This window comes from Mytilus californianus, unplaced genomic scaffold (assembly GCF_021869535.1).
Source record: "Mytilus californianus isolate M0D057914Y unplaced genomic scaffold, xbMytCali1.0.p SCAF_9, whole genome shotgun sequence".
NCBI lineage: Eukaryota > Metazoa > Mollusca > Bivalvia > Mytilida > Mytilidae > Mytilus > Mytilus californianus.
Window position 1 is genome coordinate 26,051,716 of NW_026262745.1, and position 72,089 is coordinate 26,123,804.

Sequence of the window (72,089 nt, forward strand, 5' to 3'; positions counted from 1 at the left end):
TACGATTCGCATTTGAACAGACCACAAAATGACCACAATTTAGACAAATTTATGAAATGCCCCACAAAATTAGATATTTAGCGACACAAATCACACTCTACCTTAACGGAGATGATGTGCTACGGAGTTCTTGTTCCAGATATTCCGTAACGGTCAAATTAAATTTCGACTGTAAAAATCTTCGAAGAGGTTACTTTGCATTAGGAAATTAGGAAAAATGTTTTTTTTTCTTCTAAGCACTATCCAAGAAGTCCTGATAGGAACCACAAGTTAAAGAAATATGAACAAATGAGTCCTAATTATTAATGATTTATTCCATTAAACCAAGAATCTCTTCATTAATATACATATTTAACCACACTGTCAAACCAGCATTGCTATATGAATCTGAAATATGGGGAGAATTCCAAGTTTAGAAATTTCTGAAGGACCTTGAAAAGGACAAAGTTCAATAAAGGTAAACTATGGCCTTGAATTTAATCTTTATTATAAAATATCATAAAGTCCACAGTTTGGTTCAGAAATGGATCTATTTCAAAATGCCTATAAATGCTAGGTAAAACTAATTTCTTCAAAATAGTACATTATAGTCTCCACATTTTTGAGATATTGTCAAAATACAATGATTTTGTTTATTTTTCGGATCTGAAAGCTTTAACATTAACAAAAACATTTTCTGGATCATGGATGGCGGCCTCAAGGGATCATAACTTCGTAATTTATAGTGTGAAGTGCCAGAAAGAATTCATTTTGTTTTAATGGTAATATCACAACTATCATTGTGTGAAATTTCAGGTGTTTTGGTCTGATCTAAAACACATTAAAATCTTAGGGCTAATATTAGCCCTTCGTGAACCTTCTACTTTATCTTAAAAAAATTGGAAAATTTAAAACAAGAGAACATTCATCTGAAATTCTGGTCAATTTGTATTAGAATTTGGACCAAAGACTGTAAGGAATGTTATGAGGGGGAAGGGGAAAGGGGGGGGGGGGGTTAGAAGTTTACCATTGTACTATTATGATATCTAAATATAATTAGATTTTGGTTAAGACTACAGCATATATGTAATGGAAACCAAAAACAAGAACAAAGTCAAATGTAAAGATGATAATCAAGATAACAATATTTTGATTGATGCTTGTATAATATCAGTAGCTATGTCAAGTGCCAAACAAGGATCATCATTGATGGGGTAATTGTATTCATCAGATATTTTAATTTTTGAATATTGAACACTTATTTACAAATATACCAAAAACACTAACAGAGTTATATAATAAATAAAATTAAATACCAGTATGTCTTTGGAATGTTATTCGGAATAATATACGTGGCCGTTATGGAAAAGGAACGGCTACACAATCTCAATCCTTATTAAAGGATTCTTTATTTGCTCACCAATCGTGGGAGACGTCCTCGCATTGGTAGCATTTATCTAGCACGTGCCTTATTCTTTGTTTCTCGTTAGAATAGCCTACGCCAATAATCTTAAATACTTTATCCTAACGCCCATAATTTTTCCAATGTTCGGGAGTGCAGTCGGGAGAAACAATCGGATTTTTTATTGTTTCTTCCGGCTGCACTGCTTGGAAACTACTGCAAAACATTTACCAGGATATAGTATAAGACATACAAATTTTAGCGAAAAATCATTCAAAAAGGGGATCTTTATTACTTTTTTATCAAGATATACTTTATTTTTATAAGTGTGTCACAGACGACACAAAGGTGAACAACCACAACCTGATAAAATTTCTAAACAATATTATGATACCTATCAATTAATAATTTACATTTCATTATGAACTATCATTTGTTTGTTTGCTTTGTTTCAGTTTTTCTTTCAATATGTTTTTTTGTGTTTTTTTTTGTGTGTGTTTTTTTTCCATATTAATTTTTTTTTACATATGTATACAGTCAACCCTGTTCGTCACAGTTTCATATAATTACTCGCCAAAATGTAATACTAAAAATATATTAAGGATCGAGTGTATATACATAATATTTATGTTATATGAATTTAAGGCGCAATTACTTTATAAGTAAGCCGCCTACCAAAACCAACAACAACAGCAAGAATAAAATGTTTTTTAAAAACATAATTTATAGGTTTTTGGCATAAAAAGTAAATAATGATAAAACATAAGGTAAAAACTTGAAATAAGTTAAGAACATACAGAAAATTCAGATATGTATATGAACTTGAATCTTACTTAACAATAGGCTCAGAAGAGCAAAGACAATTATTTGTTAACCTAAGTTAGTGATCATAACCCGAATATAGAAAGGGGTAGATATCTGAATTTAGAAAATCAAGACAGGAAATGTAATTTATATAAAGAAACAGTAGAAGAGGATAGGCATTTTTTTATTAGACTGTCCTGTTCTTGAAAAATGTAGGAAGACATTCATCAATGATCTGAATTATGAATATAACAATTTTTTAAGCTTTCTTTAGAGAATAAATTTGTATGGTTAATGCCTCGTGTAAAGAAAGTGCCGCGCTCACTGCACGTTAAGAACCCTTGCAACAACTCTTTGATGGGTCCGTAGGTGGCCTGTTGCAAGGCGAGTTTCTGTCCCTATCCAATGTACCCCTATTTTCCTGGAGCGGTCCAAATTTTCCCTGACCTTCATCCCGGACGGCCTTTATTACAGGACCTACAATGTACCTATTGTATTTATTGTTAATTTGTTCTCGTCCTGAACATGCATGAAATATTTGCCACTGGACGTTAAGCAATCAACAACCAAGCAATCAACAATTGTATGGTTAATGAGTAATGAAGATAGTAATACTGTAAAACTTAAATCAAATATGATATCAGAACCAAAAGAAAATTGGGACTCACTACTAAATCAAACCCGCCTCTGAACTATGAGAATGAGAATGATGGAGTTGTCTCTCTTTGTCCAAATCTAGCTCGTCCTCAATAACAATTGTCGTATCTATTTTTATGATGTAGTAAAATCAATACAATTATCATTCTAATGAACCATTATTGTCTTATTAGTTTATTGTTTATTATGTTATGAATAATTACATTGTAATTAATCTGCCCTTCAAAGAGCACCTGGATTGGTCAATAAAATTCTGTTTCTGTATTCCCTCTAATGCATAGCAGTTGTTTGATATTACTGACATTATACAAATTGATTTTCTGAAAAAAATGTCGCTGACAATATTGTGGTGGTTTGCACCAGGTTTGACGGTACAAAACCTCTTCCAAAATGTAAAATGACTACCATATCCCTGATATAGAACAAGCAATATCCACAGAACGTGATCTTCATATATTACTCACATGGTGGTACAGTCAATTTTCGAAATGGTACAGGTAATTCAGGATGGGTTAACCAGTTTGCAAGCATTTTCAATTCAGACTTATTGGTGCTTCTAAGGTTAAAGCACAAGACACACATAAAGGTATCACACCATAGATAATCTCAAACCAAAAATAACCTTTAAAAGTTGTTTTCAGTATATACTCATACATATTAATTAAAGTTAAATAAAAAGTCTAAGGGACAAAGTATAAAGTTTCCTCATCAATATCATGAATTATACTTACTAGTATTAAACATAGAAACATGTTGACAAGGAGTTCATTGGAAAAGGAAATTAGAAACGACAACAGTCTACAAAACACTACACCTATACATAAAACTAACGATTGAGTTCAATGAAAATAAACTGGAAAATGGACTGAACTCAGGTGCTCCACTTTTGCCAATCGTCGTTGCTCATTTTCTAGTCTGCGATAGTCATTACAAGAATACGAGGACGGGATTGCTGACATGACAAATGGAACATATTAGTGACACATTTATACGAATTATCTCGATCCACCCAGAAATATCCGAGTCCACTCGTGTTTTGCCCATTTTGTAACACGGTGTTCAATGGAGATAATCAACGGGTTGGAACTTTTTTCACAGTTTGTGGGCTGGTGAATGCAATATTTTGACTTTTTCGGTAACGGTTAATATGGTAATAATTTCACGTCTCCTGATTTTTTATCATCTTCCATTTGTCTCTTTCACAATCAGTCATGTGTCAGAGCTATAAGATTACGATGTACTAATGGTTTAGACGAAAACATACACCAAATCCACTATAGCAAGTAAATTATTAATGTCATATTACTTGATATTAATCATCAACGAATTTTACAGGAGTAACACGACGGGTGTCACGACTGGAACAAGAATCCATCACCCCTCCGTAGCAGCCAAATTCTACTCCGGTTTTTGGTGAGGTTCCAGTTGATCAATATTATGTTCTCTGTGCAGTGTTTGTTAAATTTTATTTTCTTTTCTAACTTTTTATCTGGCCGCGGTGTTGTCTGTTTTTCTTTCGACTTTTGGTTTTAATTGTCACCCTCCCTTTGTTTTTAAATTTACTATGCATGGGAAAAGATTGGAGAAAATATCTGTGTAATTTAACTCTAGGGAATCTGAAGATTGTACATATGGTATGTCATGTCCATTTAGCGTAGGGGTCCTGCTTGAATCGATGTAGCATAATTGAAAAAAAAACAACGTAATCGTCAAAGTTACATTTTTTTACTCTTAGCCGTGTGTTTTAGATGTATTATTTTTTATCATGATTGAATGTTACAGAACTGATGTGATTCTCGGTGACAATTGCATTACACCAATAGAGATTCCGTACTCAGTGGTGCTCAAAAGTCCAGGTGTAATCATACATTTACACGTTAAGGGTAACCAATAGGAATCGCATTAGCAGCAAAATGCATTTCCAAGAATGTGGGATTAGAATTGCAACACCATCCCATTTACTGCACAAAAAAGACAAAAGATACCAAAGGGAAATAAAAAAAAAATCGAAGAAAAAGTGACAATTACATGATAAAAAACAAAAACGACACAAAGACAAACAACAGACCACAAAACACTACTAGTACATTGAAATCTGAAGACTGAGCAACACAAACCTCACCTAAAATCGGGGGTGATTTCAGGTGTTCTAGAAGGGTTAACAGAGCATGCTTCATATGTGGTACTCGTCGCGTACCTGTCCCAAGTAAGGAGCCTGTTATTCAGTGGTTGTCGTTGGTTACTGTCTGTTATATCTGTTTTTAGTTTTTTGTTTTGTCATAAGTCAGGCCGTCGTTTTTTGTTTTAATTGTTTAATTTTTTGTCATGTCGGGGCCTTTTATTGTTGACTATACAGCTCTACGGTATGGATTTTGCTTACAGTTGATTGCTATACGGTGACATATTATTACTTAAATCCTCGTCATTTGGACTACATGTAGTTGAATAGTTGTCTTATTGGCAATAACACCACATCTCCTTATTCTAAATAGTCGCCAAAGTGCGTGTTATAACTCTTGACATTTTTTAATACTTTCTCTAAAATCCTAGTTGAAGAAATTTAAACAGAATGGTTTAGGTATAGAAAAATATATTCGATTCAACTTCGAACAAAGATCGCTCTAATAACTATGGTATCATTCCCAATAACCAAACCACTCCTGCCCAGAGATACAATATTTCAGTCCGTCTTTAATGATGATGTTAACGTTTCGTTAACACTTTAAAAAGCGTTCAAGCTTATACCAAATGCATATAATTATGTTGATATATGACTTTAAATATAATTCAAATAAATATCAAAATATTCACTATAACACATTAAAAATATATAGTTATTAAAAGTTAAATTAGTTGGTTGGGGTCCATTTCTTCCGATGAAAAGCCTCCTTGTAGATTAAAGATTGAGAATAGCTGTGTTAAAATAACAAATGTTGCTGAATTTTCATAACAGAAATACGTTTTCACATGCGACTTACTTTTCGCGTAGTATCATTCATGCGAGTATATCTCACAGTTGATGTGGAATTCAATTGCTTGGGTTTGTTAGGGAGCTACCATTTGAATTTTATGGGGGTCTAGGAGGAAAAATTTTGTCCTGCATTTTTATTTTCCCCTCTATTCGGTCCTGCCTATTTATTTTTCACTCTATTCGGTCCTGCCTTTTTTTTTTAATTTATCCCGACATTTTTTTTACATAAATTGTCATCCTGCCTTTTTTTCTGCCAATAATCCCATCCTGCCTTTTTTTTTACTCAAAACTCCTGTCCTGCCTATTTTTTCAAATTTCATCCTAGCTTAGTTTTGTATTTTGTGCTCATTTTTTTTTACTGTTTAATGTTTGAGTTTTTTTTATCAGTAAAAGTCACGTCAATCGTTTGTCCTGAAACCGTGATTTCATTTCAAGCTTTCACAATTGGTCAAGTGTAAGGGTTTGGGAACTTACGTGTACCTATGATTGATGAATCTGATGATGCATTAGGATAAGACAAAGGACATTTATCAATCCGTTTTATTCGGAGGTTTGAAAATACCATGGGTGTTAAACAGAATACAGCTACATCATATTGTATGGTGCCTTGTCAAGGAAGTAGGATATGACTTTCAATGTTTTTGATAAACAAGAGTAAGACGACGGTGGCCCAAGAGGAGCAGAAAGTTATGAACCTTTTGGAATATCTAAGCTCAACATTAGTTGTAAGTGTTCCTCGATATTTTGTTTCCTGTGTTGTCGTCTTTTTTGGAGGGAATAATGAAGTGTAATGATATAAAATGGCACAAAAAAAAAAATAAAAAAACAATTGTTGTTGAAGGTTTCAAATATCTTTTTTGTCCTACCTTCGATATTTTGAAGACTTAGACTTCATGAGTCATGTAAAAATAATCTGATGTTAAAATTATCTTTAAGAAATGTTTCAACTTATTTCCAAAAAGAATTCTGCGAAATAGCACCTTAATTTACTCCCTTTTTACATAGCAATTGCTGGCTTCAGACTTGGCTGCTATGACAAACACCGACTTAGATTGCCTGAGCTGTACTTAGCACAACTTTTCTGAATTTTTGGTAGTTAAAGCTCTACAACTTCATAATCATTTGATTTGTCCTTCCAATTCGAGCGCCACTGACGAGTCTTATGAAAACGGAACACTTACAAAATTATAAGTCTGGTATATTTGATAAGCTTTTGTCTACAGTGAGGTTTATAATGTAGTTCCATTTACATCTATCCTTTACATATAAGTTTCCACGACATCTTCCATAGATTCTAACAGTTTGGCAAGCATCGATAGACTTTCTAAATTATGTGAACTGACACAAGGCAGTAATAAACAACAAATATAAAAAATACAGTCTTATTAAATCATAATGAAAAAAAAAAACGAACAGAAAATGAAAAATCCACGGAATGAATTAATCGGTGTGTTGTTCTAAAACATGAATATAATTTATGACACTAATATCTAGCAGTTGATTTTATGTTGAATCCTGTTTCACAGATGATTTTTTCAATTCCGTTAACGATTCTCGTTTCAATGTTTTTGGACTTTCCACGTCACTTCGCGACGGAGATGAAATCTTACTACAGTTTGATATGGGAGATAACTCAGTTAAAGACGGAGAGTCTGGAGATTCGGGGCTATTTTTCTTTGATTCCGATGAAGACTGTGGTCGTGGTCTTCGTTTTGCTTCATCTTTCTTCCATTTCATTCGTCGGTTTTGAAACCAAATTTTTATGTGTCGCTCAGTAAGATTTAACATGGCGGCAAGTTCTATTCTTCTAGGTCTTGAAATGTATTTGTTAAAATGAAATTCCTTCTCAAGTTCTAATAACTGTCCTCTGGTGTAAGCTGTTCGTGTTCGTTTGTTTTCATCTTCAATTGAGAACTGTGCCCCTGAAACAATAAAATAAATCACATAAATACTAAATGAGATATTTTAAAACAAAACCATAAACGCTATAAAAAAAAAATTGACAAAAAAGTCACTGAAATTTTTGAAATATGACGATGTTACCCATAGACTGCCTAAGCATCCGTAAACAACATCACTATTGTAAACGTTTGTGCTTATAATACGACTCTGAGATATATATAGTAATATTGGCAGGCGCATTACATTTGCGCGCATTTGGGGATTAAATTTATTTACTTTTGTGTACAGCTTTTTATTACATTTGTTTGCATTCATTTTACAGGTAACTATAAAGATAATTCATAATAAATATGTTGAAAGTTAAAAATTTTGATCATATTTATATTTTAAATTATATATTTTTCTTTTCAACTCTTTAAAAAATATACATTAAGTGATCAAGAGAAATCCAGTAATCACTTAAGGCTCGCTATGTTTTTACATCTTTATATACAACCAGGACTTAGTGCCTGTGCTTAATAACAAGTTCTTATCCTGCTCGAAACCCCCCCCCCCCCCCCCCCCCCCCAATCCATGTTCTAGATGGTGAGCAGGAGAACTAGTCAATAGATAATACTTAAATAAATAAGTATAATTTACGTGGGCTTTCCTAACTTTACCTCACTAGTGATTACCTGTAAAATAAATGCGCGCAAATGTAGTCAAAAACTGCGCGCAATCGTAATGATTTTTATGAGCAAATGTAATAGTAATGCGGGCAAATGTAATGCACAGATATTGGCGTGTTGGTCAGATTATGACAATGGGATTTAACACAGCCAACAGGTTGGATTCTGTGCATTCAAGTTCTCAGAATCGTATTATAAGTACAAACGTTTACAATAGTGATGGTGTTTATAGAGCCCGTAAATTTAGATACAAGTAAGACCCATGTGACTTATTGATCCTTAGAATAAACTTATTTTTAAAGGTTATCAATTTAACGCTGTAGTATATTCTTGGACTATCGGATTTAACATGGGTTTTGTTTTTAATGAATTAACAAAATAACTAACTATATATTGTTATTGAGTTATGGATACTTATGGTCCTACATCCTGTCGATACATACAGTTTGGCCTTGGTACTTTTTGTTGCTTCGTGCCGATCTGAGGATCAAACCCTTTTCAAAAGAGAGGCGAAAGATACCAGAGGGACATTCAAACTCATAAGTCGAAAATAAACTGACAACACCATGGCTAAAAAAGAAAAGACCAACAGACAAACAATAGTACACGAAACACAACATAGAAAACTAAAGACTGAGCAACACGAACCCCACCAAAAACTGGGGGTGACCACAGGTGCTCCAGAAAGGTAAGCCGTTCCTACTCCACATGCGGCACCCGTCGTGTTGCTCATGTTAGTACAAACCCGGTAATAAGTCAAATTCGGTAGGTCACATTCGGGAAAAGGGGCACGGGATTGTAGTTACGACATTAGGAACATATCCGCTATCATCTGTGAAACGGATATTCCATGACGATCAACCAACTCGTGATGGCGTCCGTAAAACTAATGAAAGGACGATTTCAACTTCACCACTTAGAACACTTGGTTTGATAGCTTCCTTTTGAGCTACAACCCTCTATCAAGGAAATCATGATAGGAAATACAATCCTTGGAATATCGTATCAACTGGGACTTATACACTCCATATGCAGGCGCTGCTGGAATGTTGCTACATAGAAATAGAAAGTTCACAATTGGGAAGCTGAAAACATCTCTTTTGTCGTAAAGTTTTGCTTTCAAAACCGACCCTCATTGTCAATTTGTAGATGAAATTCAAGATATGAGGCAGACTTAACTGTATCTGTTGTATCCTTTATCTCTAGTTCGATGGGATAGATGCGTTCAACATAATCACCAAATTTTGAATTATTTAGTGAGAGAACATCATCTTTATAGCTGAAAGTAAAGTTAAAGGATACGCTAACTTCTTTTCTTTCTCCCTAAGAAGTTCCTGTATGAAGTCAGCCTCATACGAATAAAGGAGCAAGTCGTCAAGAAGAGGGGCAGTTTGTTACAATGGGAATGCTGATTGTTTGTTGAAAAACACGACCTCCAAACGTAACAAATATGTTGTCAATCAAGAAATCAAGCATCTTGATAATGTCAGTTTCAAAGAATTTTTTGTTTGAATCAGAGTATTTTTTTTTAACAAAGTAGGATTTATCCCTCCCTAAGACAAGATACTTGTATCTACGTTGGCCATTCTTTTTTATGAAACAAAGCAGGACCAACTCTTTCAATTTGTCTTTTAGTTTGGAATGGGGAATACTTGTGTAAAGTGTAGAAAAGTCAAAAGTTTTAATACTATTGCAAGATGAAAGAGTCTTAGATTGTATGTACTCTAAAAGATCTTTGGAATTTTTTAGTATCCACTTCTGATTCACGCCACCTCTAGACTAGTTAGTTTCACAATAACTTTGAAGTCCGGCTTTGATTGCTGATTGATGTTAATAATTTAGAAAGAGGTTTCGTGGAGCACTTGGAAGACCCAGCAATATACCGTTTTTGTTAGGACACTTGTGTGGTTTAGGTATCCAATACAGTGATGGAAGATCCAGTTATTCATCTTTGGTTGAAATTCCAAAGGAACATAGAACGGACCTATGATTATCCAGGATTTCCTCTTTAGTAAGTGTCATGGGGTATATGCTGAGTTTCCAAGTGAATTGTAAATACCTAATTCATTTATCAAGCAGTTTATGTAATGTGATTTACACACAAAAGCGATATTGTTGGGGCTTTATCTGCGGGGACAACAACATATTTGTCATGGAGGTAGGACAAGTGTTTTGAAACATTTGGGTAAAGATTAATAGCATGGGTATTAATAGACCGATTCAGTTTCTTAAATCTGTAATCAACGACCTCACAGTCTTAATCCATTCGGAAAGAGAATCTACGTCTTCTCTCTCGCGTTTAACCCATTGCCTGGCATAATCCTCGACTGAATCCATCAGTATTTTAAAGTTGTGTTTCCAATTGATGGATTTAGGCTCACGATATTTCGGGCCTTTGGATAACACATTTCGCAGAGAAGTCTTATTGACAATGTTAAGGTCACCGATAATAACGTGGCCAGCCGGATTATATATGAATGGGGAACTAGCACATGTGCAATAAGGAGGTTAAGACTTGAAGAAGTCGTCAATATTGAGATCCTGCAACACGTGTTTGTAATTGAAAATTTTAGTTGCAATTGGTTTGGTATAGGTATAAGAAATGATAGGTACAGATTGATCTTTAAAATAGGGAGGTACTTTCAATTGAACTGATATACGATGAAGGATATTGCCCAAGTTGATGGCATCGAGACCTTTGTTGGCAAAAGAAATTTAAGAAAGGATCTTTCCTCCTTTTCATCTTTTCCAATGCGAACTGGTTTGAAAAATCTGTGACTTGCAATATCCAAAATGATGGCTGTAAGTTTGTATTGGTTTGAATGAGGGCTAGTAACAGTGGTTTCCAAACATAAGTTGTACAGAGAATGAAGTTTTGAAAGAGATATTAAATGAATAAAGCTTCGTGCGAATGTGATGAATACCTAACGGCTTTTGTATAAATGGCAGCAGGTCATTAATAGAGACATCATCGAGAGTAGGTGATGTATAATGACGATGACGATGACTGCATCTACGTCGAGGAGTAGAGTTGAAAATATTCATCACATTCACCGACCTACAGAAAGGACTAGATATAATACCTATACTGATTTTTACAGTTTATTGTTATGTTGTACATATATATACAATATATGTACATTGTCGGAAAATATAAAAAAAAATTGTATGAGCTTTAGAAACAAGACGAAAAGCGATGCTCGGTTTACTCCTGTTTTGTAGCGAGTACAATTACATTTTATATTTCCGAAGGTGCATTGTTTTTATCCTGTTATTTACACCCGGCACTTTAAGGTTTAGTTGTTCATATCCAAAAAGTTGTCTCTGATTTTTCAAAGAAATCGACAAAGAACCACAAAATGATGTTTTCCAAAAAAGAAATATTCACACTAAACCACTGAATGTTAGTTAAATGTTCTTTTGGTTGTGATTGTGATTCTGTGGGATATTTGACCTTATTAAGTCAAAGTTATGCATAGAACCAATGTGACCTAAAGCAGGATCCTTATTGATGAGGCATTATATAACACACCTTATTACCGGCTATCGTTATGGCAGGTAAAATAGGTTCCGTGTTCCCAATTGCTATTAATACAAAGCTGGTAATATGGTGTGAATAAAAAGGATGAATATGAAAAATTGAGGGTACAAACTGACACAAAATGAGAATTATTGTGCTCAGACATATTTAATTTTTATGCAGCTCTGAAAGTTGATACACATAAAGACCACCGTTTTCCATTTTACGTCTTGTTGCTTCAACTGTTCTTTAACTGGCTCATAACTTTCAAATTGCCAAATTAGAAAGTAGTATAAAACTCAAAATTTTAAATTTCTAGTACTTCTGTAATGTAAATTTTCTGAACGAGATGAAATTGTTTCACGGAATTCCAAACCACATTACATACATTTTTTATGTAAATACAATGTAAATATTTGCTTTGACGTACACATGACAGAATTATATATTTTATAACAAAATATTTATTAGAGTTAAAAGGAACAGACAAGTATCAATATCGTGTTGTCAAGAACACCGAGACATCGGACAAACTTGTAAACAATAGTCAAGCATCCTAATACTTCACAACAAAGAAACGATGCATTGACCGTGGTCAACATGTTCTAATCTTATGTACACAGTGATGTTTTGACAAACAGTCCAAGGTGAGGTGATAATCCATTAGTACATTCCTAAACCACAAACACTAAATCCGAACTTAATTTCTAAACAAGTAGTACCAAAATTCACAATTTCTGTGTAAACAAAGAAGATACATTTTTAGTTAACAAATCTTTTATTTGTAGTTCCCACATATATTTCGTAAACGGTTTACAATAGAAGTAGATTAAAATCAAATATTGTAACAAATGACAACGATTCCACTTTTTATCTAACGTTTATTTTAGCGGTTTAAATATATAAAACACTTAAATTACCTCATTGCACTATTTCTTCTCCTCCGAATTCCTCTTCATTACTTGTTTAGTATTTTAAAATTCAGTCCCTTTTCGGTGCTAATTTTTTTTATTATTGTATACGATCATTTATAATTTTTGATTTAATGAGGGAGGGTGTAAATACTAGTATTTGTTTAAATACTAGTATTTGAACCCCGTCACATTTTATGAGTCTGTCAAAAGTCATCGGATGTCTTCATGCAGCTATATATTTATGTTTAGTTACTTCGAAAACTTGGTGTTGATACCAGATATTTGATAGTATCTGTATTTTTTCTAGACTCGGCGCGATTTAGAAAGTGACAACTTTCTATCGTTGAAAACCGTTAGTTGACCTCTTAATGTCTTTTTTTGTGTCGCTGGGTTTCTGTCTCATTTACTTACAATTGATATCTCTTTTAATTCTAGTTAAACAAAATATAATTTTTTTTCTGAATAAAAAAATGAACAGAGCTATTTAGGATTTCATGTTGTAAAATGTACCTTTGGTAGTCTAATTTGGACTGACGGTTGCTGCTAATAATACTATGACAAGCTTTTTTTCATAACTGCTCCCCGCTCATTAATTTTAGGGGTATAGTATCGTAAATCTGAACCAGGCTGTTTTTTCTGTCCGCATTAATTTGGACCTTTTACTTTTAAATTGCTAGAAGATTGTGAAACTGAATGTACTGGTCTAGTTTGAGCTGAAAATAAATAACCTTGCACAAGACAGGGTGAACATGAATATTCTGCAACACAAAAATGCAGGAAACAATTGTGTGAGTGCAGATGAGTTTTCGCACGGAAAAAATAAGCATACGTAGCAACAGATGAAAATAAATAGTCAATCTGCATAAATCCTCCTGTCCCCTTCCCCGGATGTCAAATGGTCGTCCCTTACCTGAATATTTGCTTGTTGTGATGTTTTGCATATATGTTATAGTCAGCTGTAAGAGTTTTCTTTAGCATGCTGGCTGCTCTGTTACAAAATAACTAGCTTTTCAATAGACTGTTATAAATTGATAACACTATTATATAAATAACTGAACTAAAAAAAAAGGTTCGTGTCCTTGTTATTGAGATATAAGCCTTGGAAGAAATGATTCTCTCTGGATTTTTATACATTTAGCAGTGGCAATGTTTTCTTTCAAAAACTATGAAAAATGACAAGGATTTTATAACAGTTTCAAATGTGGCTTTTTAAACTACATGTATATATGTAATAAAATTATGAAAATAAAAGTGAGGTTACCAGGTAATGTTTTAATGGCACTACATGGATAAAACCAGAAGATTCCGAATATCTGACAAACAGTTAGAAACAAGATCAACGAATATCCTTAAGTTAATTAATGTTAATTGTCAACTGAACGTATTCGCCGACTGTAAATAAAAGTTTCTTACTTACATACTCATGCATTTTGACAGTACATAACGGCCCCAAGCAAACATGTTTAACCCCGCCCCATTCTGTATGAGGGTCTGGGTGGGAATCATAATTTGTCCCTCTATAGCTTGCTGTGCTGTATGGGTTTTGCTCATTGTTGAAGACCGCACGGCGACCAATTGTTGCTAGCATCAACGTCATTTTGTCTCTAGTGGATAATTGTCTTATTTGCAATCATACTATACATCTCCTTATTTTTTTTATTGATTTTTTTAACGGTGTAACAGTCATTTAGGTTTATTTTTTATAAATTATCACCCTTATTTGTTTTAATCTGTACATTAGGCCAACAAAATATATACTTGTTTCTTTCCTCGTAGGTAGGTAATAATGTAGTAGGATATTATGTGTTTAAACATTTTTACTTAGACTATAAGGAAAATATTCTAGACTTTAATGGCACTTAACAAAAAAATTCTGGACTTTACAGTTTATATGTAATTGTTAGTCGACAATTTCTGTCCATTGAGTATCTGTGTAGTTGTTCCCCTTTGAACTTTAAACAATGATACTGTCTAAAACGCACCAAGTGCATGTAATTGTATAATTTAAGATATTGATACATTCTTCGTCATTCAATTTTTTGTGACTGAGCGTTCCTGATGAAGGCAAATCCGTAAAAAGCGCTTCGGACGCACGAACTTTATTTACCGCAGGTACGGGAAATTTTGTACGCTGTTAGGTTTTAATAAAAATATGCATTTGGAAAGGACTAAAGCTTATTGGTTTACTAAAATTTGAAGTTAATTTTCTTTAAATTTTTCAGTAACCATAGTTTTTTTTAACGATTTTGTTCATTTCACAGTATTTTGGAATTGATGACAGGTCTACGTTTTTGAATTAAAGGAACAAATAACTCTGAAAAGTTAGAAGTGAGGCAATACGGTTTATGCGTTTGACAATTAAAGCGATCATTTTGGAGCAAAAGAATTAATTTTTTAACTGAATTAGATAGATATTGTTTTCGTTTCATATTATTAGTGGGATTACTTGTGAAAGAGCAACCGAACGACCCAAAATCAAAACGACTCCTAGACATGTATTTTCAAGTCGACAATTCTAAATGATATTTCATGTCAACGAATGAAGGACGGAGAGTCAAATATGTCTTGTAAATTGATACAATAAGTATGGAAACAATATTATAAAATGTGGAAAGTTCAAATATTATATTGAAACAAATACATTTTCCAAATTCATACGTATTCAAAATCGAAAGTTTGAAAATTCCTGTTTTACTTCATCACAGTTGAGCTATATCACGGGATAAAAATCCATAAAAAAATTAAGACAAAACTGTATATTGCTTATCACTCTCGCCATCAAACACATCATCGCATGATAAATCAAGTTCTCCAGGTACAGTCATATTACGTGAAGCTAAACCCTGTGACGAAATGTTTGTGTAGTGAAAAATTTGGAAAGCTCTACAACATTTACAATTTCCACATGGTTCTTCCTGTAATTGTGGATCTGCAAACGATATCTGGCTGCTGTTTGAATATCCATCAGTTGTTGTGATCAATGCTTGCGATTGGTTGTTTTCAGTGAACAATGCTTGCGATTGGTTGTTTACAGACTCCAAAATGTCCCATTTGTTTGCGTTCAAGTTAAAATCACATTGATTCCTCTCAGTCCAGGTGCAAAAGTCTTCAAAACTGAACTCATTTTTGATAAAAAGTTTCATTATATCAGATGCCACCGAACTAAAAGTGTTACTTGAAGTATTATGATAATTGATGATTGAGGAATTGTTTAAATGATCTGGTTTAGTTGTCTGGTTAGAACTATAACTATCATTGCTGCTACTGTCTTGTAGACTGTCATTGATCACAAACTTAGAATCGTTTGTGTAATCTTCGGAATGATGACCGCCTTCATTTTCTGTTTCAAGCGATTTTCTGGTCTTTGTGCGTCGGCTTCTTCTTGTATTGTAACGTTTGCCATCTTCGTCATTATCATTGTCAAGAGCATTCACTCCTTTTTGAAAAGCAGAAATGTCTAACGTTGGCTTTGAAAACGATTTCCGTCGTGTCCGAATTTCAGAAACAGCATCTCTGTAGCCATAAACAAAATACGGATGAGAAAATTCAAATGTTTGGTCATCGTCAAGAAATTTCCAGTCAAAAGAGTATTCTCGGAAAAGTCGTCTAAAATTTACAAAGGAAGGAATTTGTAGAAAACCTGGATAACATTTCATGACTTCATTTTCAAACTTATCAGAGTCTTCCACCTGAACAGCAGTGCCACAACCGTTCCATTTCACCAAATATCCGTTATTTGCGACATCATATAGTTTTTCTGGGAAAGGGTCTTTCGAATCAAAGCTAAGTCTTACTCTGACAGTATTTGTAACCTTTCCTTGATGACAGTTCATAACGTGTTCGCTTCTTCTTCACAACGCACTTTGGGTTTGTTGATGTTTGCGTTAAAATTTACGTCACTTAGAACGTCATAAAATAACTTCCGGAAATCGGAATTCGGGCAAAAATCTGTTTTTTTTCCGGAATGAGTACGACATGAAAGTTTTATGGGTGATAGAAAGTTTCCAACTTAATTATTTCATACATTGATTTCGTACTTACAATATCAACATCATAATGTATTTTACAGTTGTTTTTTTAGAGTTTTCATCGAGATTTGCGAAATATTTACTATAAATGCAGCAGTATTTTAATAGATACAGAATGTGTAAAAAAAGTACTCGGAGATCTTGTTGGACCTTAACATCGGATATTTAATCAATTTTTCGATTGCATGAAAAAGGTATCTGAAAAATCGATAGGTTAATACATAAAATCTTTCAAATAAGTCTTTTATGAATATTGTGTAAATTATGTTTGATAAATGTTATTTTAATGAATGTTTTCGGAATTTAATATATTTAAGAATTATCTAGATATCGCTGTAATGTAAACCCGGATTTAGGTAACTGACAAGAGCGGCTGTCATAATATTTTGAAGAAATTTTTTACTTAAGTCAACGCTCTCGAAAATCAAATAACGTAGGTTCCATATAAAACAATAGAAATACTTACATTATAAACGAAATTATGAAAATGGTCAAAAACCGAAAAAAACCTCATTGCGGTATTCATATTGTATTAAAAACTGACTAAATTTACTATCGATATAAGCTATAGCAGGGTATAATGCGGCGGTGTAGAAATATGCAGTCTCGCCTGGAGAGCTAGTAAACAAAACATCTACTGGTTTTCTGTCTCTATATTATTAACACTTTTAAAGATGCCTGGAATTTCCTTATCATATATAAATAAATATGTATATAATTTTATAAATACAAAACTGGTTGTATGCTAAAGATGGTATTTTAGGGTAGATAATTATTCATGTACATTTAGAATACTTCGTCAACTCAAATTTCTCATCCTTATCTAATACCTGCGAGAAGGAAATACCTGAAAAACTGATTTGTTTCAGCTGAAGTTAGAGGGAGGAATTAAGCAGCCGAACACTAATTGGTGCTGCTGCTGTAGATGTGAGAGGAAACAGAACGGGTTCCAAGATGCAGAATTTAGCAGTTTTTTTGCACTCAAATTTTCTGAATATCATGTGCACACAACCAATCAGGAATAGTCAGTCTCTTTCTGAAACGCATGTTATCTTCATAAAATAGATGTGCCTTTGCTACTAAATGGATATTTAAAACTGCACCCCTGGTTGAGAAAGAAGTAAAATTTAAATCTACTCTCACATTGTTGGGTTATTTTTTTTTTTTACTTATAACAACATAGCGATATACTCGAACACAGCTTTATATCTCGTCCGCGGTTGTCTTTGTTTCTAAATGTATTTGTCTATTAAGGTAGATGGGGTGTCTAAATTATAATCCATAGAATTTTTTAATAATTTGCCAAAATGTAGTTTATATCATGCTTTTTTGGAAAAAATAATAAAAAGAATGGGTCACGGGGCTTATTTTCACGCTACAGGTTGTGCAAAATTGACAGATTTTGTATAGATTATGCATGGAAAACGCAATTTTCTGCTATAAAACGAAAACTGCACCATAGAATTTTGAGATAAAATATGAGAAGATAGCTCTAATATTATACTTTCAGATAAGAAAAAGAAAAAATGGGGTCACCGGGCCCGTTTTCTTGCTACATAATAAAATAGATAAATTCCTAACACATTCTATTGTAAAAGTAACAATATTTGAATTATCTGCCCTTACATTTGAGTTGCCTCCCCTTATGTGGCAAAGTTGGAAAAAATTGAATCAAACAAAAGTATTCTGTTTTTTGTAAAATACAACCATAAATATAATTAAACATGTCATTTTCTATATTAAAATGTAAATTCTTACACATGAATTACCCACTACTCTCAAAATTTGCACATTTTATTAAAGGTCTAGACCGATTATTTTCTGGTATTTCAAAATCCAAGATGGAGGAAGACACCCTATCTACCTTAAGGATGTTTGATTTACGGAGGTCTCTGTTTGACGCATTGACGCTTAACGTTCACTTTTTACTCTTAATAATGGTGTTTAAAAAAATATAAATTGCGTAAATGTTTGAATTTTTTGGTTTACAGTTTTAATATATTATAAAAGTGGTTCCGAATGACAAATATGACCGCCTTTTCAAATGACTTTTAAAAGGTTTGGCAACTCACCACGATTGGTGATATCAATTGAAAATTGAGACTTTTTATTCTGATAAAAAAAGAAAGTCAGCGCTTTTTATAATATTATAATTTTCATCTTGACATATGATGCATGGAAACTGAAGGTCGTCGTAGGAATGTTTGCGACGCAGAACCAAAGCTAGTTAAAAATATTCAAACAAAATATAATTGATAAGCAGCAGAGGATTGATGAAAAAAATCTTTTTTTACTAAAACAAGTAAAAAAATAACCTATTCAGGTTCTGAATTTTAAGCGAGAATGCCGCATTGATTAAATACAAAAATTAAGACGAGGTATACTAAAAATAAAATAAAATTAATCGATAGCTTTTTTATTTTATTTGTTCTGCTTTAAAAAAAAACTAACTTAAAGTTTTAGGTTTATACACGTATCAAAACTCCAGTGACAAGAGACAGACAGATTTCATCGAAATCTTGGTGGTTGAAAAGTAGAATATCAGGAACAGTATGAAAATTGTCCTAATATTTAACAACCTCCCCCCACCTCCCCCATGTCCCAGTATTGTTTTTTTTTTTGTATGCATCAACAGTTTTTTTCCCAGGCATTTATAATGTTATGCATTGCGGTGGATATTGGGAGGCAATATTCGGTTGCATGTACATTTCAAATACTACTGTTAAACAGGTAACCGATATAATAGAATAATTCTCTGAAAACTAATTTTGTGTCATGGATGGATATCCCATATGGGTATCCTTTGTTTTTCTATTACGACAATATGATTGTAGTAATTAAAAAAATAATAAGGGCAAACATCACTATACCAATAAAAGAAGGAAAGAAAGACACAATACACTACACAAAAAACAAGAGATCGAACAACTTTGAAACCCACCATAAACTAGTGGTAAAACAGAGTCTTTTTAACTAGTTTATCTATTTTTGTTGGTCGATCATCATAAACAAAAATCCGGTGGTATTTTGAATTTGGACAGCATACATTAGCGACGAAAGCAGGACAAGGCTGTGAATGATAAATAGAACATATATAGTGATCACCTGTGACACATGCAGGTACTCTAAAAATGTATCTCAGATGCGGATCAAGGATTTTGAAAAAGGGGGGGGGGGGAGTGGGGGGTTTGGGGGTTGGAACTAGGCAACGTTATGAGTGGACATGTAAAAAGTATACGCATTAACCATTTATGTAGCTCCATAAGGGGGCGGGACCCTGATCCCTCCCCTAAATCCGCCGCTGTATCACAAGTGAGTTAACCAGATTTCATTTTACTTTTTTTTTTATTTTGAACATAACAATTATTACTGTTTTACGGCCAGTATTTTGTATTTCCTCAGTAGTCTGCAAGAAAGAGACTTAACTGGTTAGGTTTACAATATATACTAAAAAAAAACCATTAAAGAATATATTATATATATCTCAAATTGCTCTATTTAATGATTGATTTATACTCAGATGGGGGTATAAGTGGTGTCAAATTTTATCTGAATAGTCAACTTCAGGTTTTTTGCATTGTCTTGCCACAGAAAAAGAGTATTAAAGTCAAGACGTCTTGTTGCATTTAATGAATTTTACAGTTCGTTTTTTTCCAGATGTTTGGTATGACAAGGAGGTCGTGTATATCAGGGGGGTGAGCAAGAACAATAAAACTGCCTCTAATAATTGTTGTTTTGTTTTTGATTTATATGAATCCCTAATAAATCTGGCAACAATAAAAACATTCATATACTTTCATTTAATGAAAAATTTGGATTTACGCGGGAAACAAGTGGGTTTAACCTATAACAAGAATTTCTTAATCAATAAATCCAACATACGTTTTAGCCCATTTTTTGTTTAAACAATTTTTACCCAGACATCAATGTAATATTTGTTCAAACAGATACACAAAGGATTTGAGACAGCGACAAACAGAATTCCATACCATCGTTTTTATTACACAGGATAGTTCTCGCTCACCCCGTCTCACGGATGCTACCAAATAACGGGTATTACTACGCCATGTTACCAAACTATTTCTTCATTTTACATCTAACTAAAATAGACATATGTTTTAAACTGATAATCTGTTAAATATTAAGTTACACAATTTAAAACTAGTTGAATGGAATCAAGGTTCTTTCCAAATCCTCTAGTTCGTTGTTCTTTGTAGATTTTATTCTCGTACTAAAGAAGTTAATCTCGTGACATTTGTGAGAATGCACAAGTTATATCATATCTAATTTAATCTTTTATTAAGAAATGAATATGAATTTAGACTAGAGTTTTTCGTTGTCATCTACGCATATTAGAGTTTTCTGAAATAGTTTTAACAGCCATTACTTAAGCATAAGAAACTAAATGTTTGGCTAACCAGACTACATGTACAGATTTGCACAGAAACACCAGACGCAGAAAGTTTTGTATTCATATATTTAGAAAGGTACAACGCATTTAATGGCTTGATATTTTTACATAAATAATGAAAATTTTAGTCGGCAAAAAAAGGGCTTAAACAAGAGAAAGAATATCAATCGTAGTGAAAACCAGCTTTAAAAGACCAAGACCAAAAATAGTACTAAAAGATAAGTACATAACGGATTCAAAAAGAAATGTCACTTCGATCTGCACGAAATAACTGTATAATGATACTGCTCTAGTTAGACCTGATATTTTAGTAACGTTTGAAGTTTGTGAATTGTATTGTTCTTTGGGTTTTAGATATTCGACAGAATCCGTTCGATACTCTTCTAGTCGCTACATACAGTACATAGAATATATTCAAGACGAGTATGTTCACCAATTTCTATTTTTAGATAAAATATAAAGAACTTACAGATGAATTTCTAAAGTAAAAGTAAAAAATGTCTCACAATAAAAACTTACAGTTGTTAGACATTACCTATTTAGATTGACGGGAGATAGGTCCATATGATATGAATACACAGGAGAATAAAAATTAATGAAATACTATAAATATATCAAAGGAACAACTAGCATTGCTGTTCTTCATCTTGACAGTTACTCGAAGATCTAAAACTATGACCTGAAAATGAGAACAATACGATCAGTCCATGGTTACAAACGTTCAGAGGACTATTATTATAGTTTCACGACAGAAACCATTATCAAACAACGGTTACAAATATATAAAATGACTATTACTATTTAAAGCCACCCGATACCGCCTGACAGACAACATCATCAAACAACGGTTACAAATATATGAAATGACTATTACTATAGCCACCCGATACCGCCTGACAGACAACATTATCATACAACGGTTACAAATATATGAAATGACTATTACTATAGCCACCCGATACCGCCTGACAGACAACATCATCAAACAACGGTTACAAATATATGAAATAACTATTACTATAGCCACCCGATATCGCCTGACAGACAACATTATCATACAACGATTACAAATATATGAAATGACTATTACTATAGCCACCCGACACCGCCTGACAGACAACATTATCATAAAACAGTTAAACACATTCAAAGGACTAAATAAATTTACCATAGTTACTCGACAGAGCACATTTTTTCACAACGGTTTCGAACAATCAGATGACTTTTATCTTAGTAACACGACAGAGCACATAATTACACAACGGTAACACATATTCAAAGGACTATTATCATAGCTACACAACAGACACAGTTTCATACAACCGTTACAACCATTATATTTTCACGATAGTGCATAATATCACACAACGATTATAAAAATCCAAGGACTAAAATTATAGTTAAACGACAGAGCACCATATCATACACACTGTCCTGTTTTTGTTGTTGTTGAAAAACCCGACATACATATTAAAGTTGAACTAGGAAATTAAATGAATATATCTATACTGCATACATGATATTGAAACTATAATGTTCTTACATTACACATGATGCAATAGTATAATGAGAAGTTCTCTTATAAGCATACACTCCATAAGTGTTAAACACGAGCAACAACCCATTACTGTTTAACATGAGCAAACACTCCATAACTGTTAAACACGAGCAACAACCCATTACTGTTTAACATGAGCATACACTCCATAACTGTTTAACACGAGCAACAAACCATTACTGTTTAACATGAGCATACACTCCATAACTGTTAAACACGAGCAACAACCCATTACTGTTTAACATGAGCAAACACATTTCATGTTTAATAATAAATTCACATATACAACTAATGAACTGGGACATATTCTCGTGTATCCACATTACAAAATGGTCAGCTGTTTTAATATATATTGAAAAAAAAGATATTGAGAGAATGTCTATTAGATAACAATTTAAAGAAAATACTTGATAATAAAAATTTTCAAGCTATTCAGCAATACTGATTGTTGCTTTTCTTAACGTCCAGTGGCAACTATTTCATGCATATTTAGGACGATTATACAGCAAGATGATAATGTGTTAACGTATGACTTCAAATTATATTTATGTATTGATGAGTGTCATTTCTTTTCTCTGTATATTAGATTTATTTCATTGCATCTTTCCTGGTGGCTTAGTTGACCCTTCATAGGCCAATATATTGTATTCTGTATTATTGTATTATCGTCTCATGTTTTTCATTCATTTTTATCTTGTTGTACAAATGTATATGCACAATGTATATATTGTATATTTTTATATGAGAATGTTTTTTACTCTAAATAAGTAAAAATTTCGCATTTTACCTTCTTGTTTCTCTTTTCATTTTTGCATTGCCCAATATAATGTAAAATACATTAGATACTCGCTGATTCATACAAGTGAATGTTAAACCTCTGGTGGTATGTTTGGGTTGTAGGAGAAAAGCATAAAAGACGAAATTACTCTTGTGAACAAGCGACAGGAAGTTACATGGCAGAGTGACAGCTACAATCGAAATTGATAGAATCAAGAATGGAAACGGGGAATGTGTCAAAGAGACAACAACCTGACCAAAGAGCAGAAGACAGCACAAGGCCACCAATGGGTCTTCAATGCAGCGAGAAAATGCCACACCCGGAGTCGGACTTCAGCTGGCCCCTAAACAATAATGTGTACTAGTTCAGCAAAATGGACGCCACACTAAACCCCGAAACATATAAATGAACCAAAATTATATTGTACACGTGCAATATGATGTTCTCTTCGGGACAATATTAATTGATATTAGGTCAATGATAACCCTTTAATATTTGAAAAAAATCTACATAATACATGCTTAAATATTTCATTAACGACAGTATTACAACATAAATATTTGCTTGTGTATTTTGGTCTTTTGGGATTTGTAATACAAAAAAAACTTCATGATTTTCAACAGATGAAGTAATCATAACACTGTTGGACACCTGTAATTATTGAAAAATTATATTAAAATTTATCAAATATTGCACGTCGAACGCCATACAAAAGGGGTTGGGTCTTTTATCTTACAGTATTAAATAAACGTCAAACATACAAAATAGATTAGATTTTAAAGGTAGTTACTGGCAAGGTATAATTTATCTCTTAATTCAAATTTATGATAAATGATTTTAGAGTTTAAGTTTATAAAAACTGTGGACATTTTACTTGCCTTTTCATCGTTTCTTGGTAAACATCACGTTTTACAGATAATTAAAATGTAAAATTATCACTTTTAAGTTCAATATTACCCTATATTGAGATTAAAATTTAACAAAACTTTAAAGCGGGGTTTCTAAATCTCTTGATTTATAGCCAAATCTAAGGTGAGCATGTAGTAGAAATCAAAATGAAACTTTATCAAACGAAAAGGAAGTGTATAGAAAATTTTCAATAATTTATTCCTCACTTTACTAAATACCCCTTGTCCGTGTAATGCTGTAGTAGAATACTAGATATTAAAAGTATCAAAGAATTTCAAATACTCGATCTAAGAATACTATGAAGTAGCAGTACAAATAATATAAGATGGCAACTAAATAAGTTTTATATTAGAATTCTTTTTCAGACTAAGCATACCACCGAAGTGTATGTATACTCATGTCATTTAGCTTTTAATTTGTGTAAATTTTATATGAAAAAGTTTAGTATAGACTGATTGATTGATTGTTGCTTGCCTAACGTCCAGTGGGAAGTTTTTCATTCAAAATCAGAACGAGGACAAATAAACAAATTGATATAATATATAGGTTCTGCAAGGAAGGTCGATCGGACTGGAAAACGAGAACAAATAAACAAATTGATATAATATATAGGTTCTGCAAGGAAGGTCGATCGGACTGGAAAACGAGGGTATGCTGGATACTGGATATGGCAAATTTTTAGCCTTGCAACATGTCACCTACATACTCCGCAGAGAGATGTTCCTACATACTCCGCAGAGAGATGTTCCACGTCAGATGTTTTTCAACGTGCAAATAGCGTAGCACTCTCCATACACCAGGCAATTAAAGAATTTTTTAGTAAAGACACATCGTAAACTATCACGAGAAATCCATATTTTCTTACAGTGTTCCAAAATAAGTCTTAAAAAGGCAAATCGGTTTATAAAAGTTTAAGTGGACCTAAAAAATATCTCTTAAGTCAAGCATAATTATAAAGATGTAGGGACAAACTTGTTGATTTGAAGCAGCAAAATAAAAGGAAAAATGCACACATAAATGAAAGATTGATGGATCACGGTTCTGGAACATTATCGCAAAATAAATAAGAGATGATTTATAAACTACTAACTATTTAAAGAATTGACAATTTATAGTGTCGCAAATGTAACTTTTGACAGGTTAACGAAAGGGAACCACCACTTTTCAATTTTACACAGATATTTTTGTTTGAAATCACAAATTTAAGATACCAAAAGATGTTTACACAAACACAAGAGTCACAACCCCTCTATAAAGGATTTGTATCCTATTAGGAGAATGTGTTACGACTATCAAGAGCTATTAAATTGTGTTTGTTTTACAATAAAACGGCGGTTCATTGCCGTATATTGCAGGATGTTTTCTGATGGTAATTAGTGATACCGGGTAGATTATCAAAATGTGCAGCACTGCAGTGGATTGCTCGGTATAACTTGTATGGTGGAGTACTTTCAATCTACTGCGATTTCCGGATGGGATTGAAATGATGGACAAAACTTAGTTAAACAAAATAAGAGTTTTGTAATATCTAAGCAACACAGATCAAATGTGGAATATATATTTGTGTATAATGCTATTAGAGGGCAAACTACTTCAATTATCCCCGAGGAATAGAAAGTTTTAGGTTTTCTTTCAATGATGTTGTTTTCGAATATGAATCGCTTATTGAATATATTTATATTATCACTTACTGGTTTCTTTATACAACCATCCACTAATAGTTTACATGTCATTGACTGGCAAGTGAATATGAAACAGCTTTTACTAATAGAAAGACATCTTTTTTTGCTCTTTCACGTTTGTATATAGTTTTGGATTTACAAATATTTTGTCCTCAATCATCATTTAAGAGACAGCGGGAGAACGACATTCAAAAATAATCCACTGATGGAACAAGGGAAGTAACTCTTTCAATACATGTTCTTTTATGTTTGGTTCTTTCTCTTGATTCTGTTTTGTACTGAATATATGCCGTTGTAATTTTTATATTTAAAGTAGTATACAATGTTAAAATGAGTTTAAAATATTTTCCAGGTTCAACATTTTAAAATTCTTACATCGTGTTTGATTTCTTAGACATTGAAAGAACATCCGTGAAATTGTGTTTTTACTGTAGGTTACAATCAAGTGGGGAGGGAGAGGGGTCATTTAAAAGAAATCAGACCAACAACACCAGTCTTGCTAAACAGGAAAGCGGCTACAAAGAGGAAAATTAAGATAAGTAAGTCGTTGAAAGACAAACAGCACCATTCGGTAAAAGGATTAGGACGAATAGCCAAACAACAGTTCCCAAACCATTATTGTATACTCAAACCAATAGATTGATCAACACGAACCTCACAAAAATCTGATTATATACTCTTGTGCACCAGAAAAGCGAAAAAATACTGCAATACAAGTGGAGCTCATTTTAAGTAAAAATCTGGTAAAAAGTCGCACATCATAAATGAAACAAACGGAATGAGATTTTTGTTACAATTGGAACAAATCCTTGGACATCTATGAAAGGATAACAGATTAATTTTATTGTATTTGGTTGTATATGATAGATGATATTCATAGACGAACATTGATAGAATATAACACGGGTGCACACAATTTAAAAAGGCATGCACTGGTAAAGTTAGACAGAAAAAAAAAACATCTTTACACAATGCTCCAAATGTTGACATTATTCCAGCTAGAGAAAAAGTAAAGACACAAATAACAAGTGAATAAAACGTCGAAAATATAAAAGAGCAAGGGTAAACATTTTCCTTAATAAATTGAGGAAGTTAAAATAAAACAGTCAACTTATACAGAGTACAAGGAAGTTAAGGCATAGCATATATACATTACTCAAAAACAACGCTGTGAAAATAGAATGTTGCAAACACTATAAAAACATTATGGAACATATAGTAACCATGCAAAACCTTTATAAAAAGACTGTGATGTAACTGTGAAATTTAGAGTAAACTATCCCGAGATAGGACATCTACATATATAGCCGATACAAGTTAACTGATGGAATTGCAACATTTGCACATTAACTTAAACGGATAACATATTGGTATATTGGCGAAAATGCGAGAAATTAATACGGTTAGATAATATCCATGTTGAACGATGACACTAATACATTAGTGAAACTTCAATAAAATGGGACAGTTAAAACCAGATCTAAGTTCTCAGTATGATATCAACTCAACAATTATCTATCCAATATTATTTTTTGCTCTTAACTTTCTATTCTTACGACAACATAGGAGTTAGGTATTTATCAATACTCCTAACACGAAGCATAAATCCCGCATTCGATTATAGATACTTCAAAATGGTAATTTTGTCCAATTGACGGTAAAATACACGTTCATAATGTAAACATTTAACACCTAATGTATGTGATAGTCCTAATTTATCATCCAAAAGTAAAATTATTGACTAGACTTCACAGCAAGTGTACAACAATTGAAAAAATACGTCTGACAAATGGAGTGGTTGCCGGATTATAAAATTATTACCCAAATAAATAGTACCTTGATTCAACCTGGAAGTTTTATTGCACTAAGCACTTTTTACACCTACTAAATATATCATCATTTTAAACTATACTATGCGAAATGAATAGTGACCACTAGGCAATAATGTGGAAGGACAGATGGCAAACACAAACACGTAATGCTTGACCATTGTTCAATAAGAATAGATGGATGAACATTGGATAAAAAAGAAAATAAGATAGATGACCATAAGACAAATAAGAGTATGGGATAAATGACCATGAGCTAATCATTAAATGATCGGATAGTTGTCACACAGTCTCATTAAGTATGTGAACAGTACATTCATAGTAAAATTTTGCTAGGTCTACAACAATCACATACTATCATACCTTACACATCAAGGTTAAGATGAAGCTGCAACTCCGGAACATACTAGTTAATAGAGTAAAAAAAAAAAAAAAAACAACTACAAAAAGACGAAACAATTTCAGGATCTCATTTATACTCGATTCTAATATTCAAACTCAAATAGTTTTCGCAATTTTATATTAAGTATTTGTGGCCATAACTATTTTCATCGAACATCCAGCTGAGTTTCAAGCGGTTTTTGAAAATTCATGAATAACAGAAAATATAAAAATGTATCAATTCAATACTTCCTTTATTGTAGGGAATGTTTGTCATATACAAAGCTTTTAAAAGAACAGAGATAAAAGGCCGTATCGCAGCACATAATTTGGTATTACTTTGATGCACGACAATGACGAAAGGAATTGTGGCCAAACTGAAGAGTGTTTGTATTTTATCTGTCGGAGTGAGGTAATTCGTGTACGATGACGGGTAAAAATTGCATAAACGGATCAATATTCATAAGAGATGTCTGTCCATACAGAACATGGACGAAATTCCAATATAGCTGTAATTTACAATGTTAAATGTTTTCTTATGTTATAAAATACTGTGTTACATATTTTATACGAACTATGTTTTAATTGAATGATGGAATGTAATCATATCGTCTTATTTTTTTCACTAGAAAAGGAGGTATTTTTATCCTGTTTGCTTCATATGTTTTCAGTGATTTCTTTCAAAGTATTGCGAAAACAAGTTTTTACTTGTGGTAAATCGAGAAAAAAAACTCAGTTCGAAAGGTTTGATAGTTAGTCCGACATGAACAGGGAAGTTATAACTTGCTGCATAGGATTTGCTTTTTTTTGTTTACAAAATATTTTTCCATGTGTTAGTGTTGGGATGGTTAAAACTTGAAAATAGAAATTGAATTTGAATCATCGTTTTCTTAAACGTTTATAATAAATACTCATCTCATACGTAGTAATGATAATTGAAAATTTATATAAAAATTTCAAGAGACAAAATGATTAAAATTAAAAACATAAATAAACGAGTAATTTTCAAGGACTACTCAATTGCTCGGGCATGCACAGTGACGGCTGTTGAAAATAAGGACACAGGTCAACATTCAGTGGCTAACACTCCATGGTCATTCTATTACATCATAATTGGAATTACGTCTTTGACGTTTTAACTAGAAAACAAACTAATGAGTATGTATTATAAATTCATAAAAATAAAATAAAAATATAATAATAATACCCCATCTCCTTATTTTTATGTAAGTCGACAAATAAGAATAGTGGAAAAATCCTCATGTTTGGGTTGCTTATATTATTGTACATTTGTGTGTTCCTGATTTAAATTTGAGCACCACTGATGAATCGGATGTAGACGAAATGCGCATCTGACTTTACAATTATAAGCCTGGTATCTTTGGTGAGTTTAAAGAATTAAAGAGCTGCGCCATGAGCGCATGATACGCCCGTCGCTTTTTCAAAGAATAAAGTTCCATAACTTCTCAATGTCATATCAGAAATTTGTAAAAAACTAAAGGGAGGTTATTTTAATAGATATAAATCAGTCACCAAAGTTTCATGAAAACTGTTCAAAGCACTTTTGAGTTATTGTCCGAAAACTGGAAAATCAACCATTTTTTATGAAAAAAATCCCACAACTCGGAAAAGTAAAATCTAAAATTTATAAAAATCAAAAGGGAGCTCACGTCAATAGATATTAACAATTCACCAAAGTTTCATGAAAACTGCTCAAAGAATTTGTGAGGTATAGTCCGAAAACTGGAAAATCCCCCTTTTTTAATGAATAAAACCCCATAACTCGGAAACATACAATCTAAAATTCATAAAAATCGACAGGGAGCTCACATCAATAGATATAAACAATTCACCAAAGTTTCTTGCAAATTGGTGAAAGTAGTTTTTGAGTTATTGTCCAAAAACAGGAAAATCCTCCTTTTTTAATGAATAAAACCCCATAACTCGGAAACGTAAAATCTAAAATTTATAAAAATCGAAAGGGAGCTCACTTCAATAGATATAAACAATTCACCAAAGTTTCATGCACATTGGTTAAAGAGTTTTTGAGTTATTGTCCGACATGTTGACGACGGACGGACGGACAGACGGACAGACGGACGGACAACGGTATACCATAATACGTCCCGTTAAGAGGCGTATAAAAATACAAGACCCAACATTAATTTCATGAACCACATGTGCATTTTAAAAAAATATCATTTCAACGGTATTCGAAACTTAATATTGGAATTCAGACAGTAACAAATACTGAATAGTAAGAACCAAATATAACCCATAATCAACTAAGAAACAATTGTGTATTAGGAGTATAACTAAAAAAAGAAATAAAACTAAACTTTTAAATATAAATGAAAAAAAATCTTTAAAAAAACCTTTACAGCGCAGATTTAAATAAATTGTGAAACTGTTGAATTTTTCTTATACTCTGGAAATTAGACGTATATCAATCCTAGCTATAAAATAATAATCCTGTTGATAAGCATTTATGCCACCTTGAGATGTTCCCAAAGCAAGTCATGTCAAACACACAAATTCTGTCAAATAGTTGTCCACCGCTATAAATTTAATTAAATTTATATTACAGCACAATGCATACGTTTGGTTGCTAAACATGACATTATTTGTAGGATTCGAAGCAGTAAAACCAATATAGAGAGCGATAATCTTGCAGCGATTAGGAACTAGTTAATACACCCGCATTCGCCTGTCATCCCAGTGAAGTGCAATGAAACGATGGGGATGATAAATTACTATTCCCGTCAATGAATAAAAAAGCCTATTTAAATCTTATCCGAGGAAAGAAATGTATCTAGGAAACAACCTGACAGTGGAAAGACGTTTTCGTATAGTGTTATTGTTAGCTGGACATTTGAAGAAAATACAAATAGTAGTAAAGTAATTTATTTGACTGGTTTGTAAACTGTCAAGGGTAAAATATAATATCTTGAATGATGTCACAATTGTTTGTAAAGTCTTAGTTTATTCCGTTGTAAATACAAATATTTGGCAATAAAACAATATTAGAAATGTATACAATGAGACTTAACAAAAGAATTTTTATGCAATGATCTAACTCGACTTCGAAATCAGTCTGAGGTTTTGCAAATTTCCTTCTTAACAGTTTCGTATGTATTGTCATTGAAAGATTTTGCTTCCCTGTTTTAAATTTATTTATTTTATTAACGATCTGTTCTTTCAATTTTCTTGTTTTCCAGTCTTTTTATCTTTTTCTTTATGAATTTCTTTGTATTGGCTATAGTTTTTTTACTACTTACACAGGAAGATTTAAGTACCATACTGAATTGCCAAATTTCATGATGTACATATCTATTGATTTCTATCTGAAAAGTCAGTATTTTTTGTTGGAAAATGGAATGTTATATTCACGTGAAACCGAAAACAAACTCTACATGTGCGCACAATTCCATTTTTTGGCTTTGTTATTAAATTAAAAGTAGTTTACCAATGTTCAAATCTTATTTACTTTTAATTGTTCGTCTTTTAACAATAATATATTGGTTAAGAACTCGTTTAATGGTTCTTTTCTTTGTTTGTTTGTTTGTTATTGTACAACACATTTTATCTGTGCTGCTGTTGCGTTGCTTAAAATAAGAAGCAGAGTAACATTGCAAGTTTTGACTGAAAGAGGGACGAAAGATACCAGAGGGACAGTCAAACTCACAGATCGAAAACAAACTGACAACGCCATGGCCAAAAATAAAAAGATAAATAGACAAATAATAGTACAGATGACACAACATAGAAAACTAAAGACTAAGCAACACGAACCCCACCAAAAACTGGGGGTGATCTCATGTGCTCCGGAAGGGTAAGCAGATCCTGCTCCACATGTGGCACCCGTCGTTTGCTTATGTTATTACAAATCCGGTAAATAGTCTAATTCGGTAGGTCACATTCGTGAAAAGGGAAGGGTATTGTAGTTACGACATAAGTAACATATCCGATATCATCTGTGAAACGGTTATTCCATAACGGTCAACCAACTCGTGATGGCGTCCGTAAAATTGAGAATTGAAAACTGTAATACAAAACTCACCAAAGATACCAGGTCCATGATTTAGTACGATAAACGAGTGTTTCGTCTACGTTATTTTTTTGCAAAATCCGACTAAGGCCCTCTATTCCCGGGTGGAAAAAGACTTTAATATTTCGAATGTTTTGACTTGTATAGTGTTTTTACGTCCATTTGAGTCACAGGTCAAAGCAGTTATTGTATATACATGCTCAACGAACCTTCAACCTCCAATTGATTGATTGGTGTTAAACGCCACTTTCAGCTTTATTGTGCATTTTTCGTGGCGGTCAGTTTTTATTTTTAAAAATTTACAAAATGAAAATGAAAATTTTTATTCTCAATATTTGAACAATGATCATTAAGCCAGGAAAGGAATTTTGTGGCATGCACATTGTCAAATTAAGAACAAGTTCATGTGAATAAAATCTACAAGTATCTTATGAACATCAACATTATCTAGAGTGAATATGCCTTTTTTATTGTCATTTGCCACTGTATGTTAGGTCAACAACAATCACCTTAGTATCAACCTACTATTTCTGTTAAAATAATAATCTGTAATGGGTGTTTTGTTTAATTTGGTCCTTTAAATCATAAATTCGAACGATATGTATTTAAATAAGAAGCAAATTTGTCTTCTCTTTAACCATTAACATTTATTACAAAATGACGTTATTCACCTTAGTTGAGAGAAGATTCAGTTTTATTTTTATAACAGGAGTAAAGTTATTCAAAATGCAAAAAAAATCAAAAATCAAAAAGTCACCAACTTCAGTAAAAATTCAGATTCATTATTAGTATTTTTATATACAAAAACTTGTACCAAAGCTCTCCAATCATTAAAATTGACTACATCGTTTAAAATATAGCCTATATTATCTGCCATGCAAGTGAAGACGAATGGAGTTATGCAACAGTAGTGGTGGATTAGATGACAATTATTTTAATACCTTTACAAGAACGAAATTCTGAAGTTCATCAAAATAATTATTTAAGACAAACTTCATTTTATGCTTTCCATTTAACTAGAGAACCCATCTGAAATACTGATTAGTTTTTTCGTGTATGAACATTCATCTGTTTTAGATCAAGTAAAGAAGTTCTATAATACTAACTTCCCCGGACATCCATCTTGTGTTTAATTTTTGCCTCATTCTTGTATTATCCAGTGGACATTAGAAGAATGCAGTTTTATTGGTATCTTTCACCTGTCATTTCCAAAGATGCGATACAGTAAAGTAAATAACCTAATGTCTTACGTCAAATTATAATAATGCTGGTATTTTTCTACCATAACATTGGATTCAAATATCACTATGTAATAACATGTTAGCCAACGACAGGTGAAAGTATGACATGATACTAGTATACCAAACGCTATACAAACGTAAAAACATTTGGGTACAGCAAAAACTATATGAAAAAAGTTACATCTATAAAGAAAGGCAGAAAATGCAAGTAAACGAAGGGGAATTAAAAATTGAATAATTGTATTTATCTAAACCTATTGTCTAATTATGCTTATCTAAACTTATTGTCTCACTGTGGGGCATAGACGTTCATAACCTGTTAGACATTTAAATTTTATATTTTATTGGCAATTGTACGCAAAACCTGTTAACAACACAATTCCATGTCCCGTCGGTGAAAAAAGACACAAACCAAATATAAACGACATAACTTTTGTAAAAATGTGGAGAAAAACAAATTAAGTTCAGTGGACATAAATGCGCACAAATCAAAACTACATAAAGTTTAATTCCATAAACAAGAAGTATATCATTTACTCAACTAACTGGCCTCATCTAAAACTTACTCACTGGAAATTTACATTTAGAAGTCATTGCCTTAGCCATTATCATATTATAAATAATATTAACGAATATAGAAAATCTCAAGATAAAAACTAAAATTATGCTCAACATCAGTTGATCGGACAGATAAATCGAAAACATGATGTTCCAATTCGTATTTCGTACTATTTAAAAATTCATAACTTCACTTGAGTTATAAAATCTACTCAATTTTACTTACTACCAATTAGAAGAAAAAGAATAGAAGTAGTTTACCAATAGCAAGTTAAAGACTTTGCCATAAGGTATACTGATCGCTAGAAAAACTAGCCAAACCATACGACGGACTACATACGACAGACTTCATACAAGACCGACATTTAGACGATTGTAAATGAATTCAAAAGGTTGCAAAAAGTCAAATAATCATCAAGATATAGTGCAGTTACAAAAACACACATAATGTATTAGTTTATAAATATTAAAAAAAAAACATTTTACAGTTTATTTCAACATCACTGACGGATCTTAATGTCTCAATGAATCAATCAACTTTCTTAAATAATTTGTTGTCTCTTATTTAACAGTTTCACTTTGGGTTCAAATTATAAATGTTTAGCACATTTCTATCCCGGCACGGACTTGATAAAATTTTGAAACAGGCTGAAGAATAAATAATATAAGGTACACTTCGGAACAATTCGTATGAATATCTGACAAAAATTTCCAACTTTTGCACTTTATTTTTTCAGAACAAATCAATAAACAATAGAAAAAATGTTAAGGGACACAACATCATAATAAAATATGCGTATATGCGTAAACTCTTACTGTATTTCTTACCTTCTTTAGCATTAAATATCATAAAAAAACTAAATTGTAAAATTCATATGAAAGACTTCAGTCGTTATCCACATCAATACAAGTTAAGTTTTTTTTTTCGCATGGAAATTAATTGTCAACTATTTGGACTAATACACAATGACAAAATAAATCGTGAAGACAAACAGTCTAAAAGCATCAACAGTCGGTGTTGACAATAAACTCATCATAGATACCAGGATTAAAATTGTGTATGCCAGACTCGCGTTTCGTCTACAAAAAGTCTTCAATGACGTTCGAATTAAAACGGAAAAAAGGCCAAATATAATACGAAATTGAAGCGCAAAGAGAACCCAAAATTCCAAAATACAGCTAAGGTAATCCTGGGATAGAAAATCCTTAGTATTTTGAAAATTTCAAAGTTTTGTAAACAGTTAATTTAGAATTATGACCATATCAATGATGATTCATGTCAACATAGAAGTGCTCAGCTAATTTATACCAATATTACTAGCCAATGTATACCATAATAATTATATTACTTAGAATTGTTCGATGAAATAAATCCACACACACGCAAATTGTTCGATAATACAAATTCACACACACATGTTATAACCTTTATCATTGGGAAAATGCATGCCCCTCGACCGACCAACTATGTCGGGGGTCGTTTTCCAATTAATTGTTTATGTCACCAGTTTTGTATGAGGTTTACTTAATTTTCCTATTTTAGAATGGTTGCAAAGGACACCAATATCATGCTACATGCTTTCTTAGACTAGTTGGCTATCGATTTTTTTGCAAAAAATTGATCATATAGAGGGACCAAATTTATGACGTTTATTTAATAGTTTCGTCTTTTGACGTTTTCGTCTCTATACTCCAATTGCTCTTTGAGTTGGGAAAGTTCCCTGCCCTTGTTAAGATTTGGGAAAAATGAAGAAATGAAAATAAGCAATACATGCTTTTTTTCCATCTGATTTAAATGCATCTTCTTCAAGAAAGAACAGAAAGAGAGAAGCATGACTATTGTTTAAATGCACTATTTCATTTTTTTTTTTCAATTATTCGAAACACTTAAGTTGTTATACTGAACGGCATAGATTGCATTAGCCGTATTTTGCACAACTTTTATGAAATATTTGGTTCTCAATGCTCTTCGACTCATTTGATGTGGTCTCTTCCCTGTTTTGATTCGCACCACTGATAAGTCTTGCGTAGACGAAACGCGCGTCTGACGTACAAATTATAAGACTGGAATCTTTGATGAGTTTGCTTTCAACACGTGTCGAATGCAACGATTTGATCGTCCAATCTCTCGTCTGACAAGTTAATTGGTTGATGACACAACACATAGTACAATCAATTAATTGTAGCTTTGAACAATAATAAACATTAATAAACAATTGGAAATCTTTTGCAAAATAATTTTTAATGTTTAATTATTCCTTATTTGTAATTATTATATATTATGTTTCAGTTCCATTAATCATTATTTGTTATGGAGTACATCTATATTTTTGTACCTTAGTTTTCCCTCACTTTTTGACATTGTTGAAATAGAAGCATTTAGTAAATAATCTTGTGTTACAAGTATAACTATCAATAGCAAACACATCCTTCGCTTCTACTAGGCATACGCATTTATTTTGAAATAGTTAGATAATATCTTAAAGTCTGAAATCATATATTACAAACCACTATCAAACAAATGAAAACAGTTTTGAAGGCCGTACTTTGACCTATAATTGTTTACTTTTACACATCGTGACTTGGATGGAGAGTTGTCTCATTGGCACTCATACCACATCTTCTTATTTCTATTGACATGACAATTATGGGAAGCAAAAATGATAATCTGTTTGTTTTAAAGTTCACTATATTAAGTAAGCAAAATATTCTCAAAATATTTTAACTGATATATGAAGATAGTATAGCGACGTCAGTTGAAACTCGTTCGAGGTACAAACATACAGAGTGAGTAAAATAATAGGAATATCATGAGCTCCAAACAGAATGATACCAAGTGCATCGACAGGGTAAGCATTTCCGGCTTTGTGTACAATACCCGTCATACAATTCCAAAGTCACATCTAGAAGAGTGTCAGCTTAAATCTTGCAGTTTATATCTCACCAAATGCAAGATAATAAGTTAGAGACAACAGTAGTTTACTGATGTTCAAATCTTATAAATCCATTAAGAAGATACAAATCAAGGTAAGAAACCAAAACCCATGATTTCCAAAATGAGCGAAACATTAAGGTATAATTATTCCTGCACCAGATGCGCATTTCCAGGAATCCGAGCTATGTATAAGGGAGATACATTTTTGTTTTTAAAATAATTTCCAAAATTTTAAAACAGCTAATTTCAATAAAACAAAATAAAATTAAATTAAAAATGAATATGCTTTAGTGAGTCCTTGTATTATGGGGAGATTTTATCCATCATTATTTATAGTTTTCTTTTACGAAAAAAGCTTTAAAGTAAGACTTATACCTTTGTAAGCTGACACACATTTGATATTTTGGGAACAGAATGATTTTGAAAATAAATGACCTAACATTGTAACTGACCAATTCTTACCTTAGGAACCTTGATAATAAATATCAATACAATGTTTGATTCAGTTGTGCATGACCCACAAAATGTTAGAAATAATTGTTCATGAAAAATGAATATATATATATATATATCCAGATCAGCAAAATGTTTGAAATAATTGTGCATGAAAAATCAAATGAATCATCCAGACCCACAAAATGTTTGAAATAATTGCGCATAAAATTGATTTCAAATATCAAGACTAGCAAAATGGTGAACATAATTGTGAATGAAAAATGAAAACGAAAATCTAGATCCACAAATTGTTGGAAATAATTGCGCATGAAAAATGAAAATAAATATACAGACCCCCTAAATGTAAGAAACAGTTGTGAACGAAAAACGAAAACCAATATTCATGAAGCCTGAATTTGCTCATACATTGCTAATAAATAATCGTTCTTCGTTATGATACAAAAAAAACTCAGTCCCCTTTTGAATATCAAATGGCCGTCTCCTAATTTAAGGAGGTAGACAAAAAAGTTACAAAAATTTGATTTAAATATTTCTTTTTGATATAGCTAATATTTTTCGTCCTAAAAATTTCTTTACTGCAGTGTTTGATACAAATATAAGAATACATATTTTATCTTAAAAAAAGTAACAAATATTTCTACTTAAATCTAAACGATATGCAAAGTAGATGGTTCTAAATCAATTATTACGTATGAGTATCAAGAATGGCTCGGTTTTCTTACAGTATGAAAAGGGACAGAAGATACCTGAGGGACTATCCCAAAAGAAATATCTTGTTTATTAATGTGTGATATATATTGCAATTTCAGTATCATTTCTACAAAGTAAAATTTTGCTCATATCATCTCCCAATTAAGATAGAAAAATATTTTCTTCCAATATCAATATATTATGTCGGTCAAATACAAAACAACAGCCTTTTTCTTGTTCTCCATGAACATAGAAATTTTATTTTTTAGGATTATAGGAAAATATACTACATTAAATATAGATATAACTAATTGCATCTTTTCATCCTATGTTTATCATAAGAAATGAATCATTTACTGGGGTGAATAATATGTTTGTTTTAACTCTATAAACATCAAAATAATGAAGGTTGGTAGATAAAATACGCGGAAAATATTCTTACCACATAACTAGGGAATATCATGAGATGAAGAAATTTGTTTAAGATTTATAATAAACTTTCAAGGGTGGGTATGTAAAATTTATGAATACATCGAAAGCAGGATTATCTTGAACAAACATGCACTTTTAGTTTTCTTTCAACTGTTGAAATCATTACTCATGACTATTCATTTACGTAACCTTTTAGATGAGCTTATCTAAAATTCATACAAAAATTTAATTTCTAATTACAACGGCATTTTCTTATACATATAGGAAATCCATCTCTGAAGTCAAATTTTTTTCTAATCATTTTAATCTTCAATTATGAACTCTTATATATTTGAAATAATCATACTTTGATTCGAATTATTTTACGGAATATTGTAAAATTACATTCCCACGTGTCTTATTATTTTAGAGTATTATGAAGTAAAAGATTCAACTTTTAGGAATTTAAGTAGTAATGTTTTAAGATAGAAACACATAATTTGACAATTATCTTTTATCAAAATGAATTACAAAAAAAAAACAACAAAAAACAAAAACATAACCAAAACAAACACTAAGCAACACAAGACAAGAAATAAAACCCAATAAAAATAAACAAGGAAAAAGAGAAGTTAGAAAAGGAAATATTTCATGAATTATCAAACGAATTTACAACTTTAAGATATATTTCAATTACTATTACAAAACATAAACGAATAAAATGAACGACATACTATTATTGAAAAAAAAATCAAGCATTGAAATATTTGAAATGAAATAAAAGAAGCCACCTTTACAGTGTTGAATAAGACTCGAATGATATGAAAATAATATAATTCAGCAACCTTTTGTAAATTCATCCAACGTAGAAAAACTAAATCAAAATTTTTTTTTAACATTCACCTTTAAAAAACACAGTAAAACATCTATTAATAAGTATATATATATATAAAATAACAGCAAATATTATTTTGACTTGAATACTATAAGATTTCAATTATTCAACATTAAATAAACAATATTATTTGCTTACGACACCAGCACTTGGTCGGATTTGTAGGTTTACATAAACCCATAATGTTAATCCTTCTTCTTAAAAATGATACTTTTTATAACTTTGTACTTCAAACACCACCAACGCAATCCATGGAATAAAGCTTTGCAAAAGATATCTACATGCATAGAATGCAGAAGTAAAGACGGCTTTAAAACTTTGTCAAAACTTTCAACCCACACTGTAACTAACTTAAATATCTGTCGAACATAACCAGTCACAAGCAAGTTATACTAGTATTTGATCAATTACTGAGAGATAATCTAGCACCATTAATTCAATTTTTAACTTGTAATAACTATAGGTAATTGCATTCTAACAAGTAGTCCAGTTATTTATCAATTTTAATTTCCAGAATGCTGAAAGCAATGAACAACTCTTAGATACAGAAATAAACGATACCATCAAAGTCCATTTATCGTCTAATAAATTACTATTCGGTATAATTAAAAACAATATAAATGTGCACGAGTCAAGAAAAATAAATTCATTTTCATTTGACAACAAATTTATAATGCCTAAATAACAAGTCATTTGAAATTAATTTGTACAATTAATAATTGTACGCGGACAATAGACTCATCTTCCAGAAACGCAAAAGTTACTCCAGTAATTAGATTTGATTACGTTAATGTCGAGTCAATGGAATAAATCACCAACATAAAAAAAATGATGGACGTAGAATATAAAAAAGCATCTGTAGTTGATAGATCAAAAACACTCAAATTTAATATAAAAAGGCTTTCCCTACCTGGCCACTGTGCCTTCCACTGATGAGCATGAGACTTCGTCGTCTTCATCCAAGGAAACTGTAAATTATCCTGATTATTACTTCCTGTCTGGCTCACACCTGTTGGAGCCGTAGTGGAAACATTTTGAGAATGCGCCGGTGGCGGCTTAGACACTTGTAATGACGAACTGTTTAGTTGATGTGCATTTTGCATATGAGCCGGTGTTGTGTTTGCCACTTGTGAATGTCTCTGTGGCATGTTTTGCATTCCAACTAATGGTAATTGATGTGTTATGCCATTTTGAGATTCATTATGAAAAGCTTCATCAACTACAGTCATTGTCTGTCCGCCATAAGGTCCCTGAAGGTTATGTCTCTGGTAGGCACAAGTAGAGGACTGATTTACAGGATACGTTCCAGGCGGTCCATAATTGTCTGTAGTGAACATTGGTTGTGTATAATAAGTACTATGACCATCCATCATTTATCAGTTATGGATCTGAAATGACAAATGACATTATAGATGTGAAACCATTTCTCGCTGTTTACTTATTCATTACATTCTAGAAAGAGAAGTCAATTTTTGTTTAAGCTTTCAGTCACATGATCAAATTGGGGGCCATCTTTACAGTAGCTGTCAAAAAGTGGCGGACCTTACAAACTGTCAACAGAAAATTAATCTAAGCCATTTATAATGTAACGATTTTCAGTCACAAGTCAGGTCATATCAGAGAATATTGAATCCCATTTAAACATCTTGCCAATAAATGACCTAACGAAAGAGTAATTAATAACAACCGATTAACAACCGACCCTGATGACTTTTAGCTGTCTGACATTCGGCCCTCTCCACTTTTGTAATGACACTTGAAGAAATCTCTTATTATATAATGTTATATATTTTACCTGTGATTTTCTCATATTACGTAGTACATCTGAACTCGACTCGGCCTTTGGTTGATGGTATGGACACTTTCCTTCATAGACAGTCCTGATAGAGGAATCCAAAGTGAAAATCTCTATTCTCTGATTCATTCATTGGGGTATTACAAGTAAAATTAAAGGGATATTTTGCGTGAAGTGTATTTTAAACGCACGAATGGCAATGTTCACCTGTATATGGGATATCAGGAAAAATTCCATCTTCACCCTGTTAGTAATGCTACCTTGTTTGACCTCTGGTGATTGTCAGTTTTAACACACATTCATCCTAACCAAACCCGCTGATGACATGTTGAGATAAAAAGTGATTTTTCAGATTTCAAACACTCGTCATTTTCTTTATTTTTTTCATACTATTTATTACACTGATAAAACACAGCAGGTTGGTGATTTCACAAATTAAATCTTTTTTGGCTTCGGTACTATAACTTTTTCAAAATATATTCTGTGTAAAGAAAAATTTAAGACGTAAAATGTATGAGTGTTTTGTTATTTCTTATTTCGAAAGAGAAAATGGCAGTGTTAAAACTTAAAACTAAACGAAACAACAAAGGTAAACGACATTGGGACACAAAGAGAGAAACAAAAAGAAATTAATCAGGAGCCTAATTCTTCTTTTAGAGTATTTAAAAAAATATTCTGTGCTTTAAACACTGCATCTTTTCTAAAGTAGATGTCGTGAGAAACTACAAGCTTGTTGCGCAGGCATCCCAAAATTTAACAGGTAGTGCCCTTCAAATTTTTACTTTATTTTGCCTTTCAACCATTTTTAGTCAAGCATTCCTAATGAGTCTTTTGTAGACAAAACACACGTCTGGCGTACAAAATTATAAGCCTGGTATCTTTGATGAGTTTTTTTATACCGATTTTTAATACACAGTAGTTACTACATTTTTTTCTAATCTGTGATATTTTAGACTTGGCCAATTGAAAAAAAAACAACAAATGCTACCGAACAAAGCAACTAAACATGTACCTTGCTATGCATATGCTCACAGTGAGATTAGCCCCCCAAACGTATAGATACCATAACATTCTTTTAATCATTATAATTATGAGCCTAAAATGTTGCATTTCGATGCGATTTAAAAATTTAAACAATTTTATTTGATTATGTTTAAATAATAGAAGTAAATACTATGTATTCTGTTATCTGAGTTCTATCCTGGTGATAACAGAATTTAGCCCTACCGTCCGGTAACCGATACTACCGCCTGCCACAACTTTCTTTTGTCTACCAAAGCCTGTATGAATACGGAAAATGATAACACCTGATTCAAGTTAAACTAAAAATGTCATTTCATTTATTCTGCATTTATCCTAGTTTTATCTCTGAATTTTTAGTTTGTTTTGTTTATCTACCTAAATGTACACAAGCTTACTCATGTAATAGTATAGTTATTGAAAAAGAATGTCGAAAATTAAACCATGTATTAACGTTAGAATAAATCATTGATCTATAAATCATATTTGCAAGTTTAAATTGAAAGTTTGGCAAAACAGACACATTACAAGTCTAGAAATATCTTTTATTTTTTTCATTCCTGTATAATAAAATCTTGTCGGTAGTAAATGGAAATTAAAAAAAGGGAATATTAACAAGAATCACATCCAATGTCATTTCCTTTTATTAAACAAAAGTATCAGAGAAAAATAAGATGATACGAAAGGGCAGTGAAAAAAAAAACACACAATAAAGAAAAACGAAAAAAAACGTAAACACATCTAATAGTAAACAAAAGACAAATTAAAAAAAATAAAAATAAAACATAACACTATATGTACATTACACAGAAGATTTAAATTAAGAAAAACAAAACCCGACTGTGACTTGGATGGAGAGTTGTCTCATTGACACTCATAACACATCTTCTTATTTATATTGAAACTGGGTCTTACTCGAAGTGTAAGTGTGATTTCATTCACCAGCAGTATACGATATCGTAGTTCTTACTCGTTACGGTTAAAATCCCGTTTTGAAGTCTCGTTGACAAAAAAATTGAACATTTGAGTGCGACAAATAGGATACCTGTGGTCATCAGAAACAGATACTCCGTAGCAGAATTATACGAGGGTCTGGATGGGGGGTCCTTTATTTCTGTATTCTTTAATTTTTTAGGCCATTTTTCTCTATTTTTTATACTTTTTGCCCATTATTCTCTATTCTTTATATTTTAGCACCTTATTTTTCTCTATTCTTTATTTTTTTGGTCCATTTTTCTCTATTCTTTATTTTTTTGGTCCATTTTTCTCTATTCTTCATATTTTTTGCCCATTATTCTCTATTCTGTAAACCCCCATACACACCCTCTCATAAGGTTGCATTTCTTTCAAGCTAAGTTGGCCTTAAGACGGATTCTATTATTCTGTTTTGATACTGTCAAAAGCTTAAAATGTTTTGCATTCCAAACGTGTGAACTGGAGCTTTCCCTGTGAAGATTATTCCAGGAACATTTGTCATGCACACTAAAACCAGTGTTATACGTGTTTAACTTGTACCGGTTCTGTATTGCTTCATATGCACTATCATTCCTTGAAGGTATCATCTGCCCAGGAGACTGTGTTTCGGTACTGGCCATATTTTAATAGTACATTACATTTATTGTAAGTTTCAGTAAACCAGATTGTAATATACCCACAGGTTTGGTCAATTGATTTTTTGAGTAATAGTATAAACATTAAGGGCACTTCTTCCTCGGGCAAAACTTAATGTTTAAATGCTCTCAAAACATTACAATGTTGCAAAATTTTAGTCGCGAGCGTAGCTTATGTAAGTTATTCCAGACATGTCGTGCGAACGGATGTGTATATACCATATGTCTTTTCTTAGCTGAGAAACGTCAGTTATCAGTTGGCAGGCCTCACGATCCCAAGACGAAATGACAATAGAAACATTATCAAAATATTTTATTCTAGCAGTACTGTAATAAACAGACGGTAGAAATAATGGAAAATGCATCCTTATAAATTTTTCGTACGGAAACACATTCGATATCTCAATCAATTGGAGCTACTTTTCAAAAAGCAACTATATATTTTGTATAGCACCTTTAATATAGTTACAAAACGTGTCTTATTATAAAATGTAACAATCACTTCAACAAATCAGTTGCAATGTCAAGGACAGATATTCTTCGATTTTCCATTTAACAAGGCATTAATATTATAGTTATTTTGCACAGTTGTTTTAATGAAATCTAGTTCAGTTTCAATGTTTATATTGTAACCCACAATTCTCCGGTTTAACTTAGTCTTTTTAGGAACTATACCCCATGCGGTTGACTAATTTCAACTTTAAAGTTCAAAAAGTGATTATCATTTTTACATATTTTACCATTTGAAGACACGAAAGTGTCATTATACCATAGTTCAAGATGCATTTACTTACATACATTTAATTCTAGAGCAAAATAATTTAGGGATTTGTGTTTGGCATATAGTTTAATCTTGGTTTAATATATGTTATGCAGTTTTACCTTTTTGGAATAAATCTCCCTGGTCCTAATTTTGGCTTCTTTCAAAAAGCAATCATGTCATACCTACAAACCTGATTTTAGAAAAAAAATGTGTGCACTTATATTTAATACTTTTGTATTACAAGACAAGAAAACGTTCTTTTTTTCATCCAAAAACAACAAAAGGAACCTACCAATATGAAACACGTTTGATATCTTATCCGCCACTACAAGAGAATTAAAATGTGCTATGATCGTTCTGATGAACAGATTTTTATAGTTTGTTCTTATGGTTTACTGTTACATAACTGTTAGAGGGGGTTTGGTGCCAGCAAACATGTTTAACCCCGTCACATTCTATATGTACCTACCCAAAGTCAGGAGCCTGTAATTCAGTCGTTTGTTGCTGTATATCATATTTGTTTTTTCGTTTATTAGTTTGTACATAAATCAGGCCGTTAGTTTCTCGTTTGAATTGATTTACATTTGTCAGTTTGGGGCCTTTTATAGCTGTTGAGTTTTTATAGAGTTGTCTCATTGGCAATAACACCACATTTTTTTATTTTTATAAAGCTGCTTTTCGGGATAATACTATTCGTACGTACAGACAGAATTCCCAACTTAAAATAAGAAGATGTGGTATAATTGCCAATGAGACAACTCTCCACCAGAGACCAAATGATATAGAAGTTAACAACTATAGGTCACCGTACGGCCTTCAACAATGAGCAAAACCCATACCGCATAGTCAGCATTGCTTATATATGGAGATATAACATATAAGTGAGATTTAGTTTTGGGATATAGCTATATACTTTTTCACGAAATGACTAACATCTTATAGAAAAAAATACCACTAAAATAATTCAGACATGATCAATTACAATCTGCTAAACCACATTGCCATTTTTCGAAATTAGACGAACCCCAAAAGTTATGATCAGAGATCTTAAATACTTGTTTAATGAATGAAAATTGATACTTGAAAATGAACAATATAAAAAAGGGAGATGTGGTATGATTGCTAATAAGACAATTATAAACCTGCGTCCAAATGACGCGGATTTAAGCAACTTTTTTTCTTTTCAACAATATAAGAATGACAGAATAGATGTGGGGAAATGTCACAAAATTACATACTCAAATGAGCAAAATTCGGTCTTTATCTAAGGGTAAGCAAGCGTCAATTTCATAAAGTAGATCCTAAATCACACACAGTTATTTTAGTATTTGATTGAGACGAGCAATATACAAACAATTTCAAATTGTCCAAATAAAGAATTAAGAAACAAAGACAGTAACAAGATCGACATGAAAAACAGTACTAAATAATACCGTATGAATACATATTTGAAATAACTGATCGGATGGTGAAATACTTTTTCAGTTGACAGTGAATCCACACAATACTCGCTCCACTACTACTAAAACGACTATAATAAGATTACGAGAATTTAAAAGAAAACTGTGATAATGCTCTACATAGACTAAACTCAAAATAATGAAATTAGTTAGAAAACAAAAGTTCCATCCATTCTCCCCTCAATGTTTTGTGGTCACGTGGTCACTGTCAAAAGACCTACATGATCGGACAGGTGGTGAAGCTAGAACGCCCTTTTGGTTTTGTTACTGCATGTTTATAGTATTTGACTTCACAAACTATTGGACTCGAGCGTGCCCTTGGAAGTTTATCACAGAAACACGTGTTTAATTTTTGTTAACAAGGTCGATACAACAGTTAGTGATGTGTATATCAATTAAAGGTACCATTAACCCAGTAGGCAGTGCTTAGTGTTTGCATAATTTAAATGATGTAATTTTCTTCTGAATATTCACTTTAAAAAAAAATCACAACTTTGATTGCAACTCCCCAGAAATAACCTTAAACAACTTAAGCTTCACTTGTTAGGTTCTAATGGTTTGAAATTCCAAACTTTTTTTTCAATGAACGAAACGGTAAATTGGGTATGAGACAGAAATCCAATATCGAACCCAAACAAAAACACCAAGAGGCCAACACAATTTTTAAGGGACAATGAGTTTGGTTTCGAACAAATCTGGACTGGAACAAAATAGTTTTTGTATCTAAAATGTACCACACATTCAAGTATAAAATTGTAACTTACAACTCGAAGTTCACATCCAGGACTGTATAATTATGGTACGGAAATAATACAATAAGTACTGACAAAGTACTACATTATATTATGGTCTGTCGTCAGTGCATCAAAGTTAAAGTATTGATAAAGTACACTTGCAAAAGTAGCTGATGCGTTAACTGTCAGTCCTCAAAATTACAATACTACCATTTGTCAGTATTTTAGAACTAACTTAAATGATAGATCTTGTATAAATTTTAAGCTTATACCCTTTTAGTTTCGATGCTCTTTATCGTTTATTGAATTCGGTTCCTAAAACGTTTGGTCTCGAATGTGACCGTTTCAAGTTATTTAAGGATCACGTGTCTATTGCGCACTGAAATTGGTTTTATATTATAAGTTAGGGGACGATCTTTTGAATTTTTATGAGGTGGAGGATTTTAGGAATTAATAATGAGCATTCTTCCCCACAAAATGCTGGAAATAAATGTGTACAAGGTCGAAAATTAATTTCGTCAGCAAAAATCCTACTGCTCCAGAAATTCAAATTGCTGTCCTCCTATATACTAAAAAAATGTTTTAACTCGTGGCAAAGTGTTTATCTTATAGCCTGTCTTTTTATGTGACGCTACCAAAGTTTTTTTTATATTGGTTCACCAACTTTTGGTATGTACTTGAATAATAAAGATAAAAACAAACACTTTCCATATCCAGAATTAGTTATTAAACTTATACTATTACTTGTTATTTCTGTGTTTCTTATAATGTCTGATAGATATAAGAAGATGTGGTATGAGTTCCAATGAGACAACTCTCTATCCAAGTCACAATTTGTAAAAGTAAACCATAATAGGTCAAAGTACGGCTTTCAACACGGAGCCTTGGCTCACACCGAACAGCAAAAAGTGCCCCAAAAATGACTAGTGTAAAACCATTCAAACAGGAAAACCAACGGTCTAATTTATATAAAAAAAAATGAGAAACGAGAAACACTTATGAACTACATCAACAAACGACAACCACTGAACATCAGGTTCCTGACTTAGGACAGGTGCAATCAAATGTAGCGGGTTGTAATGTTTTAATAGGCGCCAACCATCAGCGTACCTGAAACAATAGTGTAACATCACAACATAGAAAGATACACTATAAAATATCAATTGAAATGGCTAAACTCAATCAAAAGACATATTAACAGAAACAAGTGAACATACACTGAACGAATAAATTTGATCTATGACACAATGTAAATACAAAATTAATAAAACAAGGGGGTTAGATGTTTAACAATATCAAAAAGACAAGACAACCATAACCTTGGACAAAATGCAGCCGAATAAAATAACGTACACAGGTAAATAAAAAATAATTTTGTTGTAAGGTATACATGGAGTACGGAAATAATTTTTACAAAATAAATAATTTTGTTGTTCCTAGTACGAGAACAAAAGTGAAAATTTATCGTCATACTAAACACTTATCAAAGGTGGTATATATTAAAAATAGTGAGACTAGATATAACACTGAATAAGTAAACATTAAATAACAAAAATACATTACAAATTGTATCAACAGGTCAAATTAAAATGAAAGTACGATTTGAGAGTACTCGCAGTTACTGAAACTAGTTAAAAGCCAAAAGCAATTAATAATAAAAAAATCATGCATCAGAGACTAACATAAACTAAAGCACATCCCAGGGATTTAGTGTGCCAAAATAAAAGTATCGACAGGCAGTAGGATAGTTAGGAGTTAACCTGTTAATAAATATGTAGTTTGTGTTATGAGATCTTTCTAAATGGGATCTTGTTCAATACCCACTAAAAAAGTGTTTTTTTTATATTTGCATGTGTCATCAGGATTTCGTAAAAGACTGAAATGTCAACAAAGCTTGATTGATAATTGTTTATAAAGTTACTTGTGACAAAAAATCTAAAAACGACTTGTAGTAAAATATGTGTACTGAATTTTTTTGTTTTAAAGTAATCACTAAGAAGACATGTTTCAGTTTCTAGTGATGTATGCATCCATAATATAAACAGGGTGCCTAAGGACTTAAGATTAGCTCTTTGTTTTTTGAGAGGCAGGATATTTTGTCTAGCCGTAGTATAAATGCATTATTGATGCAGATCACAGACGATGCAAGTCAAACATACAAATGTTCCAAATTCTTCAGTCATCTCTGAGTAAAATTACTGCAATAATTTAGGGATAAATAAAAAAACCTTAAAGCCTATTGTTTACTGTATAAAGGGTTGTTTTCATTTAAAGAAATGGACTCTTGTCTCGTGTTGATTATTTGAGGATTAAATCTATTACCTGCTGTACTGTAAATTTTAATGGGTATTATGTAGTTAAGTTTTTTTTTGTTTTATTTAGCAATTTTGATTTCTATTATACTTAAAGACAAATGCAACATTCCTTTGACTGAATTATTACAGTAAATATAGAGGTCCGTGTTCGCTATTTATGGTATCCTTCTTCAAAAGGACAAGAATTATTTATCCTATAATCTTAAACAAGAAAACATATTTATAAATAACGTTTTTTTCCCTATCACGATATTAGAATTTTGCTTGCAGTTATTATTAATAGAATATTTTTTGTAAATTTTGTAAAAGGACGGATTTCAAACTTCATCATCATTTAGAAATGCAAACTAACTTAAGATGATCCAGTTCGTTATACCCTAATAAATCTGTGATTTACTTTTAGTTCACATAAGTTATACAAAACACTGTGAGTTTTCATTAAATGTAATTCAGAAAATCATGAAATTCTCCTCTGTTTCGAGCAATGGTTGAATACGTGCGCGCAAAGTGTTTTGTATATTTCATGTTGATTTGAATTTAATCACAGATTGAGAAAATGAGGTGAAAATTCGTGACTCTTAATACGTTAATAAACAATTCTTTATTTCTTTGTTCTACGTATAGAACGGGGAAATGTCATTTCAATCTTAAAGTAAAAATGTTTTGAGAAATTATCCCTTTTTAACATAAGTGAAATAATATCAAATGAAAAAGATATTTAATTATCACAGACATTGTTTTCAATAACACGTGGGTAAATAAACCAATTAAAGAAGAGACGATAAACTTGAGTTTGGCAACCGTAATTCGTATAAAAACTATGAGTGACCTTAATGCATTTTATCACAGTGTCTTTAATTTCAAAGATTGAAATATCGCCATGGCAGATTTACGGATTCTTGGATCACATGTTTATATTTGATATTTATATTTGATTTTGATATGAGTCATTTTTTCGTATTAGATAGATTTTTTCCTGGAATTATAACTGACTATCATCTTAACAACTACTGGAGATGCATCGATATGCATTCAAAATTGACTTAGTATATTGAAAAATTGTAAACCGCTTTCTATCCCATGATATCTTGAATGTCGTTTTTCAAACAAAGAAATAGAGGCAAGAAGGCTCATATTTGGCGAACATTTATTGCAAATTCAAAAATAACCATACATGATCTTAAATTTGTCATTACATTACAAAGGTAACGGAAACCGAATTTCACATTTGACTTTTTTAAGATGGAAACCAATTTTATAAAAAACGATGTCTTCGTTTCTTTTGTTGTATCAAATATTGAGTATGGAAATGTATGGGTACATCAAAATAACGTCTTTATATTTGTTGTGAAATGTATGGGTACATCAAAATAACGTCTTTATATTTGTTCTGAAATGTATGGGTACATCAAAATAACGTTTTTATATTTGTTGTGAAATGTATGGGTACATCAAAATAACAAATTTATATTTGTTGTGAAATGTATGTGTACATCAAAATCACATCTTTATATTTGTAAAATGTATGTGTACATCAAAATAACATCTTTATATATTTGTTGTGAAATGTATGTGTACATCAAAATAACATCTTTATGTTTGTTGTGAAATGTATGTGTACATCAAAATAACATCTTTATATTTGTTGTGAAATGTATGTGTACATCAAAATAACATCTTTATAATTGTTGTGAAATGTATGTGTACATCAAAATAACATCTTTATATTTGTTGTAAAATGTATGTGTACATCAAAATAACATCTTTATATATTTGTTGTGAAATGTATGTGTACATCAAAATAACATCTTTATATTTGTTGTGAAATGTATGTGTACATCAAAATAACATCTTTATATTTGTTGTGAAATGTATGTGTACATCAAAATAACATTTTTATGTTTGTTGTGAAATGTATGTGTACATCAAAATAACATCTTTATATATTTGTTGTGAAATGTATGGGTTCATCAAAATCACATCTTTATATTTGTTGTAAAATGTATGTGTACATCAAAATAACATCTTTATATATTTGTTGTGAAATGTATGTGTACATCAAAATAACATCTTTATATATTTGTTGTGAAATGTATGTGTACATCAAAATAACATCTTTTTTTATTTTTTGTAAAATGTATGTGTACATCAAAATAACATCTTTATATTTGTTGTGAAATGTATGTGTACATCAAAATAACATCTTTATATTTGTTGTGAAATGTATGTGTACATCAAAATAACATCTTTATATTTGTTGTGAAATGTATGTGTACATCAAAATAACATCTTTATATTTGTTGTGAAATGTATGAGTACATCAAAATAACATCTTTATATATTTGTTGTGAAATGTATGTGTACATCAAAATAACATCTTTATATTTGTTGTGAAATGTATGTGTACATCAAAATAACATCTTTATATTTGTTGTGAAATGTTTGTGTACATCAAAATAACATCTTTATATATTTGTTGTGAAATGTTTGTGTACATCAAAATCACATCTTTATATTTGTTGTGAAATGTATGGGTACATCAAAATAACAAATTTATTTTTGTTGTGAAATGTATGTGTACATCAAAATCACATCTTTATATTTGTTGTAAAATGTATGTGTACATCAAAATAACATCTTTATATATTTGTTGTGAAATGTATGTGTACATCAAAATAACATCTTTATATTTGTTGTGAAATGTATGTGTACATCAAAATAACATCTTTATATTTGTTGTGAAATGTATGTGTACATCAAAATAACATATTTATGTTTGTTGTGAAATGTATGTGTACATCAAAATAACATCTTTATACTTGTTGTGAAATGTATGTGTACATCAAAATAACATCTTTATATTTGTTGTGAAATGTATGTGTACATCAAAATAACATCTTTATATTTGTTGTAAAATGTATGTGTACATCAAAATAACATCTTTATATATTTGTTGTGAAATGTATGTGTACATCAAAATAACATCTTTATGTTTGTTGTGAAATGTATGTGTACATCAAAATAACATCTTTATATTTGTTGTGAAATGTATGTGTACATCAAAATAACGTCTTTATATATTTGTTGTGAAATGTATGGGTACATCAAAATAACATCTTTATATTTGTTGTGAAATGTATGTGTACATCAAAATAACGTCTTTATATTTGTTGTGATTATGTAAACTATAACTTAAAGAAAGTTTTTCTAATTGTTATTGACGATGTTTTCTGAAAGGAAATATAAATGTAAAACCGCATTAAATGAACATTTTTATAATCTCCTCGAAAACGTGTGCATATTATTATGTAATTATGGTGTTAAAATGTTATTCACTTATACGTTATGTATCTTAACTTTATGCAGTTGCTCTCCCTTTCATTAATAAAACAAATGCAACAACAATTCTGTCTTTAATTTTCGTCAAGTCATAAATATGTATTTTTAGCACAAAACACATGTCCTACAACTGAATGTTGTTCATGAAAAATGAAAGTAAAAAGATACGTTTTATTTTAGGCAACTAAATGGAACATATCCGTGTCCATACATGGAGTTCTGAAAATGCAGTCCTGTTATGTTTGCCTTAAAAAACAATAACACAAAACACTGTTATGAGAGCTTAATTGGTAATTTTCAACTTTAATACATTGCATATTTTAGTTACAACCGCTTAACTCCGTTCCAGTATAGACGGTAAGTGTGAATGTAAAACTGAGAATGAGCAGAAAACAGCCCAAGTCCACCAATGGGTCTTCAACACAGCGAGAAAATCCTTTACCCAGAAGAGGGCTTCAGCTGGCCCTTAAACAATAATGTATACTAGTTCAGCGAAAATGGACGTCACACTTAACTCCGAAACATATAAATGAACCAAAATTAACAAAAAAACATAGAAGAATAACAAAGGCCAGAGTGTGTGTAGCTATTACGACTTGTATTTCGGGACACAATATTAGGCAGAAGTTACAAAACTACATGTAAATTTGTTGAAATACATGTTTCGAAATCAGAAGACAATACACCATATATTTTCAACTTATTATCTAAGTTAGCTTACCAAAGAGAAAAAATATTGCAGGTAAAGTTCTGTTTCCGAACAATATCTTTTGAACCAGAAATTACACTTTTTCTCAAATTTAATGGGCACTGCTTCCTCAATAGAGGAAGGCAACAATTGATTTTGAGGTCAGTCAGTCGAAAGTAAAAGGTCACGAAAACTTCGGTTCAATAGATTTCTTGTGAGCAGCAACTTTCTATCAAGGAAATAATGATAGGCAACTCAAATTCTGGAATAGAAATAGCTTGAAATTTGGCCAGCCCGAGATTGCTCTTGCGTCGGACGGACTTTTTAACGACTTGTTGGGGTCGTTTGATGTCAGATCGTAGTACACATAGAAAGCATGGGAATTGTCGACCCAGATTTTGGGCGGCTAGTTCGTAAAAGATCAATTGAAAAACAGATAAAACATAATACATCAGTTGCGTCCTCATTGACTCCCCCACCCCTGTTTTTGGTCCTCATTGACTCTCCCACCCCTGTTTTTGGTCCTCATTGACTCCCCCACCCCTGTTTTTGGTCCTCATTGACTCCCCATCCCTGTTTTGGTCCTCATTGACTCCCCATCCACCGTTTTTGTAATAGTAACGAAATTTTCAATTGCAATATCTAAACTAGGACTATCTATTTATGACCTTTTATCACCAGGTGTTTCTTGTAATGCATCTCACAAATAATTTCGGAGACTAATTGTTTTCGTCAAGCAAAGGCGTACGGTTTAACGTTTTGATTTGAAAGTTTTGTTGAATAAAGCAATATTTTGAAATCCTCAGTACACATTGAAATAGATACTGCTTGGACAAATTTGGAATTCTCCTTTCAGATAACAGTTCTGCAGCTATTTTTTGGGGGTTGAATTTATACATATGCCATTGACATTCCATTAGGTAGTGATATGTTTGTACAAAACGTGTTAAAATTCACAGGTTTCTAAATCCGATTGTTACAAACATTTCACAACTTACATTTACAAACTGTTAACATTCAAGAGTTAATTGAATTTTATTTTCTTTGGTCGGATGTTCCTTATTAACTTCTGTAGTGTTTGGACTTTTTGGTCTAGATACCGGTGGTATTGTATATCCAAATTGGCTATGTTTTTTAGTATTTTATTTCATTAAATAAAACCATGATGATATATCAACCTTTTGAAGGAAATGCTCAGAATTGAAATTAGTTCTTTTGAGAAAATTGAGTTATACAATTGCATGGTAACTTCAAGTCTGCTATCATATAGATTTACTTAAAAGGATGTAGTAAAGCAAAATTTGGTGGAATGATCAGATGCTCGTTAACGGTGACCAAAGTAATGTCTTTCAGATGCTGTTGTGAGATAGCAGTGATAAAATATGTTTTAATTACGTCTAACATCTTCGCTTAGACCATCATACTTCTTGCATCTTAGAAAGCATAAAAAAAACCTGTCAGAAGTACCTAATAATGCAAAAATTTAGGTACGGGCAACAGGTTTACCCACATAAGATAAGATAAGATAAGATAAATTTTACTTCCAATTGAGGACTCATGGGCACAATCCATACAATGAACAAAAGAAAACAGCTCAAATATAGAATATAACTTGAGTTAATAGTATAACTATATATATAAAGCATTATTATTATGAAATTAACTTTTATGAATTTAAGGCTGATGCAGATGAACAAATATTAATAGTTACCCAACCTTTAAGGATACTCAAATAAATAAATAATTATATATACGAATAATTAAGCACTTAACAAAATATACATACGCAAATATTAACACACATGAACGTACTCGTAATAAACCAAATGTTAACAATGACCGTTGTATTTGGCTGCATTCAGACATAGGAACCTTACCATGATCTATATGAAATAGTGAGTGACTTCATTTAAGTTCTGCTTACAGGTCAAATATAGCATAATCTAAGTCAGCAACATACTGGTTACTATGTTGACACACGAAAGCAAACATTCATTCGGTTTTGGTGAGTAGCACTATCACCTGGGAGCGTTTTCATGAGTTGGCGACTGGGGTTGTCCATGTCTGATAGTTTTCCTGTAAAATCCAGGAGTGTTGATTGATATTTCACTGGTCCAACGGCATATCTAGAATTTCAAAATACATGGATGTTATCGTAAAATACCTTCATTGAACTGAACTGGAAACAAAAAATGCGATAAATGACCAGTTTCATTGGTTTTTATAGAATACATTAAGTTTTTGAATCTCCAAAATTTACCTAAACGCTAAATTCATCCTTCTTATAGTTTTTTTTTCTCAATCATATTCAGTCCTGATTTGTTTCAATTTGACTTTTGGTCGCTCAATATAATTCCTTCTTCATCTTTTTTCCAGTTGATTAAAATTTGACCTATTGATACTTACGCCCTCTTGACTTCGACAATTTAAGATAATTTTCTGTTCCTATATGCCAGCCATACTGAATTAAACAAGATCATTATCTAAAGCGACATCGGACTCACATAATTGATTTGTTCATTTATTTATTTTCAATGAAATATATCTTAAAAATTACTGTATAATTAATTCTTATAAATATATATATATATATATATATATTTTATAGGATCCATTTTGTAACATCTTGTGATCCGTTTATTTGGCAATCGCCAATGGCAGTCAGCAGGGTTTAAGAACATCTGTTGTTCGACCTGTTAGTCAAATGCGTTTTGTTAAAATATACTTTTTCACTTTTTTGGTCTTTTGGAGAATGTTGTTTTGCTGTATTTAGACCCCTCTATCAAGAAATTTGTTTTGCATGCACACGTATAAAAACTGCGGTTTTTATCCAACGCAATCATAGGTTTGAACGTTGTTTTCAATTTAGACTTGTATATATATATATATATATATATATATATATATATATACAAGTCTAAAAAAATCCGCAATTTTTATACTTGTGCATGCAAACAAATTTCTTGGTAGAGGGGTCTAAATACAGCACAAACAACATTTTCCAAAAGACCAAATGAGTGAAAAAGTATATTTTAACAAAACGCATTTGACTAGCAGGTCGAACAACTGATGTTTTTAAACCCTGCTGACTGCCATTGGCGATTGCCAAATAAACGGATCACAAGATGTAACAAAATAGATCTTATTATTAATGAATTACCAAACAGAAAACAATAAACTTGCGGAAAAGATGGTATACCGCAAACATGAGGTGCACAAATTTGTACACCATATCCGGATTTCGACAATTAATGTCTCTTCAGTGATGTTAGGAATCGAAACGGTATTTGGAAGGCCATATAATTCACTTCAATTTAGGATAGACTCTTAAATTTTGAAAGAGTCAAAATAGGATGAACGGATCATATAAACCCGAAGGCAAATATATATATACAAACGAATGAACGGCCATCGTAGCGACTATTAATGCAAGCCAGACCTTCCTCTCAGTCGACATTTGCGATCCCCTTGCAGATCTCAATCGGCTGACCATTACAATCATAGACCACAACACTGCTTGGTCTAGGGAGGATACACTCACCCGGGAAAGATTTTTGGATAAGAAAATTAAAAACTTTGGCACCAAATGGGATCAATGAAAAGGTGTAGTTCTAATTCGCGCAGTGCTTTTCGTTTGGTTATATTACATATTACTACGCAGTCTCTGTTGCTATTCCTTTACCTTTGTCAACTATTGAAATTCTAGAATTATACCAGTTTAAATAGCAGGGTGCTATTCATTTGGGATTTATAAATACGCAGCATAAAATGTATTAAATTAACAAATATATTAGACGAAAGGCACATGATATTTATGAAGATGACGGTATAAATGCTTACAGAAAAAGTACCTCTCACAAAGATTGAGATGTTGAACTTCATATCTCATCTTCTCAAATTTTTATGAACAAAGGTTATCTTCTTACCAACCTATCTACATTTTTCACTTTACATGAAGAAAATTTGATAGTAACACAAGAAAGGTTGATGTTTAAAAAATTAGGACCCCTATATTTTTCTTCCTCCCGAACTGTATATCATACCGTTTTTGACCAATTAAGAAATGATGTTGCATTATGGGAACGTCACTGTTTGGGACTATCTAATTGGACACGACTTCATTTCCGATGAGAGCTTTCGGTGGTCGAATGGTTTAAGCATTTCTCCTACAGTGATTTCTAGTCTGTCAACACTGAGTTAATTGTCTAGGATTGCCAGTTTTCCTGCCGTAGGTCGGTGGTTCTCTACGGGTACTCCGGCTTCCCCCACAAATAAAAACTGACATAGCCATGGTCGTTTAAAGAGGTTTAAATGCTCCCGCCCCCCCCCCCCCCTAAAAAAAAAAACAAAAACAAAAGCAAAAACAAAACCAACAATAAAAAACAAACTTTTTGCGGTATGGGTTTTGCTCATTGTTGACGACCGTACGGTGACCTTTAATTACTAATTCGACGTCATTTGGTCTCTGCTGGAGAGTTGTTTCATTGGAAATCATACCAAATCGTCTTATTCTTAAAATCAACATTTCTGATGACAACGTCATCTCCAAGACTCTAAGATTGGCACTTGTTGAGTCTGCACTAAGCATGCATTATTCAAGAGTAAGAAATAGTCGTATCGGAGTCAGAATAAAATGTCTAGGCTAAGATCATATTGTCTGCGGATTGTAACTTCGTTATAGATAGCACAGTGAACATTACGTTTCGGTCTAAAGAAAAAAAATATGCATACTAAATTAGCATTTTATTGTCCTGAAAATGCACGTTATGTTTGCCACTGGACGTTTTGCCGTAACCCGTTCAAATATCTCATTAATATAGTTTTAATCCAGTTTCGCTTACACTTCATATTTAGTTTTTTGTTCTGTTCTTTTGTCGCTTCAAAATTGTTTTAAAATTATCATCTACATGTATGCTATTCATTTAAAAAAACTTACAACTCATATTACACATTTTGCTTGTGGCGACAGACTATCTATTAGAATAGTTATAATTAAAACATGCAAACGTGTTTTGCATTTAAAATAACAAGCAGAAGTTTGTTAACAACTATATCATACCCGTTCCAGTATGACCACAACGTATCCATAACAACGTCATGCGACATTTATCCTGAGTCTTACGATAGTTTTTGTTTATATGTATTTTTTTTCTATAAACTGCATTTGGTAAGAACCTTCAATACTTTATAACTGTGAAGTAAATGCAAACAAAGAAAGGGGATATAACGAGGATGAATCTTTTCATAAAAAGATAAATTTGTCACGTATGCGAATTAATCATTTCCTTTCGATGTCCAAGGCGTTTACAGTGAACGGAAGAAAGTATCCGAATTTCATGTTAAATGAAAAATTATCGACTTGCCGAGCAAAAAATGTTTCTAATACAAATCTAAATCTAAGCATTGTTAGGCGGATTACCATAATCTCAAAGTCAATCTGTTTTGTAACGGAACTGGGGTTAAATGCAAAATACCCGAAGGTTAGTTAATAAGATTTCTAAGCGGCAGTGACACCGCAGGGGACACCAGTGTACGACCTGTATTAACAAATCCTGATAACCTTCGTGTCAACTTTCTTTATACGTAAGCTAGCAAGGAATTCTTTACAATAAACAATCAGCCAACACCCGGGCGATGATAAGTTTACTATTGAATGTACAAACCAATTCTTTGTTAAAAAGTTTAAAAACGACAAGAGGATGTCTGTGCAAAACTTATTGTAAACATTTAAAATAGATGAAAAATCATATCAAACAAAAGTAGGAAAAAAATGTTTTAAAATTGTACCCTAGGTTAAAATGATAGCATGTATGTTGACATAATGCACTGTTACTGTAGTGAAATAGCCTATGATAAATCGTGTAAAATAAAATTATCTTTTGTTATGAGCTTGCCATATATTTAGATATACGATGATCTATTGCAGGACTTATTTTTTAAATTCGTTATAACGAATTTTAGAATATCAATTGATAAGTTTGAGAATATTAATTCGAAAACCTATTGTCACAAATTTTAGAATTTATTTAAATTCTTTACAATTTTCAGAATTCATTATTATAAGTTTTTTATACGTTCTTGTAGACTTCATTATACCAATTTTTACAGCAGAGATAAAGATGTCATAAATTGGTCAAAATCATTACTAAATTTTATCACATATACAGAGATTTATTGTAGACTGAGAACTGATTCTAGTTGCAGGAATTTGATAAAAAGAAGTATTTCGCAATTTCGACTCAATTTTTTAATTTATAGTTTGAAGAGTAAAGTTTTTCTCTTTTATTGAAATTCTGTACCGTTTGTTACAAAACTCAACTTTACCTAGCCCTGTCCGTACTATGTTCTACCTCGCCCATACGGTACAAGTATACTCATATAATAACAATTCTTTAAAGACAAATGAAATGACTTTCTGTATATCATAATGTAAAGGTAATTATTGGACAAATGCATGAATACATTTGTACATAGTTAGCTAAGTCCTCTTTGTACGTGTTTTAAAACATCTATTACGAAGCCATAACGTATAATGCACAACAAATGTTATATTATACATGCCAAAGCAATGTTTTTTTTATACATTTTCAATGCCTTCCCTTTTGTTAGTTCAATTTTGTCATAAAAGTTAAATGCTTTGGTGTTTTAAATATTTTTTCCAGAATAAGTTAATAGTATCTGCCTTCCACGTTTGTTTAATTTTTTTCATTGCCGTTTTTCTACGCATTTGCGATGTGCGGTTGTCGAATTCTAACGAGAGAAGTCATGGTTAAGGTCACTGCATACTAAAAAGCTGTCGGTGAATGAGAGCACGGAAAAACACAATAATTCAATAGCAGTACATTTATCACTATTTGGATAAAACAGGATTTTCTTTTAAAAGATCTAGAAAGTCTAAGTACACGTGTTAAATAGTAAAATATAGCCATTCAATTATATAAAACATATTCGTCTTTTAATGGTTAGATTTGAATGATCACATGACTTTGATTTATAGTTTGAAGTACGACTATAATGTTTCTTTTTTGTTTAGTAATTTTGTACAGTTTGTACAATACTTGACTTTACATAGCGAAGTCCTGAATTTGCTTTACCTCGCCCGGCCTAGATTCTGCTTTACCTCGCTCGGCCTAGAATCTGCTTTACCTCGCCCGGCCTAGATTCTGCTTTACCTCGCTCGGCCTAGATTCTGCTTTACCTCATTCGGCCTAGATTCTGCTTTACCTCGCTCGGCCTAGATTCTGCTTTACCTCGTTCGGCCTAGATTCTGCTTTACCTCGCTCGGCCTAGATTCTGCTTTACCTCGCTCGGCCTAGATTCTGCTTTACCTCACTCGGCCTAGATTCTGCTTTACCTCGCTCGGCCTAGATTCTGCTTTACCTCACTCAGTCTAGACTCTGTTTTACTTCGCCCAGTCTAGACTCTACTTAACCTTGTTTATAACAACAAGAACGTGTGATATGTTTAGTTCAGACTCTGGTTCACCTGTGCAGTCAAGTATCTGCTTTACCTTACTCAGTCAGATAATAACTTACTAGTATTGCTGCTTAAAACCATCAATCAGCGTCAATATGTTGTCGACGAACGTGATCTTCTTCCTTGTTACCTTTACGATATTTTCTGGTTACTTTGGCTATTTGTGCTTGCTTTTGACATTCACTCTTTTTATGTATTCTGAAACACTTTTCTTTTTAATTCTTTTTAGACTGTACAAAATGTTTGTCCTCGTCGAATTAAAGCAATTTACACTTTTCGTCGTTTTTTTTTATAAAGTTTAAGCTCAACACAGAAAAGATTTGATTACTTAGAGGAAAGGGAAGTAATTCAAATTAGATCCACATTCTTTTTTCTGCTCTGGATCAATTTATTTTTGGCGGTGATTGAAGGAAAATTAAATTCAATAAAAGCGAAACATATTTCAAAAAAATTTGCTTGCAAGTCACAGTTATGCAGATTTAAGGAGGCGTCGATAATGTTTTTATTCAGAGGAAGAAGTCTCAATATCTGCTAAGTATATGTATAATCAAAACCAAACGAAACGAAGTTGTGGAAGGTACAAGGTTTTTGACCCGCCCGCAAGTACATCCGTCTGTCAGTTCGTCCGTCTGCCACTCCAACTTTCCGTCCGTAAATTCGTCCATCCATCTGTCCGTCATAACTTTGTTGTCGCCAGGATATCGCCTTTATCTTTCGGACAATTCAAATTTGAAGGAAGGTTTTCATTCGTCAAAACTTGTGGTGAGTTCGATAATCAGAAAAGAAAATGTGATCATTTTTCGGCAGGGCTTGTAAAAGTGTCCTTTATTAATCAAATTACGCAGCATAGCACCGTAATTTGTTTCAGGTCCTCTTCAAAATCGTCAATATGTTTGATAATTAGAAAAAAATACGATTTATTGGATAGGGAGACTTGTAAAAATATCCGCTTATGTGGGGAGTCATTTGGGTCATTGTATGTGAGCTTATTCAATAAAAGTTCTTTCATTTTATTTTCTGTAAGCGCTATGGTGTATTACATGTATATTCTATTGACATAAACACTATATAACGGTAACTAATAACATGTAAAACGGGTAGCCTGCATTTCTGTGAAAACAGACTACAAAACATTAACACACGTGCAGCCACCAATAGTTCACTGTGAAAACAGACTACAAAACATTAACACACATGCAGCCATCAATAGTTCACTGTGAAAACAGACTACAAAACATTAACACACGTGCAGCCATCAATAGTTCACTGTGAAAACAGACAACAAAACATTAACACACGTGCAGCCAGCAATAGTTCACTGTGAAAACAGACTACAAAACATTAACACACGTGCAGCCATCAATAGTTCACTGTGAAAACAGACTACAAAACATTAACACACGTGCAGCCATCAATAGTTCACTGTGAAAACAGACTACAAAACATTAACACACGTGCAGCCATCAATAGTTCACTGTGATAACAGACTACAAAACATTAACACACGTGCAGCCATCAATAGTTCACTGTGAAAACAGACTACAAAACATTAACACACGTGCAGCCATCAATAGTTCACTGTGAAAACAGACTACAAAACATTAACACACGTGCAGCCATCAATAGTTCACTGTGAAAACAGACTACAAAACATTAACACACGTGCAGCCATCAATAGTTCACTGTGAAAACAGACTACAAAACATTAACACAAGTGCAGCCATCAATAGTTCACTGTGAAAACAGACTACAAAACATTAACACACGTGCAGCCAGCAATAGTTCACTGTGAAAACAGACTACAAAACATTGACACACGTGCAGCCATCAATAGTTCACTGTGAAAACAGACTTCAAAACATTGACACACGTGCAGCCATCAATATTTCTCTGTGAAAACAGACTACAAAACATTAACACACGTGCAGCCATCAATAGTTCACTGTGAAAACAGACTACAAAACATTAACACACGTGCAGCCATCAATAGTTCACTGTGAAAACAGACTACAAAACATTAACACACGTGCAGCCATCAATAGTTCACTGTGAAAACAGACTACAAAACATTAACACACGTGCAGCCATCAATAGTTCACTGTGATAACATACTACAAAACATTAACACACGTGCAGCCAGCAATAGTTCACTGTGAAAACAGACTACAAAACATTAACACACGTGCAGCCATCAATGGTTCATTTTTATGTAGCAACATTTCAGCAGCGCCTACACATGGCGTATATATCTCTAAGTTGATAAAATGTTTTTGTTATACTCTTAGATTGTTGAAGTGATTTGTTTAGTTCGGATTTGTTTGAATCCCTGATTGGTGATTGATCGAGGTCTTTGTATATGTCATGTAAGTGAGGGTTCAACTTCGTAGAACCCGGTTGAAATCTAAAATTTTACGTTTGAAAAAATAGTTACCAAGTTGGAAAATGGCTTTTGATATTTCTATGCGTATTACTTTACTTCTTTTGGTATATTTTATGTTTTTGTGCAAAATTGACCTTGACAAACTGAGCTAATGTAAGTGGAACAAGATATCGACATGATCGTTTCCGATGAAATCACTTGAAAATAAGTCATTATTATGCTGAATTCTTATAATCAGACTAACTGACAAAACAGTTCTCTTGATTTACCTCATAAAATCGTAGACTACAATAAATCTTCGCCCTTTGTCGGTCATAATTCTCGAGTATTTTACTCACCGTATACATTTGCCTGTTCGGACAGAATTCTGATAATATAAACCCGAGTAGTGTCTTTTGTTATAACTTAATGTTTTTGTGGTCGTTATCGATGGTAGATTTTTTAAAGTCTCGGTTAAATTTAAAAACAAAGTATTTTTTTCAAGACCAGGATCGATTTAGCTGACCGTATTATAAAGACGACTGTCTGTTGTAAAAGGCCGCATGCTGACCTAAATGTCGTTTGAAAATTTTGTGTAGATCGGAGTAGTTTTAATGTATACACAATATCTTATTGTATAGATAAAAAAAAATTGTTGATGCATCATTGATGTATAAATGGTAACATCTCATCTCATCTACTAAAATGTGCATTTTTACGTGATGGTTTTTTAAAAGAAATTATGCCTGTTATGTTTTCCACAATAGGAGTAAACCGGTGACATGTATATTAAGAAAGTTTCTGCGAGATTTATTATTCCGTCCGATTTAGACTAGTTAGAGCATTCGCCTTGTGTAAATTAGATACCTAACCAATCGCCCGAAGATTCATTATCGAGGTTAGGCCAGTGACCAGTTTTGCACAACGTTTATTGTACTTTCGAAGTTTAATATCGCGAAAAAATGTTTTTACTATAGAATGTTTTGAAGTTTTTAGTTTTCGCACAATTGTATAGAGAAAGCGGTATATTATTGTTTCCTCCATAGGTGACAATACTAATATATTCTAAATTAACAAAACAGTTTATATATAAATGCGAGATATTACTACTTTATTGTTCTGTTTTAGAAATTGAAGTCAAATGGTGGCATGATCGTCTTTAAACGCAGCTTGTTTATAGTATCCATGGTCACCCTCATTTCTCATAAAATTTATGAAAATTTAGAAGCCTTGTCGATTAAACATGATTTTATACCAATACATCCAATCACAGCGCTCCAAAGGTGACTTCCTTTACCTGCCTTGGGTACACAAAATGTCAACCTAATGCCAGGAAAATACATGACTACTTTTTTCCCCATTGAATAATAGATAGTTTAGTTTTTTTGTATACACTTTGTTTTCTATATATTTTCTATCCTTCCTTGATTGTAGTTTTTTTTCTACTTAATTGAAGATGTACTGTTTATAATGTAGAGATATTTATGCATTTTGATTGTTTATTATTTGTTTTCGGATCAAAACTGTTTTCGAATAAATAACAATATTTCTATATGATATGAAGATTAAATTATACTAAAACTGAGATTTTCCTTGGTCTTGCTGGGGCCTTTTATAGCTAATGTTACAGTATAGGTTTTGCTTATTGCTGAACACCGTACAGTGACCTATAGTTGCTTACATCCAAGTTCATTGGTCTCTGATGGATAGATAGTTGCCGCTTTGACAATGTTGTTTATGAGTTTTAGGGTCCGGCTATCCTTTATGATATTGCAGACTATCGTACCTGTTGTTGCAGAGTTTGATCTGCTTGTCTTTTGGCTTTCATTATGCTTCGACTGCCGTGTTGTTGCTAGCACGGATCCGGAGTGTTTGGCCGTTCTGATAGTATGGCAGCTTGTATAGCCTATTTAGATGTAAGTCTTGACAATCATACACATCTCTTTATTTATATATCTGTATATACTGAGATTTGTATGTAATTACAAAATTAGATCTTATTCATAAACCGTTTGGATAAAGTGAATTTAGGACATGACATGAATGTATTTATATATATATATGAATAAGTCTAAATTGAAAACAACGTTCAAACCTATGATTGCGTTGGATAAAAACCGCAATTTTTATACGTGTGCATGCAAAACAAATTTCTTGGTAGAGGGGTCTCAATACAGCACAAACAACATTCTCCAAAAGACAAAAAAGTGAAAAAGTACATTTTAATAAAACGCATTTGACTAACAGGTCGAACAACGGATGTTCTTAAACCCTGCTGACTGCCATTGGCGATTGCCAAATAAAATGATCACCAGATGTAACAAAATGGATCTTAAATATTAATTTAATATCAAACAGAAAACAATAAACTTGCGGAAAAGATGGTATTACGCAAACATGAGGTGCAAAAATTTGTACACCATATCCGGATTTCGACAATTAATGTCTCTTCAGTGATGTTATGAATCGAAACGGTATTTGGAAGGCCAAATAATTTACCTCAATTTAGGATAGACTCTTGAATTTTGAAGAGTCGAAATAGGATGAACGGATCATATAAACCCGAATGCAAATATAATACAAGCCCAAACGAAAAAATATAAATAAGTCTAAATTGAAAACAACGTTCAAACCTATATATCTGTATATATATATATATATCATTATTAATCATCTACACCTGAAATATAGAGAAATTCAGGCTATAATCATAGAAATAAGTATCCGTATATAGCAATTATGTTCCCAAAATTATCAAACAAGACAAGTCAAAAGTTAAAATTGGCCAACTTGTGACATGATCTAACCCGAAAAAGTTTCATTTTCATAAAATAGAGATGTTGAATCTCACATTCTGAAAAATGTGCACTTTTAAAATATTGGAACATGCATGTGACTTAACAACACATTCAGTGATTTATATTAGAATTTTCTTGGATAATCTCCATTTCATGATGTCAGGTATAGACTCTGAATAGTTTTAATTTTCATAACAACACGAAAACTTTAAACCAGTGTCATTCAATATTCATCTAAATAATGGTCACTCGACCACTAAAATTTGTTCTGCATGGTTTTCTTATTGAAAAATATTTATAATTATAGTCTTGTTACAATTCCAATTAAGTATAAATAAAGCTGGACAAAGTTTGAAGCCGTTCGGAAGGTTTTTTATTATCATGGTGAAGTGCTGACACAAAAATTACAAGTTGTAACCGGGCTACTCACATTATCCTTTTGTTGAACGATATGGTCAGTATGTAATCATCACTTTACGTTAATCGTTCAATCTTCATACTGCCATGATGTATTTTGACTTTAATTCGTGTTTTGCCATTGTTACGCAAATTGACCATCATAAATTTCTGGTGGACATGTGACCAATAATCACGGCTAGCAAAATATCGCACCAGGAATCTGTCAAAATGCATTTTGTAAACAATTTTCTCGCGTTTTATTGACAATACATGTGCTGCAAGAATAAATTAATTCCACAAGACGGAGACAAATTGTTTTTGCATCGGTCAGTTATGATGAAAATAGCATAATTTCCCCTTAAACTGGTTTCTAGGATGCAGCGATTTACTCGTGAGCGTTTAAAATGTTAGGATGCAGCGATTTATTATAGATAGCTATAAAATAAAATAATTAATTAAATATAATTCAGCGTGAAAAATTTATGCTGTTTCAACAGTTTTTTTTTCTCAAAAATATGCCAAAACCACATTATAGTAGGACCCTTACCCCCCCCCCCCCCCCCCCCAAAAAAAAAAATATATATATATAAGTTCCTAAGCTGCTTACTTACTATCCAAATGCCTTTGAAACGTTGATAATTATATTTTAATATGATGTTATTTCCCTTTATTTAGCATAAGAAACTGTGTAAGCTAAGTCAGCTTTCCATAGAATAGTTATATGTTCGTCTCAAATATACTGGCCGAGCACGACAACTTACCGTGTGTAAAAGATGTAACAGTCTCATTGTGGAGTATAACTTTGTGCTTTAAGACTGAAATTAAGAAATTGTATCTGCTTAGAATGTAAAAAAGCAGATACATACTATTAGAGCTTGTAGCTCTTTACTTTTACTATATTTAGATAAGCGTTTTTGAATAATTCACTTGGGGATTTTTAACATGACTTATCTGTTGAATGTTATTGCCTTATTTAATATTTTGTTTTGTAACGTTTTTTCCCGTATACATGTGCGGTATCGCAATTTAAAAAAAAAAACAGTATCTGAGCTTATACTCGATTTTCACCGGGAATATGATATTGAAATAAAATTGAAATATTGAAAAGAAATATGGGCGATGGGGCGTGAATAAATGCATGGTAGATTGACCAATCAGATTTAAATGTATGGTTGATTTCTGACAGGTGATTTTAACGGTATTTACCGTTATAATCGAATATAATAGAGAGCAAATAAAAACGATATAAACATGCAGTTGTTGACTTTTGCATTGTTAAATCAGCTTGCAGTTTAATTGTAACCGTAGTGACGAGGGTTAATAGATGAAAGGAAAAATAAAAAGATATTCTAGGTTTTTTCTTTTTCAGTTCAATGCACGCGACGCTTACTCCATGAACTATATTATTTTCATAATTGTAAACCGAATGATTATGTCGTTGCGACTTTTTGAAAATAATGTTACTGCATCATTGCATTACATAAACGTCATCATCATAAAAAAATTATTAATAATAATTACAACAACAACAATAATAATAATAATAATAATAATAATAATAATAATAATAATAATAATAATAATAATAATAATAATAATAATAATAATTATTATTATTATTATCAATAGATTATGTTATTTTATCTCCAGAAATGTATTTTCTTTAAGCCGTTCATACTTCTAATACGACAATGCCAGACAGGACAAGACAAATAAGTTATCAAAGTCTCGCCTCTCTATTGACATACATTTATACAAGCATGGTATTGATGTACATTTTTAAATTAGAAAGGCAATAATTTGACACTTTCACCTTAGAAAGATAAAAAATAATTTAAGCTGAAAATGAAACTTTAAATAAATAAGAAAAAAACTTTCATTGTTGGATATTTGTTTGTGCTTTTTTTCTTCAACTTTTCAGTATGATATTTTCAAACATCGAATGACGCACACATCTTATGACGGAACACTAGATACTGTACCAACGATCCGATTACAAAAAGACCACAAGATGATAAATGTTTAAAAAGGGATAATGGTTAATTTTGGTTTCTTAATTAATTTAAATGTTTAATCAACACTAGTCATCTGCTAGTTTGGCCGGGGGCACCTGCCCCTAGGTTTTCTCGTGATCTGGCCACCGTTATAAATCCTGTTAGCCATGTTACTTCTGATAAATGGGAATCTTTTAACCCGGAAAAATGAAGGCGTTCTTCATATCATTTTATAGAATTATTCATAATAAAACTGGAATAAATTCCTTTTGTCGTCTTTGATATCCAGTTCATGTGCAAAAACACAATTCAAAAACTAATATTTGACTTTTAAGACACAGTGTAAAAAGCAGCTTCTTTCTATGCTATATTACACAAACAGAAAACACGTTATTTGTATCATTATAATATGATATAAATGTTTTCACAACTACTTCTGATGGTTAATTAACCTAAGCCCACTTTTCATAGTGAGGTATTTTAATGCATTTATTAGAAATAAAATACGTAGTCAAAACTATTATCTAAAGGGAAGAGGTTTACAATCATCTCATATACGGCTTCAATTATGTCTTCAGAACACAAAGTGACGAGCAACTTCAATATCTTTGTTGGTCTTTTAAATTGAAATCTTCCTTTTATTCCGAATGATCGCTCTAATGTTATCATTACCATATTCAAAGGGATGATACTATTTAAGCCTGATTTATTTATCATCTAAATGTAACTTTGATGGAAAGTCATAAATTTCTGGGTGGTTTAATGAGAAAAAATCTTCATCGCCAATCTGGACCCCTTTGAGAAAAAATTAGAGAATAGACAATAAATCATTTTCTTTTGATCTAATATACTATATTTTTGAACGATTAACCCCAGTGTCCATTCTAGGAGTTGATTAAGTTCACTTATCTTTCCGAGTCAATGGTATGGTTAGAACAGCAAGACAGCCGAAACAGCATTAGCATAAGTTGAATTCAGGTATTATTCCAAGTCAATATCTATGATATAGGTATGGCAGCTAGACAGCCGAAACAGATCTAGTATTAGTTAAGTTCATGTATCATTCCAAGTCAATGTTATGGGTATAACAGCTAGATAGCTGAAACATACCTAGTATTATGTAAGTTCATGTACTGTTCCAAGTCAATGATACGAGATAGCCGAAACATAACTAGTATTAGGTAAGTTCTTGTACTGTTCAGTGATATGGGTATAATAGCTAGATAGCCGAAACATAACTAGTATTATGTAAGTTCATGTACTGTTCCAAGTCAATGATATGAGATAGCTGAAACATAACTAGTATTAGGTAAGTTCATGTACTGTTCCAAGTCAATGATATGAGATAGCCGAAACATAACTAGTATTAGGTAAGTTCATGTACTGTTCCAATTCAATGATATGAGATAGCCGAAACATAACTAGTATTATGTAAGTTCATGTACTGTTCCAAGTCAATGATACGAGATAGCCGAAACATAACTAGTATTAGGTAAGTTCATGTACTGTTCCAAGTCAATGATACGAGATAGCCGAAACATAACTAGTATTAGGTAAGTTCATGTACTGTTCCAAGTCAATGATACGAGATAGCCGAAACATAACTAGTATTAGGTAAGTTCATGTACTGTTCCAAGTCAATGATATGAGATAGCCGAAACATAACTAGTATTAGGTAAGTTCATGTACTGTTCCAAGTCAATGATATGAGATAGCTGAAACATAACTAGTATTAGGTAAGTTCATGTACTGTTCCAAGTCAATGATATGAGATAGCCGAAACATAACTAGTATTAGGTAAGTTCTTGTACTGTTCCAATTCAATGATATGAGATAGCCGAAACATAACTAGTATTAGGTAAGTTCATGTACTGTTCCAAGTCAATGATATGAGATAGCCGAAACATAACTAGTATTAGGTAAGTTCATGTACTGTTCCAAGTCAATGATATGAGATAGCCGAAACATAACTTGTATTAGGTAAGTTCTTGTACTGTTCAGTGATATGGGTATAATAGCTAGATAGCCAAAACATAACTAGTATCAGTTAACTTCGCGTATTATTCCAAGCCAATATTTAAAATATGGGTAAAACAGCTAGATAGCCTATAAGTTAAGTACACGTATTATTCCAAGTCCTTAATTATGATATGGGTAGGACAGCTAGACAGCCGGAACAGAACTAGTATTAGTTATATATATCATATTTACATGTGAACTAATTATCGTTCAATTTATTGTGAAATGTTTCAACAATGACTGCCATGTCTACTGTCCACATTTTGAAATACATTTTTTATTGGATTTTATGTAAAAGCTATGTTCATCTCTGACAAACATTGGTCATCTTTGCTGGAATCTATCTATAAGCTAAGTTGTTCATATTTTACCGTTCGACTCTATCCGTCATTCCGTTATCCCGTACGTCTGTCCTTTCGTCTGTCCGAAAGACCATGGGTAGAAACATTTGTCAAAGGTTTTTGGCTTCAATGAAAGAGATGCCCGTTCGAAATTTACTTTACTTTCCTATTTGATATTGAATTTAAAAAAAAGTGATTTTGTATGTTAATGTACTGTGAAAGTAGAATTTCGTAAATATGCCTCTCCTTACTCATGTATTGCACTTTTTAGCTAGTACATGTTTTACACTTATCTATTTTAAATTAAAATTATATCTAACTCCTACAAAATATCACATTGAATCAAATGCTTATAACATACATGTATGCCTGAAACAGCAGTTGATGTACATTTTGTACACAAAAATGTGATTTATAAAAGCTATTGAATTGAAGGTATTTAGTTTTGCTTGACGATGCAATGTTCATGCATCTTCTGGCTTAAATTTCTAGGTATTTTAATTACTTTCGTCTATTTATGTCTTTTCATTATTGTCTTTATGTATTGTACAATAAATTATCACACTTTATCAAAGTATTTTCTTTTTCTTTTAATTTTACAGGGGAGGTTTTGACAATGACACTTGTTGAAAATTCTGTTTTACTGTGAATTGTACATATACAAATCTTCATAGAAGAAACATGCATATTAAAACTGCCTCGATAGTTTCGAAGAAACATGCTTGTTTTGGGTAAGGAAGATCATGGGTTACACCCTCTATCTAGTCAAACCAGATACTTAAAAATAGTATTTGTTGCTTCTCTACTATGCACGCGACACTAAGGAGAAAAACAAACGCTAGTCATCTCGAGATCAGATATTAAGTAAAAATAATTTATAAATTTGATGTGTCCGAAGTGTATTCCTTAACCTTCTCAAGAAACCTCAAAACCACAAAAATAGAAGTCAAGGTTGTATAGAGACTCAGTGAGTAGCTATATGACCAAAAGGGACATTTAAAGAATAGCAAAAAAAAAAAAAAAAAACATAAATTTTCGTGTTAAAAGAAACTTTTGAAAATTAATTAGAATTTAAATAATTTTAAAGCAAGTAATGTGTTCTAAGTTCTATTGTTATTATGTATTCGGTACTTAACTTTATATCAAAATTTCTTTAAGCTATATGAACGTTCTATAGGCCCATGTTAAATTATATCATTTTAAGTTGTCGTCCTAAGGTGTTGTGATTTTCAATACTATTGACGTTTTCAATAATTTTCTTTTAAGCATACTCTAATACTGATGAGAAAACATTTGAAAAACAAAACATAAAACTCGAAGTAGAATGTTCAACATTTCGAGAAGATCCAAAT

General features: G+C 32.0%; 1 protein-coding gene across 1 annotated transcript; it reads right to left on the minus strand.

Moving 5' to 3' along the window:
- Nucleotides 1–6,628: 6,628 nt before the first annotated feature.
- Nucleotides 6,629–41,559, minus strand: LOC127715291 (pancreas/duodenum homeobox protein 1-like). Its single transcript, XM_052221338.1, has 3 exons — nucleotides 41,423–41,559; nucleotides 40,538–41,015; nucleotides 6,629–7,735 (listed from the first exon to the last, which is right to left on the minus strand). The coding sequence occupies exons 2-3, from the start codon at nucleotides 40,998–41,000 to the stop codon at nucleotides 7,317–7,319; spliced, it is 882 nt and encodes a 293-aa protein (XP_052077298.1). The 5' UTR covers nucleotides 41,001–41,015; nucleotides 41,423–41,559; the 3' UTR covers nucleotides 6,629–7,316.
- Nucleotides 41,560–72,089: the final 30,530 nt, after the last annotated feature.

Excerpts from the sequence above, each read along its gene's own strand:
- LOC127715291 (XM_052221338.1), bottom strand. The coding sequence starts at position 41,000 with ATGATGGATGGTCATAGTACTTATTATACACAACCAATGTTCACTACA. Across the intron at positions 7,736-40,537 it reads GTGGAAGGCACAGTGGCCAG|GGGCACAGTTCTCAATTGAA; the intron begins GTAGGGAAAGCC and ends TTATTGTTTCAG.